Raw genomic sequence first — 72089 nt, forward strand, 5'->3', positions numbered from 1 at the left:
AAAAAGTAATGATTAAGAATAGGATTAAGGTTGCACTTTGATACGCTCGCTCTTGCTAAGATTCCTTACTCCGATGTCCAAAGGTTTGTTATTCCGAAAATGAAAAAAAAAATGCAGTAATTAAGGAGGTTTGTTATAAAAAAAATTTTCTTATTCCGAAAGTTTGTTAGTCCGAAAAATAAATATTAAGGATCATTATTTTTAGGTCCGTTCTTCTAAAAGTGGAAAGGGCCTGATATTCGTTTAGGTGAAAACGGTTATTATGAGGTTTTGAAAATTGGAGGATTTTAGTTGTTAACTGGTTTCTCCACATTTGGATAAGTGAACATGATTTTTCATGTTCCAATTAATAAACCTTTCGATTAACTTTCGGAGATTCCTATCATTTACCGAATAAAAAAGCTTCATAATTATACGAACTCTATCAATTTTCGTATTGACAAACTGTATGAATAACGAGCCTCCGAAATGATGCGCTACAAAATGTTTGTTATTACAACCCACATTGTATAATATCGAAGTCACAAACATCCATCCAAGTTATATGGACTTATTGTGTCTTGTTATGACGAAACAGTATCGAACCTATTATCATTTCTGACTAATACAATAATACAAATTCTCCTCGGTAACAGTGTGTAACTCAAGGAGCAAACATAGAGGGATTTCTTCCCAACGTATTCGTTTGCCCTCCCCAGCTAAACTTCGTATTTCTGTAACGGAGCACATTTCTGTTGTCTTTCTATGTTAATTCTTTGTCATAATTTCAGCTGTGACCATGTTCGTTATAAGCAAATTTTGCATTGTAGACTTTATATAACAAATTTAGGACCTGAATCTTTACTTCATGATAACGAAATGTTGATAAATATATTCGTTCTCAAGGATGGACTACGTCACTGAGATTTCACGTCGCTCATTTACGAGAGATGGACAAATTGTTTTCTTTGATTCCTCAGTATGAGAAGATAAACAAGCTTATATAATTGAGAATTGGTAATATATATTCAGGATTTTGCAGAGGAGTTTGTTCTCGACATGAAATTGCTGTTTGTCGTGAGCAGAACGCGTTTCCAACTCAAGAGAGCTTCATCTTGTTTGTTCCGAACGTCCGTGAGCTACATGCGAACCTCCGTGATGAAAACTATGCTATGTTTGTTGGGTTATAGAGACTGCCTAGATCAGACACATCTTAAAAAGGTATGTTATTATTTGGGAGTGAGGATTAAAGTATGGGATGGTGAAATAAGAGGTCAAAATATTGAGTTTCTGTAAAATGCGCGTAAAGTGGAGAAAGTGTTTAGCGGAAGAGCAATATTTCAACAGAAACGACGAATTTAGTTAAATCATCAGTTGTCTACCATTACGTACAGGTTAAGAGTAAAAGCTTAATATTCTGCAAGCACGTACACATGTCCCTTAAGATATTTCGTTAGGATTTTGAACTGAATCAGATCTTTGCAAACTATGTTAAATGGTATTCAAGTGTATGTGCTGTACTATTCCTCACGGACGTTCGCTGCCCTGGACATGGTAAACTTCAGCGGTGAATAAAAACTTGTTCCTCTGGGAAAATCCTAGTATAATTGGGTTCATATTAAAGCTTGAGTTATACTCTTTCAGGTAAGATGAATAATTTGGAGAATTTCCTACTTTTTAAAATTTGCCTTGTTTTGGCTCAATTGTACATCGTTCAAAATTCTGACCCATATACGTGATCACGTGACTATCTGCCTAAATTGAATGAACGAATGACGAAATGGTGCTTGTTTTACGAATTTGAATGGCAAAAAGTGTTAATTAGAATGAGATTAAAGGTTAATTTGAATGCTCAATCGCTGGTTTGAATGAAGAGATCATGAAGTTGAAATACCGAACATGTCATCTACGTTAAATTTGGCTAAATTAAACGCAGCAATAAGGAATTGGACTGACAAAAGTGCGAAAATGGCTGTGAAAACCTTTATTATACATTCCTACGACACGCCTTGTACGAAGTCTATATGTGAACATAATTACCAAATAACAATGTAAATGACAAGAAATATGAAATTGATAATCTCAAGAAATGCGACAGTTATATTCACAATGAGTATTGTGTGCCATCTTAGATAAAAAGAACACCTTGCGTAACTTAATTTACAGCATACAATGTATTCAGTTCATGATATTGGTTAGAGTTTTCAGGAGAAGTTCACATCCCATGCATACATCTCGGTAATATATACTCACTATTTACATTCTAGTATAGGTTTTCCCGGCCAATTTCGCACTTTTGTCAGTCCATTTGATAGAAGGTTCATTCAATTTAGCGAAAATCCTCGTCACTGCACATTCTGTCATTCAAAATTGCAAGTTGTTCGTTCAGTTTAGCATTTCGATCAATGAAATTTGCACATGTGCCTTTCGAATTCGTAAAACGGGCATTCAAATTGGCACGTGCTCTTCAGTCATTCAAATTCGCCAGCACTGGCCGAAACGGGTATTTCAGTCATTCAATTTCGCGTATGGGCAGTCAAATTCCAAACATGTTCATTCAAATTAACGTCATGTAATTTCTTTTGTGAAAAGGTGAGAACATTTAATCGCGTAATTCTATGTGACTTTTTGTTTCATCCATGCACTGTTAAGCAGTAATGTATCATTATTTTTGACCCTATATAACTCGAGTTTGTTGTTCTGTAATGCCCCTTTTCTTTCATACATGTCATTTTAGGCCTACATGTACCAATAGTACAGGTTAACTTCATCTTCTTACAGTCATGACAGCCCAAGCTAGACACAGAACTAGCCGACACACTCGGAATAAAGCGCTCAACGGCCAGATAAGTCAGATCTGGAAGACTAAATAAGCACATTGAAGAAAAAAAAACTGTTGCCAAAATCTCTAAAATGAAAACGAACGTATGAAATGTAATGACGCTTGCAAAACGATATGTGGAAAAAAAAAAGGAAAGAGCCAAAGCATACATGCGTGCTAAATTGACTGCAAAAGATGTTAAATTAGATGCCCCAAAATGAATTCGAATGAACGAGTGCAGCATGTCCGTGAACACGTGACTATATCATTCTAAATTGAATGAACGAATAACGAAATGGTGCTTGTTTTACGAATTTCAGTTGGGAAAAAAAAGTATTAGTTAGAATGATGCTAAAGGTAATTTGAATGCTCCAAAATGAATTTGAATGAAGAGATCATTAAATTGAAATACCGAACATATCATCTACGCTAAATTTTGCTAAATTGAATGCAGCAATTAGGAATTGGACTGACAAAAGTGCGAAATTGGCCGGGAAAACATATATTTAAAAAAAATAATAATGGATCACTACTTTAAATGCTTATTTGTTATGGTATTATGGAATTTTATCTGTGAGACATTTAAGTCATCACTTGATTAGACATAGAGCATTATTGATTTATTCAAAATAGATAATGTTTACACATTTTTATATAATAATGAATCAAGCCTCCAATGAGATCTCACTCATTTTCTAGAATCACCATCTGTCAGACTGGTTGGTGGACCCTCTCCTTTGGAAGGCTTCGTATTCCTAATTGAACCGGACAGCTATGTCTGCTATGATGGATTCAACGATAAAGCTGCCGAACTGATCTGCGGAGAACTTGGCTTCCCAGCGGCAGAAGAGTATTCATATCAGACTTTGCCCAGTACAGCAACAAGTAGCAAGGCTCAGAGGCTATTAAAATGCCCTCAGGGTAATTGTTGCATTGTGCACGTACTTTCTAGAACATGTGTTCTAGTTCACTTCTATGGCATAGTATCAAAATCCAAGAAATTACAAAAAAGAACATAGGAAGTCTTCGGTGGAAGCCTAGGAAATACGGTCTTGCCAATTTTGTGCAATCGAGCCATTTGCACTCTCAGAGGCAATATACAATGCATGAGATATCGCCACGATTCATTTTCAGCGAAATATAACCCTACTACACTTTACTTTTACAAAAGTACTCAAAACATGATGACGTGATTACAGTCATTGACAGAACTGAACGTCATCAGCCCTCGAAGACGATATCCTAAAAATATGTTGGATATCTCAATATGTTGGATATCTTATTGTTGTTTTTTTTTTTGTGTTAGGTTTTTTTCTTTAGATAAAGTATACACGGGACAGCACTCATAAATTATAAAAAGATCAGAATATGGTAAATTATATAATAGGCCTACATGACAATCAAAGGTGAATGTCATCCAATCTTATCAAGCCTCTGTGCGAACGGTCATGTTAGACATCTTATGTCATTAATGGAGTCCTACATCGGTTAGCTCTTTTGCCTGGGTGTCTTTGTATAGATTTATAAAAAAGTGTAAACCATCTTATCAAAATAATTATGTAAGGAACTGGCACGGACCAAAAGTGAAAGATTTAACTCAGCATACAGCAGTGTTAGGTTACATGACACATGGATCGAATTTCCCATAGGGTTTCAAATAATGTCAAAAACATTTGTTTGAGAGAAACAGAAGACGTTTGCTTAACTATTACATCAATATGCACTTGCATTTGTTATCAGACAGGAGATGATCGGACTTTTGAACAACTTGTAAATGATTTTCGTGATATCACTCCATAGATTCTCTGCGCGTAATGGATTGTTTACTGACTACCACTAGGTGTTCCTCGGATAGGATTGCCAGACTCAAGTGTCGAGGTGAGGTTGTGCCAATAAAGTGTAAAAGTGCCTGTCTGTCTCCTGTCCACTTGTTATAGTAACACTACGCAACAAATAGCAGGAGTGTTAGCACAGTATGCCAACCCTACATTTCGTGTGCAATGTATCTGCTTCATGCCGAATGCATTGAGCTTTATTTACACAGATTATCTTCATGCAAATATATGTCGTATGATTGTGCCTGTGGAATGCTTTAGCAGGTGTGCATATGATAAATTCACCGTAAACGAAATATTGCTGATAAGGAAATATACACGGCAGGCCGTAAGAGTTCCTTAAGTTCCTTGTGAAATTTGTAGGCTTTATTCTTATCGATCCATTATATAACAATATACAAGTATGAGAGCTTGTAATTGGGTCGGTCTCATACTGCTTCCAAAATGAACTGCATGAAGGATGGATAAGCGCGTTACCACCATGGTTTATTAGGGAGCTTTAGATTTTAGACGCGCGGACGTTCAGAGGGAAACAAACATGTTCTGAGCGTGCGCAGAAGCGTACGTCAACTTGACCCGCGCTTCTGCGCACGCTCAGAACATGTTTTTTTTCCCCTTTGAACGTCCGCGCGTCTAAAATCTAAAGCTCCCTATTCTATTTCTACGTAGAACCGGGATATCTCGGATGCTACTATGGTGACAGTGAAACATTTCAGGCTCTACCGAATCCAGAATTTGAAGTTCATTCCTACGAAGAGTGTACGTCTACCTGTAGAAGACGCTCAGTTCGCAATTCCATTGCTGTCACGCATGAGAGAAAATGTACATGTCTTGAACACACGGATTATTACAACTTCGTCTCTACCTGTTCAACCTGTTCTCATTATTGGGAGTGTCTAACCAAGAAAGAAAACTTCCACCATTTCTTTAACCGTAAGTAAAAGAACTAGTGATTCCTTTACAATGAGTGAAAAGTAATGATATTACTTCCATCAACTGTTTCAGACGATTGTTACTGATTGCATCACATTTTTGCACCGGTATATTTACGCATGTAATTCATATACTTATACCAGTATTATTAAAAAAAAAGTACATATACGCCCAAGAAAATGTGTTAGATAACGCTGTCATTAGATAATGACGAAAATGCGAAATATTAGCCAAAAAGCTTCGCCGGAAGTACTACAACTTCAGAGCTTGATACCCGATCGTGGTTACTACATTCGTTTACATCGATTAGGGCCTACAATACATCGGGCCTCAGCGGTATCTATCGAGCGCGAGTTTGCATGCGATAAAAGCCACTGCGTGGGAACGATTCGGTCATCGTATACTAGTACTAGCAGCGTACGTTCTGCATACCCACTAGTGAGCAGGGAGGGCGCTGCAGGAATAAAAGTCGATTTACCGACTTTTATTACTTTACCCTTTAGATGTCAAAATACTAGAAAAGATAACTCATTATCCCGGCCAATGGCGTCAGCCAGACACGTTTCTTGGTAGGGCTTTCCGATATACTGCAATCGAACTGGAATTGGTGAAAGATTAATTTTGAGCCCTTACAAGTACTATGTTTAAGTTTTAATGCTTTCTCCTGTTATAATTGTAAATTTCGATGTTGGTTACTAGGAATCATTGCTTATTTTCCTTGATTGATAGTTTCGGCTGCGGTATGTGGTTCTCCTGATCATGTATCTAATGGTAATTGGAACTCCAGCATCACAAGGTTCGGGTCCACGATAACTTTCACCTGCAGAGAAGGTTACATCATTAATGGCAGCGCTACAATTCAGTGTGTTGGAAGACCCGGATGGTCGACTTACTTCCCAGTTTGGAATGATTCAGTGCCGTCTTGTCAAGCAGTCGGAGACACAACTCTCGGTCTGTCAATCATACTCATGTAGTAGAGCACAGTTTGTGAAATATATCGTGACTTTTTAATGTGCAATACCTTATTGACATATTGCAAAGAATTAGTATTTCATTGTTTCCTTAAGGTCTGAAGGGAGAAGCGAGTCGCAAACTGGCTGACATGCGGGGTCTTTTTATTATTACTACTACATTTTACGCTTATGACTGACAGACGAGAAATCTCCCTGGTTACATCTAAAGCCACTGAGGTAAAACAGAACATGTCGAAGACCGATGAATCGTCTCAAGATATGGTATTCCTCTGGCAATAAATACGAGAAGGGATAATATAGATTCAGGACTTTAGTAAAATGTGGGGAAGAATATAGCCTTTAAACTCATCTCTAGCTGTTCTGAGGTTAATCCATCTTATTTTTGTTAATCAAAATTATCTAACCAAAATCTAATCAGAAATGACTAATAGCCTTTATATTTGTACTATAGTCTTTTATAGGTAGTCTTTTATAAAGTTCAAACAAACTTAAGAGTTTTGCAGATTCTTTTTCCAAAGTAAAAGTGTACAGGATATTATTTTCTTTCTTTGTGCTAATAGAATTAAATGATTTCCTTTATAGGCAGTGATTGGTAAGATGAACAAATCAGATCAGCATTCACACATTATAGAAGACACTTCTTCTTAAAGGGTATCTAAAACTGTGGTTATCTGTCACTGGTTCTTATACTAGGCCTATCGATTCCTTGTCTTTTCTTTGAAAACAGGTGACAAACAGACCACTCTAGCGTTGACGACATCAGCAAATTCAAGTGAGTAGTCCAATGCATTTCGTCGTATTCGTGGGTTATTTTAATCATGATCACCCCATCCTATAAGATTGTTATGTGTATAAACTATCCACAAAGGCCAAACCGACAAAGATGATCGTATGTCATAGTATATGTGAAAAAGAATAACTTTTCAAACTCATTTTCTTGGGTTATTCTTTATGTAAAGCTACCCATCTATTTATAACAACCATAGTAATTATTTCATATATGCTTTTATCAAAGCCAATGAATAATCAGTAATTAACAGATCAGTATTTTAATAAAGTTTAAGCAAGCTGGCAATACTAATGATTTCCTTGTCAAACCTGCAAATTTTAGAGGAAATTGTGTGTGCTTCTTACTCTTTCAAATTCTTGTACTGTGCACGTATGTAGGAATACTCCCTACAGACAATAAACGGCAAAATGAAAGTACAGGAACAGCATCTACGCAAATTGAAGACAATAGTAGTGAGTATGTCGTCATACAAGTGAGTGTGGGATCGTGTGTGCGCTTGCGTGATGTGCTTGCGTGTGGGTTTTGTGTGTGTGCGCGACCATCTTGCCAGGCAGTGGGAGAAACAACTTTCGGTCTGTCATTCATACTCATGTGGTAGGCTATATAGAGCACAGTTTGTGAAGTATATTGTAACTTAATAATATGCAAGACCTTCTCTAGTGATAGATTGCAAAGAATTAGTATCTCATTGTTTTCCTTAAAATCTGAAGAGTGAAGTGAGTCGCGAACTGGCTAACAGAGGGTTTTTGTTTTTGTTCTTTTTTTAATTACGACATTTTACGCTCATGACTATACGATAGACGAGAAATCTACTGGTTGCATCTGAAACCATTGAGGTAAAACAGAACATGTTGAAGACCAATGAATCGTCTCAGGATGTGATATTCCTCTGGCAATAAATACGCGAAGGGGTAATATAGATTTAGGACTGAGGTGAAATGTCAGGAAGAATATAGCCTTTAAAATCATCTCTAGCTGTACTGAGGTTAATCCATCTTAATCAAAATTATCTAATCAAAATCTAATCAGAAATGACGAATAGCCATTACTCTGGTCATAGGTAGTCTTTTATAAAGTTCAAACAAACTTTCAAGCTTTACAGATTCCTTTCCCAAACTAAAAATGTTCACAATTTATTCTTTATTTTCTGTGCTAATAAAATTAATTGATTTCCTTTATAGGCAGTGATTGGTAAGATGAACAAATCAGATCAGCGTTCACACATTATACAGAAGACACTTCTAGTGAGTATTGCAAAGTGCAAGCTGAGTGCCTCATAAAAGTATGCATATGTGTTTGTGTGTGTCTGTCCTGGAAATGCTAGAAAAGAGCACATTTAAATCGTACATATCGTTTGCTTCACCGTTGTTGAACTGACACACTGTCAAGAATCATTTCTTCCAATTAAACAGACATCACTTTTCCAAAAGGACGGCAGTCTCCTGTGGATCTGTATTTTCTAATGTCTGAACTGGTAAGAAGATGTTAGGAATAAAGGGTACAATGTATCTAAATCTGTAGTTATCTGTCACTGGTTCTTATACTAGGCCTATCGATTCCTTGTCTTCTCTTTGAAAACAGGTGACCAGCAGACTACTCTAGTATTGACGACAACAGCAAATCCAAGTGAGTAGTCCAGTGCATTTCGTCGTGTTCGTGGCCGGTTATCTAATCATGATTACCCCCTTCCTGTTGTCATGTGTACAATGCAATCCTCAAAGGTCAACCGACAAAGATGATCGTATGTCATAATATATGTGAAAAAGAATATCTTATCTTTTCAAGCTCACTTCTTTACTTATACTTTATGTAAGATTACCCATCTATTTATATCCACCATGATAATTTTACATAGACATTTACTTAAGCCAGTGAATAATTAGTAAGTACAGACCAGTCTGTTTATAAAGTTCAAACAAACTGGCAATACTAACACTTTCCTTGTCAAATCCACACACACAAAAAGAAAAATAGAGGCAAGTATGTTTACTTCTTCCTCCTTTGAATGCTTTTACTCTGCACGTATGCATACTCTCTAGGCGCTAAGCGGCAAAATGAAAGCACAAGAACAGCATCTGCCCAAATGGAAGACAGCAGCAGTGAGTAGTCAGTAGTGAGTAGTGAGTGCGAGCTGGTGCATCGTACGAGTGTGCGATTGTGTGTGTCTTTGCTTGGTTGTGTGTTTTGTGCGTGTGTTTTTTGAGGGGGGGGGAAGTGTGCATGCGTATGCGTGATTGAGTTTGTGCTGGAATATGCTGGATAAGAGCTTTTCTGAATCCGAGTTGTCGTTTGCCTAAGTTTTCTATTATGGAATGATCCTTCTTTACAGGATCACACTTTTCGAATGATGGTAATATTGGTGAATGTGTATGTTCTCATACCTGAATTGGTATGAAGATGCTGCGTGTACATATAGGGGGATCTAAACAGTATAATTCACTGTCACTAGCTACTATACAGCCAATGTCAGTCTTCTCTTCTTTTTGTTAACAAGTGACGAAGAGACCAGTCTAGTGGTGACGATTTCAGAAAATATATACTCTTCAAGAGAGTATTTCATTATGTTTAGTGGATTATTTCAATCATGATAACCCCTTCCTACTGACGTTTTGCAATACAATCTACGAAGATCAACTGGCAAAGATGATTGTATGTCAAATGTGCAGAAATGACATCCAAGCCCCTTTCTTTGCTCTATGACAAAGGATACGTATCCCATCAAAATCGCCATAACCAGAACTTTACGTGGTCTGTCAAAAAGGCTTTTGTCTGTTGTTAGAAGTATGCACGTATGTATGACTGTTTTTTACAGGCACAGAGAGGCAAAATGAAAACATTGAAAAAAATGAAAACATTGAAAAAAAAATCACGTAGTCATCTGTCACTGGTTTGTATACTATGCCAATGTCCTTGTATTCTTTTCCTAAACAGATGTCAAACAGACCGCTCTAGAATCGACAAGTTCAGCGAATTCAGGCTGTCCCAGTGAGTATAGTCGAATACGTTTAGTGCAGAAATTATTTTGACATCTTAACCTCCTTCCTATTGTCATGTTTACAGTTCCATCCACGAAGATCACCAAACAAAGATGATTACTTGTCAACTATGAAAAAAAAAATCAACGTTCAAGCTCTCCTCTTTGCTTTTATAGCAGTTCACCTGAGCAATAGCTCAAGTAAGCTATTTGGACCATTCATTTTCTGGCGTCGGTCGTGAGTCATGAGTCGTACGTAAGTTCTCGATCACCATAACTAGAATTTTACATGGTCTATCACACAGCCGATGAGTCATTTTACTTAGGAAAAATCAGTCTGTTGTGAAAAGCGTGCACGTAATGTATGATTGCTTTTTTCCAACAGGCACAGGGAGGCAAAATGAAAACATGGGAACAACAGCTACGCAAATTACAGACAAAACTTCTGGTGAGTACAAATGTATTACTAAAGTGCAAGTTGAGTGCATCGTACACGTGCGCGAGTGCTTTTATGTTGAGTGTGAGTGTGTGCTGAAAATGGTAGAAAAGAACACGTCTGATTCCAGCATCTTGTTTGCTTTCCCATTATAATTGTGGCATAAGTGTTATTATATCCCTCATGTAAAGCTTCTTGCCATAGGATTGTACAGAGCACGAACATGGTGTAGTTTTACTAGCTAGCTACGAGCAGCTGGATGCGGTGCAATTGGTTACTAGCCAGCGTGATATAGTACTTTTGGGAATCCACGATTTGCACCCATCGTGATCGTGTGATCGATATCTACATTTCTCACTTAAGAATGTACGCAGTGCGCGTAGTAGCGATACTTTTGAGCGACAGTCCTGTGGCTTGTAGCTAGCTAGCTAGCGCTAAGAGAGCGCGCGGTGTGATGTGCGACAGCATTACAGAAATCTGTGTGGTGCGATGGCGTGGCCGGTCGGTGTGTAACGTGTGGACGTGTGATACGTGATCAATGCATTCAGCTCAATTGACAAAGTGACTGCTTCCAGTAACGGAAGAATGATCGCAGGAGGACACCATATCAAGTACGAATTAGGAATAAACTAAAACCGATTTTGAAGATGATCTGGGTAACGAAGCCGCTTTAGGCCTACTTCTAACGTAGTCCTGGACCTCGATCTTTCGGAGTTTTGCACGCTGTAGTGTAGCTCGTGTGTAGGAATCAACAACAGCGCAGCGGTGTCGTTCGCTACGCGCTGCACGCACTGCTGCTGCACTGCTATGCCTAACGTTAGATTTATCGTTCACGAAACCTGCACACTTTTCCAAAAGGGAACCGTCATTACTCTAGTAAAATGCTCGAGAGGGATATAAAACAAATATCGACTGCTTTCTTTCGGGCCATGGTAAAACTATTTGACCTCGGTGATGTCTCAACAGTGCCATGTCCCTCGACTTCGTCTCGGGACATAGCACTGTTGAGACATCACCTCGATGCAAATAGTTTTACCATCTCCCTCTGCAGCAGTCGATATTTGTATACTATCATTTGCAAAGTCTTTTCCTGTTAAACGACAACACTTTTCGAAAAGATAACAGTATAGGTGCATTTGTATCTTTTGATGTCTGATTCGAAATGAACATGTTGGGTATGAAGATACAAAAAACAATCACGTAGTTATCTGTCACTGGTTTTACATGTATACTACCAAAGTCCTTGCCTTTTTTTCCTAAACAGACGACAAACAGACCGCTCTAGAATCGACAAGTTCAGCGAATTCAGGCTCTCCCAGTGAGTATAGTCGAATACTTTTAGTGCAGGAGTTATTTTAACATCATAACCCCCTTCCTATCGTCATGTGTACAGTCAAATCCACGAAGATCACCAAACAGAGATGATTATGATAATGTCAAATATGCAAAAAAAAAATGTTCAAGCTCTTCTTTTTGCTTTAATAGTAGTTCACCTGAGCAGAAGCTCAAGAGAGCTCTTGCGATCATTCGTATTTTGGCGTCGGTCTTGAGTCATGAGTCGTATTTCGGAACATTTTCATCTTCTTCTTGAAAATCCATGACCGATTTTCATCATAGGGGATTAGGATTCCACTTTGTTCAAATGGGTACCATCCCCACCTCACCCCCCGTGGGGGGGGGGGGGGGGGAGGGGGCAATAAGTTGATTGATGACAGTCGTTTTATTTTGTTCATTACAGATTCTTAGGGATGTGCTGGGAGGGAGTTAGAGTTGGTGCCCATTTTTCACATTTTCCTCTTCTTCTTGAAAGCGACTGTCAAGATTTTCACCAACTTGACAGGTGTTATCTCTCTCTCTATATATATATATACATATATATATATATATACATTTGTATATATATACATATATATATATATATATATACATTTGTATATATATATACATATATATATATATACATTTGTATATATATATATATATATGTATATATATATATATATATATACATATATATATATATATATATATACATTTGTATATATATATATATATATTAACAAATGAGCACAATTTCCCCACTTGGGAGGTCTCCAAGGGCACAACGCCCCGTTGAATAGCAGAAGACAAAGCCCCCAAAATAAGGAATCTCGGCATAAATGTTCTTGTCTGTAGAAGTGATATTACACGCTACGTTCGTGCTATGAGTGAGTTGGTGACCACAGTTAAAAAACCCCTCATTACAATTCAGGGGATGAGCATGAAGGGCCCTACTTAGCAGGTACTTTTGCCAGTGTAGACATGGACACCACGACCCATAGAGGCCCTCAAAGCTGTTCACACCTCTAATTTGATAATTGTCTCAGGAAATAGTATACAGTTCAGCGTGGAAGGTAAACTTGTGATACTCAGGTGAGCGCGAGACCCCCGGCTCTCTTGTATTGGGGTTACCCTTCAAAATCATCACAACTATAATTTGACGTAGCCTTTCGTAAAAGGCGATGGGTCATTGGTAAGGACAAATCAGGTTTGTTTGGGGGTTTATCGGGGGGGGGGGGGGGGCGGTAGTTCAAACATTCTTGCAAACTTAACAGTTTCCTTTCCAAACCTACAAAATGCAGAGAGATTGTATTTACTACTTCTTCTTCTTCAATACTGTGTACGTTTGTATGGGTGTATTTTTTTTTTGCAGGCAATGACCGGCAAGATGAAAACTTGAAAACAGCATCTACACAAATTACAGACAACACTTCTAGTGAGTACAGTTGTATTACAAAGTGCACGCTGAGTGCGTCGTAATAGACACGGGCAATTGCGTTCGTGTGTGCCTGTGTTTAATGTCATGAAAGTGTGGGTGTGTATTAACGAAAGTGTGTATGTATGTTGTGTGTGCGTCAGCCGGAAAAGCAGGAAAAGAGAACGACTTGTCGTTTGCTTAACTGTCATCAATCTGACTCGCTCCTTGGAATTAGCTTCTCGTATTGAAAAACACCTTTTAAGTTGGTTTCTTTTAAAGAGTTTTAAAAGACTTTTGAAAGACGGCAATACAGCATAGGTAAATCCATATTTTTCATGTCTGAATTTTTAGGAACATTTATAGGGCCCCCAAAAGCATTGTAGTTTTATAATATAACTGGACGTTTACTATCAATGCCGTACTCCTCTTCTTTTCGTAAACAGATGACATACAGACTATACAAATTCTAACATCGACAACATCAGCGATGTCAATCACTACGTCTCCTTCAAGTGAGTATAGTCCAATACATTTAGTGGCTTATTTTGATAATGATCGCTCCTTCTAATTGTCATGTAGACAATACAATCCACAAATATCAACAGGCAGAGAAGGATTATAGGCCCTATGCCAACTGCGTGAAAACAGACATGTAGTACTCTTCAGAATCCGTAAGATGCAAAAGATTTATATTGCACTGTAAAGAAGGCATGTACAATGGAACACATCATCAGCACTAAAAGAAATGAGTACAGTATTCTGGCCAATTTGAATCAATCCTTTCAGACGAAAATTGTGTAATGCTTTCATGGCAGTAGTTCACAGCACAGCAGAAATGAAAGATCATACCATGATATTAAAATCAGCCACCTTATCTGTTTGGTGGTCATAACAAATCATTACATGATGATGGTAGACTAAACGAAATTTGTTCAAATCTTGTCATATTTTGTGGTTGTAGTTGTTTGTGAATTCCTCCATTTATGTAGATGAAGTCGTACCTTTGCCAAACTTTTTTTTCTCATTTTTTATTTTTTATTTATTTCTTTATCTATCTGTCTATTTATTCATTTATCTGTTTATCTATCTATCTATCTGTTTATTTTAGTGCCTAACCTGTCACATGAGACGACAGTAATCATAATGTACAGCCTTGGGATTTCCTTTTGTGTCGCTCTCGTCCTGCTTGTACTGCTAGCCGTGATTCGGTGCAAGAATCATCAAAAGGCGTAAGTCTTCAAACCCACACACGTACTCACACACACACACACACATACATACATACACACACACACACACTCAAACAGGGCAATGGAAGGATTATAAGATTTCTTTGAACTGCGATTTTTTTTTCATATAAATAAGTGTGATTTGTGAGCATAATATTGGATGTTACTTGTGGTCGTGTGTGCATGTGCGTGTGTGTGTGTGTGTGTGTGTGTGCAAAAAAAAACTGTATACCGTGTCTTTAATGTGTGCAGAAAAAAAGGTTTTTAGCTCATCTCAAAATCCATATACATGTACACAAACGCAAAATGGCAAATTAAAAAAGAAAGAAATGCATACAGCTTGAATTTTTGTCTTGGATGATTGTTTTTTTGCTACTCATATGTAAATCTCGTTCAGTTCTTCTGTAGTTTTACATTTAGGTTTTACTACAATAATTTTGAAATGTATGTTTCACTGTCAAGATGCAATAATGCAGTGTTATATAATGTAATAGCAGCCGCTGATAGGAATGTCTTTCCTCTCCCTTTGAACAGGCGCAGGCAGTCAGAAACTTTGCACCAGGCGAACGATCGCTCTAATGACGAACAAATACACATGCATCATGTTGGAAATTCAAGCCAGAATCAGAGCGCGGCGGATAATGTTGATTCACTCAAAGCCATTAGTACTAAAGATGGTGGTGTAGGTCACTCTTTCCGTTACAATCAGGACAACAGATTCAGAGACGCCACATCTCATCAGGAAGACCCATATCACATCTATCAAGACGCAGCGGAGGTAGAGAAGGTGCGTTCTCAGACCGCAGAGGTGGAGCAAATCTCCTCTTGTTCGCTAGCCATATTGAGCAGCGTCAAGTCCCCTGTCAGCACTTCGTTAACTTCTATACCTAGTTGTTCTGACAACTATGGCCTGCAGGAAACATCACTGAATCAATCAATGGGTTGCTCTGAGGACGACGAATACCAAGATGTTGACATTTGGAGAAAAAATAGGATGACTAATGTTGCAGCATTATTAAGATCTCCTTCTGGAGCTCGCTTGTTTGATGACAGTTGTTACAATTCGCTGGACTTTGGCATCCGGTCTGAAGGTGTTTGCGCTCGAAGACTGAAAGCCAGGCCCTGCAACACGCACATTTGTGAAGCCGAAGTTGTCGATGAGTCCGAGTTCAACAGGACAATGGTAAATGAGTATGCAGAATTAAGCGACTCTAAAGAGCATGCTCAGATTATCCATGGCGACCAGGAGTACAATCACATCAATCAATATCAACCAGCCTCCGGTTCCACTACAAAGAGAAAAGTTTGCTCTGATAGAGAAAACACAACGTCCTGTGATACCAGCAAGGGTTTCTTACCAGCCGAACCTCCTGAAGACATTCTTTACAATCAACTAGAACCCGAAGAACGTTATAAAGTTGATACTAGCAATGAGCTGCAATACTCTGACGCGTTCGACTCAGAATACAATAAACTTAAACCTCAAAAGGATGCCAACGATATCTCCCTTCCAATAATGAGAGAAACCGACTTCAGTGCCCACCATGGAACTGATAACTCAGTTTGCTTTATCTCAAAACCCAAAACGTGTGAGGAATTATACGCAAAGGTGGACAAAACAGTGGGAGCGTCGTTCACTCCACCGGCACCACCTTGTGAGGAACTGTATGCAAAGGTGGACAAAAAAAGAGGAGTGCCATCCGCTGCTCCACCATCTTGTGAGGAATTGTATGCAAAGGTGGATAAAACAAAACGGCCAGTCAGTAATGACTCAAAACCAGCATGGCAAGAGGAACTGTACATGAATGTAAGGCTACGGTCACAGCCACCAAAATCAGCCTGCCTCGGCGACCGGCCGGCGAGTTTTTGGCCAATTTCGGCCGGACAACGACCGATAAGCGACCGGTGACCGACCAGGAATTACTGATTTTTAGGGTATCGATCGGTCACCGCTGAAGTTTTAACGCGGAGATAAAATTTCAGCGGCGACCGACCAGTTTTCACTCACTGCTCAAAATACGCTCGGTGTCCGAGCGACAACCTTCCAGGCACTGGCCTGTATGATCGAGCAGTTTATGGAACAAATATAATAGAGACAAAAATGACAAAAGGACAGAAGAAAACCAAGGCAATAGATCGACCGGTCGCCGTCGAGCGATTGTATGCAAAATACAAAATACATGTATACAAAATGCCAAAGACTACCATTTTTACACCATTTCTTACTCAAGATCGTGAGCCTCGATTGGAACAATATTGAAAGACTAAAAATTCTTCTGTGAAAACATATAGGAAAGCGAAACAGTTTTCCCGTATTGTGCATGCCAGATTTAACAAATGTTAATACTTATACATATAATGAATTAAGAATTGCATTATGATGGCACTCTAAAATCCATTCGCATAGTTTAGTATTGTCTCCACCATATCCAACAAACTGAGACCACAAGCGGAGTTCGTCAATTGAGCCAAAAATAAAACAAAGAGTAAAAAACAATTCCATCTTTTCATTTTGCAGTAAGATGGTCATTACCTCTTCCTATCGCTGTTTAGTCCTATACATTTATGTATGTATGTATGTAAATATGTTTATGTATGTACATGTATATATATGTGTGGGTATGTTACTTTGTGACAGCTAGAAATGTTTGTAATATTCTCCAAATATGCTTGTAATGATTATGTACTATACTATATTTCCCGTTGGCACCTCATGAATATAACTTTCCACCCATTCACGTTTATTGGAAAGTGCACTATGAAGTAGCTATTAAATTTGCCTTTTAAAGGTATGTGTCTTCTCTACTTGTATACGGTCACATTTCTCGAGTGGGAAAATGATATATGTTACTGATTACAGTAAATTTTAAGATATAGTTGAAGATTTATACAAAGCACACATCTAAACTTACTCGATTTACAGAAATGTGTTATCTGACGCCTGAGTATGCACACGGTTTCAAAGATTCAAATATTCAAATGTATTTTCACTTCCATCAAGTAAACAAAAAAAAAATTATATATAATGCATATGTACAGGATATTTGTAATAATTGCAGAATGTGAATAACGATTATGTGCATAACTATTATGTGCATAACGATTATGAAAATCAGTAGAAGATAAAAACAACGCAATTATATCTTTGTTAAAATATACATAAAGCGTATAATACAAGTTAACTAAGGATGGGGATGGAAATGGAGGGTCCCACTAAGAAGCAAAACTTGTACGATATGGGACCCTCAGAAAATACACAAGACAGCAATGCAAAACAAAATGTAACGAACCGATGTCAACTGACTTGAAATCAAAATAATTGGGAAGGGAAAAAAGGAAAAGAAATAAAAGAAAAAGGGAAAAAAGAACTACAGCACGTGCCATCGTGGACGCAAGCAAGCAAGCTGGATTCCATCAGCTGTCCATGGTGTACAATTAGTGATGAAATACGACCTGGATTGAATTTGATGCAACATTTTTTATAGGTAATTATACCGGCAAGAATGCAGGAGAAGAAGAGAATAGACACATCGGTATATACGGAACTATGTAATATTGTGGTATAATTTATGGACACACTTCCATACCTTATTGGTTTCTTTGATTGTATTTCCTAGTTTTGTTTGAGTATTAGTAATCATTTGTTGATAGGGGATAGGTGGTAAATATCATAGGTTACTCACGTTAATTCTGTTCAATTCAATCCTATTCAATTCAATTTATTCATCGTCATTTTAGGAGTACAATAAAAAGACACACATAATTACATAATTTTATATAAACTCATTACAACAAAAAAAGGAGTTTGATTTTATATCGGAAACCAAAGGAGAAGCAGTGCTTAAAGCAAGATTACATAAATTATGATTATAGATTATATTGATGTAATATGCACGTAAGAGAGAGAGAGAAAAAAAATCAAGACACGTGTAAATTTCAGTCTGCAAATAATTTGATGGAAAAACTATCATATACATAGACATTTTTACATACACCTGGGGAATCTCGGAGAGTAGAGAGAAGAGAAAATAGGTTGAGTAAGAAAAGGAGAAAATATTCTAGGAGTGTCTTAATCAAGAGCCCGAAATGTTGGACTCGAGTCTAGTCAGACTAGTGTAAAACAATAATGAAAAAAGAAAAAAAATTATTCACTTTATACATATAAGTACAGAGTGACAATGATGATAATTGTTACAACTTTCCCATGGGAGGAGCAGGTTAGAAGGCAATTCCTTGAATAGGGATATAGTGGAAAGATGTTTTATGTTCTTTGGAAGAATTAATGAGCTTTTTTAAATAGTGAAACATATATGACTGAATGCAATGTGCTTGCTAATTCACCATCATTTTGATTGTATTGTTTTGTTTAAATTGAATATATTGATTGATTTATACGAACAGACATAATAAAAGTTGAATAAAGCACGGTCAATTCAAGGTGTTATATAAAAGTTGGCTCAGATAATATTCAGTGAATTCAATAAACAATTGTTGCAATCAACCCTTCGTGTCAATGAGTCCTTTGAGATGCACAACAACGCAATGAAAACTTCGAGATAGCTGGTAGACGCACTCTAGTTAAGAGAGTGCTAGTAATGAACTTACCCCCCCCCCCCAAAAAAAAAAGGAGTGTGATAAAGAAAGGTGCATACTCGTGCGTGCGTGTGTGTGTGAGTGTGTGTGTTTCTGTTGACCGTCACAGATGCAACGAAATAGATGGATCATTTCATAATTCCCAAATCTGCTACTGTACCCTTACCCTAATACAAGTATACGTACTACTCTTTACTCTGCTAAAGACATGTGTGGCTTCTTTCTGATGTCTACAGTTTCATCTGCAATATCCGAGAATGCAATCATACAAATTAGAATCCTTTGTTTTATGACTGAATTTGAAAAGTTGTCTGAAAGGTTTGTATTCCTACAGATTTTCTTTTGATACTAGCAACTCCCGGTAGATAAAGAGTTAAAGACCATGAAGTAAATGGATGCCATGTTAGAAACTAAAAGTCTTTTCCTGCTGTTACCAGATTCTCACATGATGATCAAATAATAATATTGTCAAAGATCTATTGTTGATTCGTGACATGGGAGAAAGAAAGCTATTCGAAAGGGCTACGAGACTTGTTTTCGTTGGGGGGGGGGGCGCAAAGGCATAAAAAAGATACAGAATACATAAAATAGATCCAGAAAAGCATCAAAATAGATACAGTATTATTTATACCTTCCATTTTTACAATAATAATGTGTTAATGTATGCGTATTGGCGGTGGATCCCTAGTACAACTACATGTAGCATTACGATATATCAGGTATTCTTTTTATGACAAAGGAAAGTAGTATGGCTTCCATGTTCGAAACCGAGAACTTTTGGCGTAAATATTATTAACCTTTCCTAGTGATAATAATACGTTTGCAAGAATCTCCGATGACAACAGACATTGAAATTTATCTTTCACTTTAATATGACAAAGCGACTACTACGTTATTGATATCATCTAATTAACGATGGGATATGAAAGAAGACAGGAAACTATAAATCATATTAATTCAAATATAGTTTGAGAACTGAATAGTATCCTCAAGTGGTTTCTGATTTTCCCCATCTATTCTGTTCTTTGAAAGCCTGGGGAAATAATGAGAAGTGACGTTTAATATTTGACGCACGCGTGCACACGATGGGAGTGGTCAAGAAAATGCGCAGTCACGAGATTTTTCCTCCACACATTGAACGGTAGAATCATCAGGAGTGCTTTTCGAACATCATTTTAAACAGCGCATTAAGGAACTTTTACTGAATCTTTTGTCGCATGGTGATGCAGACTTAGCGTATGCGTCTTCATGGACTCGGACTAAGCACGCAGCACTGCAGCCTACATTGGAAATTGATTTGTACGTCTAATTTTGTGCAGACACATTTTGTAGTATAAAACATGAATCTATTTCTACAGCTTGTGACTGTTCGCTATTGATATTTTGATGGTGAGAAAAAGTTTGCCAGTCTTGGTTGTTTGTTGCATGGTTCCATCTTGTCTAAGTCGTTTGTCATTTCCTCAACGCTACAACAAGTGTCATACCTAGACTTGGTCACTGTTACTCTTCATCGAACAGGAAATGGGCTTTAATTTCTACAGTGATAACGACAATATTGATTTCTAGCCAGCATCGAAAAAAAAAATGGCTTCCTTTGTATGGTTGTTGGCTTGTATCATCTTTTACAGTCCGTTCCTCATTGTGTCGACGCAAGGAACAAAGACATGGGGTAGGTATTTTTCTTTTTGAATTCCATGAATTAAAAATGCATTTCCGATATATACTCATTCTTTTCCCGGAATGCTTACGTTAATCAGTTTGGTAACAATAGGCCGTAGCTGATATCTCAACACTCAGTCTTAATTTTTCCCCAAGCAATCAGGCCAGTGTATGAGTACTTGAAGTGCTAGTATAAAGGGCGAGAAACTGTCTGTTGGAAAGAGAAAACAAATCTATACTACATAAAAGAGAAGCAGACATTTAACTCTTTCAGTTGAAACAGAGCAGTATCATACCTGGCGTTATTAACATACCCTATTCACATAGATAATTCTTAATGATCATCTTCAGTTAACCTAGTGCTTATAGACATGTTATGCGTCCTGAGCAAAAATTATGGAGAAACTGGTATTTTGTAAGATCTAAAAAATTACCTTCTTGATCTCTCTGTCTCCTCCAGTTATCCATCTGAACTGCTCCGGGGACCCAATAGACGGGAACATATCGTGTGATGAAAACTGCGTCCAAAGCCGTCATAGTTGGCTTATACAGGCAACCTCTGGACGACGAGTGCTTTTAGAATTTGAGTCACTCAACAACCCAAGGATGGGATTTCATATCATCGACATTTTATCTGCTAAAACGTCTCGCAAGCTGATTAAGAATTATACGTTGTCGTCTCCAGTTTTATCACTTTCCCATCAAGTGAATCTACGGATATGGTATATATGTTTACCCAGTAATGTTCAAGTTGAAGGTGCAATGCTTCAGCGGTAAGTATACATGCTTCATCATAATTGTAAATTACCAAATTATAACAAATTGATATGTCTTTTGATTTTGTAACTTTCCCGAATTGGCAGAATATCAATGTATCTACACGTTGACACAGACACAGAAACACACACACACACACACACACACACACACACAAAATGTAGTGGTAAGGATTTCCATGACACAAACGGTAGCTACATCTTGTACATAGTAACGATAAATATTAGATTAGTGTAATATGTATGAGGACCCAGAAAATAGGGGAAAGTTGTCCAGTAGATGGTAATGCTGTCATATAACCCTCACCTGAGTAATGAATTATGAGTTATGTTTGCAATTATTCTAAATTCATAATGACTATTCATTACAACTACTGCAATTGCTTTTATACATCTTCAGTCACTGTACAAAACTTTTGAAACAGCAAGTTCTTTTAGTGTTGCAAGTGCTACCATTTCTTGTGGCTCTTTATTGTTTGACAGTCCTAGTCTTCTACTATAATTTTTGCCAATTATCTCCCTCTGTATAAATCAATTTGTAAGATCGCACCTGCTGATCTGCATTTTTAACAATCGGTATTACAAACTACTTCGTCTTTTAGATTATCTTGTACTTGTCCGCCATCGATACTGGAATCGTCTTTTGCATCTAGGTCACCAAGGAAAGTTAGTAAACATGGCAGTTATGCTTTCCGATGTTTACAAGTATTACCCGTGATGACAAAACCGTGATATGATATCAAAAAGGTTTAATGTAATGCACTACAGATTTTCTTGTATAATTACGCTATTTGACGTGAATAGCTACACACTTCGACATTAGGTAGGTAGATTTGGTTTACACATAACGATAAAACAGTAAGAAAAAAATAGAATAATCACAAGAGGAATGAATGTAATGACGTGAACAATGCAACAGTAACAGTAATGTTTACAACAATGATTATTGCAACAATCGCTAACGAGGTCTGCTGTGTCTGCTGAATTGTATTTAAAGAATTTATTATCTTTACCGGAAAAGGATACAAAGTCAATTGTGTAGAAGAGTAGGCGTATGTTTTTTTTTCATAATATAACAATTTCTATAATCAAAAGGACATCATTACTGCTATCTTCAGACATATCAAGAGCGCAGATTGCAATTTTTATTATTTTCCTGTCTAAAAATCGGGAACCCGTAAGAACTCACAAAATGCAACAATATACATTTCTGCTATAAAGGATTTTTTTAAATGTTTAGTTTTGGCTGAGTCAGCCAAGGTGCAAGTACGGTTCCAAGAGATTGATATCGTCTACATTTTCCGTTACATGGAGATCACAAGGTCAAAACCTTATCGGATACTGTTTACAGCATTATTGTTATATATTGTTTTGGATAATATTTCAAAAAAAATCAGGATTCAGATCAAATGCTCAATAATGCTCAATTCTTATTTCTTAAATCCCACTTTTGATGCCAAATAGTTCAGATATATCAGATAACAAAATAACGATATCAAAATATCAGATAACACAGGTATTGATATGAAAAATAGCTGAATGGTGTACAGGTTTGTTGGAGGTACAATTTTGTATTTAAAAATGAAAGCATGATTCAGTTTCATTAAATTGAAGATTTCTTTTTAAGATAATAGGGTTCAGCTTTTGCTCTATTTTCAACACTCGCATAGGGGTAAATTGGTGTGTATGGGAGTGTGTGGTTAACACCGAGACAATGGTTCTAAACAGTGGCCAGGGTTTGAATGCTTTTTTATATATATTCATGACAAATGTCATTATCACAGCTAGTCTTTATTCATCATTAAATGTGCATGTACAATCACATGAAAATATGTGCTTACTTTTTTCATGTGCATGAATTTTACCCTCTACCATGAATTAAGACTAGCACTGTCCAGTGGTATTCGTGGTATTCATGTCTATTGTTCAGGGTCATTGTAAGCACTCACTCGCATACACATCTCTGGTTCCTGTGTAAAGTTCAACGCACACAAAAAAAAAATGTACAGATGGTTCAAATTTGATCAAAATCTGGAACTTATCTTAAAAATCAATCATGGATCTAATGAAACTGATTCATACTTTCATATTCAAATCACCTCCAACTAAATATTGTACACTAGTCAGCTATTACTCATATGAATGACAGTGTAATCTGATATATAGTTTTCGAACTATTAAGGATCAAAAGTAGGAAATGTTTTTTACAACACCTAGTTCTTAGGATTGAATTGATTTATTAGTTCAAAAATGCGCTGTATATAGTATCAAGGAATTTTCTTTAAGACTGAAAAAGTTATAATCATTTTACTGTTAAGATTGTGATGTAGCATAAAACATGTTGATCACTCATTTCTGTCATCATCGATAAATTAAAGCCTGTAATTAGATCTTAATAATCATTTTAAGAAGAATTTTACTTTCAAGAACCCTCTGTCAGACTGGTTGGTGGACCCTCTCCCTTGGAAGGCTTGGTGGTCCTCGAACCAGACAGCTATGTCTGCTATGGTGAATTCAACGACAAAGCTGCCGAACTGATCTGCGGAGAGCTTGGCTTCCCAGCGGCAGAAGGATATTCATATCAGACTTTGCCAAGTACAGCAACACGTAACAAGACTCAGAGGTTGACATGTTCTCAGGGTAAGCAGTGGCGGATCCAGAGGGGAGCGTAACCGGCGCACGCCCCCCCCCCCTTCATTTATTTTTTTGTTAAAAGCAAAAGAAATGAAAGAAAAATACTAAAAGAGAGAAAAAATATTCGGTGAACAGCTATGAAAGGATACTGGCTGTATTCAGAAGATGATGATACAGTACTAGTGAAAATTGTTATGTTATATGATGGCACGTCTAAACAATTCAGTTGCAGCAGGGAGGTGGGAAGAGTCTCTTCCCACCTCCCTGGTTGCAGTAACAGGTAACCATGTACACTTCTTAGCTTTATCATCGTGGCGTATCTAGGGAAAACGGCGCCCGGGGCAAGCGCGAAAATTGCGCCCCTAATTTCTGAAAAAGTGTTCAAACCCAACCCCATCCCGGTAGGGACTTTAAACAAAGTCCACATGATATGCTTTTTCAAGCACTTTAAAGGGGTCCTTTTGAGGGTGATTTAAATGTAGTGAATTTTGATAAATTTTGGCGAGCGAGCGCAGCGAGCGAGCCGAAAATTTTGGTATTTCAGCTTACAACACATGGAATTCTTGTCATTTTTTGCTAATCAAATCTTACAATTGCAATCAAGATATAGTGACGGCTTTATAGATAACGATTTATACCAACAAACTGCATGAGGAATTTCAAAAGTACTCTAAATTAGTACGCGCGAGTTATCCGAAATTTGTATATTTCCACGTCATCATCACGTTTTGTTCTTATCTCTTTTTTCTTTTTTTTCTTTTTGGATATATATTTTGGCGAGCGAACGCAGCGAGCGAGCCGAAAATTTTGGTATTTCAGCTTACAAAACATGGAATTCTTGTCATTTTTGCTTATTAAATCTTACAATTCTAATCAAGATATAGTGACGACCTTATAGATAACGATTTATACCATCAAACTGAGGACTTATAACACTAGTACTCTAAATTAGTACGAGGCGAGTGAGCCGAAATTTGCATATTTCCGCGTCATCATTACGTTTTGTTCTTATCTTTTTTGATTTGTTTTTTTTTGCGTCCCCCCCCCATTTTGTTCGAAACTGTTGGCGTCCTCTCTTGATCCAATCGGCGATCGCTTCAGAACGAATGAAATTGCAGCCGCTGCTCCGTGTAATATTTTTCCTGCTTAATATAAGATGACATGTGTGAACACAATAGATATTGTCATTTTGTGCGCGTCATCGTCACATCTTCTTCTTTTCTTTTTTTTTTTTTTTTGGATAAATTTTGGCGAGCGAGCGCAGCGAGCGAGCCGAATTTTTTTTGTATTTCAGCTTACAAAACATGGAATTCTTGTCATTTTTTACTTACACTGTATTTAATCTTACAATCCTAATCAAGATAATAGTGACGGCCTTATAGATAACGATTTATACCAAGAAACTGTGGATTTGAAAAAAATACTCTAAATTGTACGAGCGAGTGAGCCGGAATTTGCATATTTCCTCGTCATCATTACGTTTTGTTCTTATCTTGCTTGATTTTTTTGCGCCCCCTCCCCCCCCCCCCCCCCCCATATGTGTGAAACCGTTGGCGCATTCTTTTGATCCAATTGGCGATCGCTTCAGAACGAAAGAAATTGCAGCCGCTGCTCCGTAAAACATTTTGCTTGCTAAATATAAAATGACATGTGTGAACACAATATACATTGTCATTTTGTCCGCGTCATCATCACGTTTTGTTCTAACCTTCTTTATTTATATAAATTTTGGCGAGCGAACGCAGCGAGCGAGCCGAAAATTTTTGTATTTCAGCTGACAGAACATGGAATTCTTGTGTGAACACAATAAACATTGTCATTTTGTCCGCGTCATCATCATGTTTTGTTTTTATCTTGTTTGATTTGGTTTTCTGCCCCCCCCCCTCCGGGCGAGTTTTTTTCTTCTTCTTTTTCTTCTTCTTCTTCTCTTCTTTTTTCTTTTTTCTTCTTCTTCGTTTTTTTCTTTTTCTTCTTCTTTTTTTTTCGTTTTTTTTTTCGTTTTTTGCGCCCCCAAGGAGTGGCGCCCGGGGCACGTGCCCCCCTTGCCCCCCCCTAGATACGCCACTGATCATCGTTTGTGTTGTGTCTTTTTTTTTATAAAGCGGGATGACTATTTGGAATTATTCAAGAACCGAAAAATCTTGGGATTTAGAAACAGGTCTGCCACAAGCAAAAGTTAATGTCCCGCGATTGTGCATGATTCTGTACCGGTGGATGGTGTGCTCACTTGTCTCCACGTAAAGGGTGTAAACCATCTTGTTCATGTATAAGCACCTGTTAGGAACTGGTGTTACTCAGAACCTCCAGATTAAAAGTCTTCTCCTGTACACAGCAGTGTTTGGTAAAGTGGTACATGCACCACGTGTGTCGTGTGGTTTTAGTATAGGTTTTCCTATTACGCACTTTTGTCAATGTTTGTCAGTCTTATTCCTTATATTGCCGCGTTAAATTTAGCAAAATTTAGCGAAGATGACATGTTCAGTATTTCAATTTTATGATCTCTTTATTCAAATTACCTTTAACCTCAATCTACTTGACACTTTTTCAATTGAAACTCGTAAAACAAGCTCCATTTCGTTATTCGTTCATTCAATTTAGAATGATATAGTCAAGTCATCACGTATATGCTGCGCTCGTTCATTCGAATTCATTTTGGGCATCCAATTTAACATCTTCTGCAGTCAATTTAGCACACATGTTTATGCTTTGGTTCTTTCTTTATTTGTTTTCAACATAGTTATTGTTTTGTAAGCGTCATTACAGTTCATATTTTCGTATTCATTTTAGATATTTTGGCAACAGTTTTTTTTTTCAATGTTTTTCAAAATTGAATCTCCCAGTCCGGAGTGCATGTGGCCACAACTTATCTGGCCGTTGAGCGCTTTATTCCGAGTGTGTCGGCCAGTTCTAGGAAGTCAAGGTTATGATTATCAAATGTTCCTATGATCAGTGATGATTCTTTCTCTGTCTTCTTGAGATATACGTCTGTATCTAACTTGTGCTGTCATGATTGTAAGAAGATGAAGTTAATCTGTACTATTTGTACTTGTAAGCCTATAATGACATATATGAAAGAAAAGGGGCGTTACAGAACAACAAACTCGAGTTATATAGGGTCAGCAATGATACTTTTACTACTTAACAGTGTGTGGATGAAATAAAAACGTCACATAGAAATACACGTTGAATGTTCTCACCTCTTCAAAAAAGAAATAACATGACGTTAATTTGAATGAAAATGTTTGGAATTTGACTGCCCATTCGCGAAATTGAATGACTCAAATTACCTTTTCGGCAAGTGATGGCGAATTTGAATGAAGGTAGAGTACCAGCCAATTTGAATGCCCTTTTTACGAATTAGAAAGCCACATGTGCAAATTTCATTAATCGAAATGACGATTTGAATGTACAAGTTGTAATTTTGTCAAAGACAGACTGTGCAATAATGAGGGGGTTTTGATAAATTGAATGAACCTTCTATCAAATGGACTGACAGAAGTGCAAAATTGGCCGGGGAAACCAATATAATGTAGGAATTAAAAATTTGAGAGAAATAGAGGATATTGTATGTTCGGACAGTAAATTACTATCATGAAATACATTTCAATCAAGAAAGACATAATCATCTCTTTATACATGTAAATATAACATGTAAATAATATTCACAATATCAATCTATAGATTCCAAACGTGTAATGGGTTGTTCACTGGCTACCACTGAGTGTCCATCGCATAAGCTTGCCAGACTCAAGTGCCAAGGTGAGGTTGTATGTACACATGCATGGTACGTAGGCATGTATTATGTGAGCGTGTGTATTAATACATACTGAAATGCATGAGTGTGTATATGTCTGTCTTACTGTCTGTCTGTAAAGCCATATAGGAACCATAGGTGCCTGGCCCTCTCGTGTCCCTATGCTAGTGAAATTAAGCAGCGAAGAGCAAGAATGTAATCACAGTAGGCCTATACAAACCAACCCTACATTTTGTATGTAGCAGCATAAATATCTGATTCATGACATATGCATTGAGCCTTGTTCACACATATCTTCATAAGAATACATGCTGCATGGGTATGCTTTACTATACTTCGGTTCATGTATAATGATCATCACTTTATTAAAGGGAAGCATTGTCCGTTTTATATTCTATTCATTTATCATATCAAAATTACCTATCAAGTGACACTGGGTCCGTCTGATAGCTGTTTTCAGAAGTAAATCTAATGTTGGATAACGATCATTCTGTTTCTACGTAGTGCCTGGATTTCTCGGATGCTATCAGGGTGACTATCAGGTATTTCAGGCTTATCCTGGATATGAAGTTCATTCTTACGAAGAATGTGCGTCTACCTGTGCAAGACGCCCAATTCACTATGACACTGCTGTCATGCATCGGAACATGTGTTCATGTTTTCAACAAATGGATTACAGCAGCTGTTCCTCAACCTGTTCTCACCGATGGGAGTGTCCAAATGAAGAAGAAAATTCCCACTACTTTTTTAACAGTAAGTAATAGTAATCAAATACTTTGTGACGGTATGTAATAGGTAATGATACGCACATGTGTATCACCTCTGTCTCCTTCATTCTGAACATCAGTATTACTGTCATTTTTATCACAATCAGCAGTGGACGATTATCTTTAATCATGTTTGTAACCATTATACATCCTCATTGTGACAGTAATCACTTACGAAATTAATATTTTCTATTGCTATTAAAACTATTTTTTCTTTGCTAAAATTATCGCAGTTTCTACAGTCCCAACTGCAATAATTGCAGCAGCTGTCATTTCAATCTTTTTGTGTTTCTCGGGGATTTGTATATAGACAAAATGATTTAAATAATTTCAAAGGATGTGATATATGTCACAAGCAAATAAAACGATTTACACACATTTCAACCAAATGAAACGTGGGCACAAATAAAGGTTTTATTGATGGAAAATCAATTTTGTTGAATATATATATATATATATATATATATGTGTGTGTGTGTGTGTGTGTGTGTGTGTGTGTGCAACTTCATTTCGAGACACTGTTGCTTTTCTGTGTCGTGTATAGTTTCGGTTGCGGTTTGTGATCATCCTGGCCATGTATCTAATGGTAATTGGAACTCCAACATCACGAGGTTTGGGTCCATTATAACTCTCACCTGTAGAGAAGGTTACATCATCGACGGAGGCGCGACACTTCAGTGTGTTGGAAGACCCGGATGGTCGACTTACCTCCCGGTTTGGAACGCTTCAGTGCCATCTTGTCAAGCAGTCGAGCAACAAACAGTCGGTTCGTCATATTCAGTGATATGTTTAGAGCACATGTGGAATATGTTATCATGAAGTAAGAGCACTGATAACGCAAGAGTTATTCTATGTTTTCCATTGGTTAGCTTGGAACATCAAGACAGGAGGGGTACCAAACTGTTTTTTTTTCTTTTTTTTTATATGTTGCATTTGTTGCTTAGATTTTAATTCTGAAATCATCGATGCCAAACAGACAAGACTAACGAAGCGCGCTGAATAGTCTGAAGATATGGTATTAAGATATGGCAACACGCCAGAATAACGAATTCAGGGATTATTAGACTGTATGGAGGAAATGCATCAAAGAATAGCCTTCACTCCCCCCCCCCCCGACATACACACTTTTGCTTTTATTGCTTTATTTTCACCTAAGTCACCTTTAACAGAAATTCACAAAGATAGTCATAAAAACGAATTGGTCAATAGTAAAGACAGATCAGTGTTCCGTTAATTTCAAGTAAGCTTAGTAAGCTTTAAAACTTATTGCATAGTTGTTGTTTCATTCTGAAACCTACAGAGTGTACAGGAAATTGTATTTACTTCTTCCATTTCTGTGCACATACGCACGTTGTTTCCAGGCAATGAATGGCAAGATGTAAACATCAGCACAGCATCTACAGACAATACATCTAGTGAGTATTACAAAATGCAAGTTCAGCGTGTTGTATGTGTGTGTGTGTGTGTGTGTGTGTGTGTGTTTGTGTGTGTTTGTGTGTTAGTGTGCTGGAAATGCTGGAAAAGAGCACATTTGAATCTGGCTTGCCATGTGCTTTATCGTCATCAAACGGACAGTACACGATTTCTAGAATTTATTGCATTTTCATACAGGGCAACACTTTTTAATTTTTTGAAAAGACGGCAGTTTAGGTTAATCTGATCTTTTATTTTAATCATAGTATGATTTTTCTGAAGATTTTGGTACAAATGGGTTTTACAATTGTACTTGTTTCGTTTTTTAGATTTTTTTTTTTGTGGCTGGTTCTTATAATATCAATATCCTTCTGGTCGTCTTTTCTTAAACAGATGCCGGACAGAATATTCTAGAATTGACGACATCAACGAGGTCAAGCCCTACGTCTCCTTCAGGTAAGTAGTCTGATGCATATAGTGGATTATTTTGATAATAATTGCCGGATCCTATTCTTATGCGTGCAATGGAATCCAGGTATAATAAAGAAAGATAATCAATATTGCGTGAAAACAGACTTATGGCATTTCTCATTATAAAGATACTAAAGATTATCATTTCTACTCCAAGAAGGTGCGTATACGCAGGAACATACCACTGAAAATATGAGTAAATAGTATAGTCTATATAGTCAGTTTGAATCGATCATTTCATTTTGAGCGATCATTGCAATCATTGTATTAAGGAAAATCTGGATTGATTTTTCCCCTTTGATTTTTTTATGTTAAAAAAAGAGGCGCTGAAATTTTAAAATGCACTCTTTGTACAGACATAGAAACAGGCGTGCATACTTTATGCTCGAATATCACACACACACACACACATTAACAAACTTTTTTTTCATATCCAGGCGTACACACACAAACACACATACACGCGGAAACGACCTTCCCATGAGATCCGTGAAGCTTTAGGACCTACCAGTTGTGCTTTCATGGCGGCATTTCACAACTTGACAGCAAAAAAAAATAAAAAAAAATCGTGCGGTAAAATTCAAAAGGCTGAGCTATCGTCTTGGTCGTGTTGGTTGTTATAAAAATGATAACATGAATATGATAGACGTGAAGAAATGTGTTCGAATCTGGTCATATTTTATGGCTGCACTCATTTTGTGAGCTCCTTCCTTACAGATGTTTTACCTTTACCCAATTTCTTTCAGTGACCGAGTTGCTACATCAGACGAAAATCATCATGTACAGCCTTGGGACCTCCTTGAGTGTCGTTCTTGCACTGCTTGCCATACTAGCCATAACGCGGTGCAAGAAGCAGCTAAAAGCGTGAGTTTTTTTTTTTAATACACAAAAACTATAGGGTCAGCTGAAAGGTTGTAAAATCCCTTTGAACTGCGAATCTCCTCATATATTATGCAAATAACTGTATATCATATGTATCACTATGGGTGTTGCTCGCAGTTGTGCAAGCGTGTGTTCAGAAAAGAGATGTTTGGCTTTATGGAAATACTCATACATGCTCCAAACGCACAGGGTGAATAAACACAAAAAAGAATATTCTGTATTCAACAGAAGTTTTTTTTTAGTAGATTGGAAAACTTTTATATTATACAATTGTTTAAACATAAATTGTTTTATGTTTCTCTGCAAAAAGTTTGAATCGCACATTGCTAAACAAACTATTAGTAATGGTCGGCATTAATCGTCGAATGTTGCCCCCTTCTCTTCATACAGACGCAGGTCGTCAGAAACTGTAAACTCCATGGATGATCGCTCTATTGGTGGACAAATACGCATGTACCCTGTTGGCACGTCAGGCCAGAACTCCAGCATGGCGGATAATGTTAATTCACTGAATGATAGCAGTACTGCAGCTGGTGCAGTAGGTCACTCTATCCCTTACATTCAGGACAACAGATTCGGAGACGCCACATTTCATGAGGAAGACCAGTATCGTATCTATCAAAACGCCGCGGAGATAGCCAAGGTGGGTTCTCAGACTGCAGACGAAAAGCAGTTCTCCTCTTGTACGCTTCCCATGCTGAGAAGTGTCCAATCCGCCGTTAGCACTTCACTGGCTTCTATACCTAGTTATTCTGAATACTATGGCCCACAGGAAACATCACTGGATCAATCAGCGGGCGGCTGTGAGGACGAGGATTACCAGGATGCAGACGTTCGGAGAAAGGACAGGGTGACAAATGGTGCAGTATCAAAATCTGGTGAAGCGCGCTTGTTTGATGAGCGGTGTTACAATTCACTGGACTTCGGTAAACGGTCTGACAAAGTATACCCTCGAAAATGTAATGCAAGCACCTGCAGCACGCATGTTCATGAAGACAGATTTGTCGACACTTCTGAGCTAGAGAGGGCAATGGTAAATGAGTATGCAGAATTAAGCGACCCTAACGAACATGCCCACAATATCTCTGGCTGCACAGAGTACAATCGCATCCATTATGCACCCCTCGACGACAAAGCGCAAAGTTACAACCATGCACTCCATGGTTCCGGTTCCAGTCCAAAGAGAATCGTTTACTCTGATAGAGGAAACACTAATACGTCCTCTACTAGTATGGGTTTCTTACCAGCCGAACCTTCTGGAGACACTTTCTACTATCAACTAGAACGCGAGGAACGGAGTAAAGTTGATACTAGCCACGAGCCGCAATTTCCTGAGGCTTTTGACTCCGAAGAATACAGTGTGCTGAATCCTCAAAATGATGCCAACGGTGTCCCCCTTTCCATAATGACAGAAAGCGACTTCCATGACCGCCATGACACCGCAAACTTGGAACCTCAAATTTGTGAGGGATTGTACGCAAAAGTGGACAAAGCGGTAGGAGCGTCGTCAACAGCACCTCCACTTTGTGAGGAGTTGTATGCTACGGTGAACAAAACAAGAGGGACCTGCAGCGGTGACTCAAAACCAGCATGGCAAGAGGAACTGTACATGAATTTTAGTGACACATGACTTGAAGAATGACATGCACATGTTGTGGTCGTATCTTGTATACGGATGGAATCCCAGAATTTGATTAATTTCATTTCATTTATGTTCATTCGCTTCACGATGCACATAAAACCAAATACAACTGAATTTTACTTGAGCATAAAATTACAACTGGAATGCATCATGCAGGAAAATAGAAATATGAGGCCAACATAAAAGCATGCTTGCTAGTCAACTAACATAAATGGCATTTAATGGTCACTTATTCCTGACATAAATTAAATGACTAAATACAAAAATAAAAGTTGAAGACTATGGATGACAAGTACAACAGCCACAGGTGAATGGTTCCAAAGATAAAGGAATTACATTCCCAGTATGCAGGTGTATAAGACTAAGAAGTACTGATGATATTATTGTGACATGACCATGTTTTTAATTCATCCAACTTTACATGCAAATACCGGTACATTTTATAGAGAGCACATCATGCATATCCTAAAACACAAATGCTTGAATGCATGACTACAGAATTCCAAGCCAAATAAAACCATGATAGAAGATTTTGCACGATTTCTTACTCAATATAATTCATTTCATTTGAAATGACGTTAAAGATATGGACATCTCTCCTATCGTAAATATCCAACAATATTCACTTATGAATATTCGCGAAGAGAGAGAAACATATTTCTGGTATCAGACATGCCAACTACCTACTTACTCAATTAAGAATTGCTGTATGAAAATACTCATATATCTATCCTAATAATTCGAATTGCATCTGCTACAAAGTGTTTGAAAATTAATCCCAAACAGGAAAGGCACAAGTTGGGTTCATCTTTGTGTTCAACACAAAACCAAACAAAATAATTTCGAAATGGCGTTGTCTTCATTTTGTAATACAATGTCCATCACCTCTTTCTATCTCTCTCATGTATTATGTATAATATACACACATAATTATATATATATATATATATATATATATATATATATATACATGTGTATGTAAGCAGTGAGTGTGTGCGTGTATATATATATATATATATATATATATACATATATATATATATATATATATATGTGTGTGTGTGTGTGTGTGTAAGCAGTGAGTGTGTGCGTGTGGCAGCAAGAAATTACAGTGTGTACACTTATGCTTTACATGCCACAGCAGTAACAAACTTTGCATTATTCTCTATGCCTGTACTATGCCCGTAAGTTCATCTATTTCCTAGCTGTTAGTGTGTTATGCTTTCTTGATACAACCTTACCCTTCTCTGTTCATTGAAAGGTATAGCAGGAAGTGTCTGTTCGTAAATTTGATAATGAAGTAGGAGACTGGCCTTGCCGTGGATAATCAGTATAGATGGTAACTTTACTCTACATATTATCAATGGAATTCTTCGTCGAATGTGCTGATCTATACCGACGCGTCGCCGTTTCCAGCATGTTTTCATTTAACGCTGAAAGTGAAACCATGCCTTTTCTTAGCGATGAAAAGATTTCTTAATGTAACATTGCTTTCGCTCTCCGTATGACTGAATGTCAATAATGTCCCAGGATACAGTTATGTGAATATCAGTTGTCTTGAGACTGTGTTGAGATTTTTTTTTATAGTCCACCCTTCCGTTATACGGCTGAATGCAGTATTTGCTTGCCAATTCATTGTCATCTTTCAACAAAGTTTTTCTCTCTGTTTCTTTTTTTTTTTGAGGGGGGGGGGGGGGGCACACCGTGTTGAATCGAATTTCCAGAAATGTGGTTACATTCAAATTACACTATAAAGGTGTAGTTAAACATACGACCTTTTTTTTAATAGCCAAAGTTAGCCTCAAATCACGTATATAGTAAACTGGTAAGCACGAGGGAAAATATGTGGAAACGGTAAGGCCTCACCATGCAAGTTACTCGTTAAAGACTGATTGATAACGGTAGAACTCGTGATTTATTTTGATTTATGAATGGGATTTCACACTTCGTATACCGGGTGTCCCAAAAAAAGCGGAACGGTGGGTTTTCTGTACTTTGCGTTCTAAAAGTGATATATTTTTTGACATCATTAGAAAGAGCATTTTCCGCAGAAAACAATGATACCAAAATCATTAAATTTGGTTCAGTACTTTTTATTCTACGCCAATTTCTGAAAATGCAGTCATTTTCAAATTTCGTCGGATTTGGGGGACTTACGAGATATTAATTTGAGTGCAACACGCGATCCATACGCTGAATATTGTGTAAGCTCGGTGATCCATGTCAACAAAAGATACAGCTCTCACATTGGGCACTGGCCAGGAAAAAGCAGTGTGTGTGTGTGTGTGTGTGTGTCTGTGTCTGTGTGTGCGCGCGCCCAATATGAAAGCGTTATCTTTTGTTGACATGGATCAACGAGCTTATACAATTCGCCGTACGGAACGCGTGTCGCATCCAAATTATTATCTCATAAGTCGCAAAAAATTGAAAATGACTGCATGTATAGAAATTGGCGTAGAATAAAAAGTACTGAACCAAATTTAATGATTTTGGTATCATGGTCTTCTGCGGAAGATGCTCTTTCTAATGATGTCAAAAAATATATCAATTTTAGAACGCAAGGTACTGAAAATCCACCGTTCCCCTTTTTTTGGGACACCCGGTATAGTGATCGTTGTCTAGTGAAAACAATAAATACTATTTTTAATCCAGTTTCAAAATAGTGACGTTGCATGGGATGTGATTTCACTTATCTAGTACGAACACTCTAATCGATACCTTTGTTGAACATGACCATGTCGTTGAAAATGATTCTATGTGTTTCGAATTTGTATAGCTATTAAAAATTGTTTATGATAAATCCTATAATAGTTGTCTGATAGTAGGTATACTAGTTTTAAGGAAAACTAAATGATGCAGTGTCAGTTGGTAAATCACACCGTTTAAGGATAACCTTGGTCATCCAGTAGTGTAATATGGACTGTGTATTCCATAGTTATAATCCATTTGAGTGTTGCCTATTCTATCCAGACATAATGTACATCACTGCGCACATGGCCTGATCAAACATCAGACAAATGTCCCGTTACGTGTAAGCCTATGTAATCAAGAATGTGCATCATTTGCTTGCTTTTTGTCTTCATTGCTTGTCAAGACAGAATTGGAGGTTATTAGCGTGTGTGGGGGATATAGTGTTACAGCTGTATGTCATGCTTTGGACAATGGCAGTCAAATTCACTGGTACTAAGTTACCTTTAGGAACACTTTTTGTTACACTTTTTTACCTTTCATTTCCCTGTGCCTAAAACACTCTTTTGTAGTAAGGTGTACCATCAGAGAAAAGGGTTGGGAGTGGAATTAAGGTACATTAAGCCATGACATAAAAATTATATATGGCCGGTTCAAGAGGATAATAATTTCGTACTTTAGATGATAGAATTAAAGATGGAACTGGGTGATGAAGATGAATAGACATTTGAAGATTTATAATAAAAATGGCTTGGCTTGGTTACAATTGTAGGGCTCAATCAGTCTTGCAGTTATTATCAATAGATTTCTGTGTTGAGATAGAGTGAGAGTATGAAATGATGTGACATAAGATCTGATTTCATACACAACGACGTTGCTGTCCTCTTGAGATTGTAATGAACCCACCGTAATGTGATCTTATTCTGAGCCATATTTGTCCTGTACTGTTTCGCTTTCATTATCTAACTTCCTTTATAGTGTCACGGAGAGCTGGTGGATTATAGCACCGGATGAACATAAAAGAAGTCTGTTTTGCTTCTTGCAGTCTGTCGTCTTGTGCTGAGAAACAGAAGAATACAATTCAATTCAAATTTCATTTCATTTTTCGACAAAAACATATACATTTTACTTTCTTTAATGACAGAGAATAGATTAAGATAAACAAGGCAACATGGAATGAACAGAGTATACAACATAATTATGTAAAATCCATAGTGTTTATAATATATATTGGACTGGATACTGAAGTGATCAGAATCCACAAAGAATTGGACAGTTTTATTCGAAGAAACACCCCTCAAAAGTGGGAAAATAAAGTGAAACTTTGAAAGTAAACCGTGTTTTCTACTGATAAATTAGAATTTTAAAATTCAAAATATCTACAGCGCAGTTCCATCACGAAGTCCACATATCTATCTCATCTACCCATTGGCAGTCACTGAAAGCATACCGCCTTAGCGTTTATCATTTTTTTCACGGCCATCTTGCCCTATAAAACAACTATGCTCATATCAAAATGTCCCTATCATGTTCCAATTCTCATCCTACTTCAAAAATGTATGCTTCCATCTTGAAATATCAATCATTGATAAAATGTAGAGCGTCCCCTCCCATATGAGTTTATTTTCACAACATACCATTTGCCTTAATCTGTGCAAAGGTTTATTCTGTATCTTTATAACTTAACCCCTGAAATTGCCGATTCGTGCTATCAGTTTTGAACAATTAAGGTTATTCAAATGTTATAGGGATGGTATAGTATTGGTGGAGATGATGATTGGGCTCTTAACTTTTTGCTAAATATCAAGAAATCACTCATGGAATAGTAAAAAGCATATCATTCCAAGAGGAATTCAAAGTATATGGGATGAAAATCGGTTTGGAATGGCTGAGACTCCCACAAACAAAACAAAACAAAGAGACCGTAATAATAGGTGGGTCCCATCTTTTATAAGGATCACTCTGTTTTGGATATAATGATAATAATAATAAGGTCTCATTTACCCAGGGTAGCCTCTTCAGTGTTGCCACTGCTCTACCAGAGGGCCCTGCTATCATTATTACCCTACCGTTGCCAGATACCCATTTATACACCTGGGTCGAGAGGGACACAGTGGGTAAAAACATCTTGTCCAAGGACGTAAGCACTGGGCGGGATTCGAACTCGGGTCCTCCGAGCGGGAGACGGGAGTCTTATCCACTATGCCACAGTGCCCCCATATCTCAGCCATTTCCAAACCAATTTTCATCAAATAAAATCAAATGGCGAATTCCTTTTGGAATCACATGCTCTTTCATATTTCATAAGAGGCTTTTCTTTATCTCACCAAAGAATGTTAGAAACCTGAAGTTAGGTCTCAACCAAAACTATACGATCACTTTAATTTCTATCAAGAACATTTCAGGCGGTTTTTGTTAATTCACACTTCCAAAAAGCCTAACCATGGATTGAGACACAGGAATTTTTGTTTTTGTTTTTGTTTTGTTTTGTTTTGTTTTGTGTTTTTTGTTTTTGTATTTTGGGGTTTTTGTTTTTTTGTTTTGTGTTTTTTTTTTTGTTTTTTTTTGTTTGTTTGTTTTTTTGTTGTTGTTGTTTTTTTTTTTTTTTTGGGGGGGGGTAATTATTGAACATGTGCATGTAAAGTCAGCTCTATTTAATTAGTTAAGGGTGAGTCGTACAGCAAACGACGATGAAGGTCTTCTCTATTATAAATAGACCCCGCAATGAATGCATGCATCATTTTAGGCTTTCTTGTAAAAACAAAAAACAAAAATACGTAAAATGTGTACGTTTCGGGTGTGGCGGTGCTGTTTGCTGTATGCTCGTGCGGATGTTCTTGGGTGTTTTCGTGATGACCGGCATGATCATCATCACTCTCACTTTTGTTCTTCAGTGCGGACACTTTGATACTGACTTGAAAGATCACAAGCCTTGGGATGGGTAGAGTGAAATAATAGCCTTCATCAGAGTTTGCTGTCATTGATCATTTCTTGCCAGTGCCATAGAAAGTTGCTAGATTATATTTTTTGGTGTGTATGTGTGTGTGCGTGTATGTGTGTAATTGGATGTGATAAGTAGTGCTCTCTTTAATAAACAAAATTAAATAATCTGTCGTGTTTACATGTTACACCTTTATCTAACAAAAGGAAAAACAATAAAGAAATCATCGGACTATCCTGAAACGTGGCATACGAATTCTGAATAATTATGATCATTAATCATGATTATCAATACCATCAAGTGACACAGCCTGATTAATAAGGGTCCTACAAAATAAAGCCTTACAAAAAGCGTTCGTCCGTTCCAAAGATGATTTTCTCAGATTCCATGCCCTTAAATCAAAAGCTTGGCCCTTAAGTATTTAAAGGAGTGTATATGTCTTTCATTATACATTGATGTTATAGTTATTGATATTTAATCACCCAGTTTCGAGCGCTCCGTATTTCTTATTGCCTCTCGTTTTCTCTCTGAAAGATAAGAAAGCTACGTTGTGTCGATCAAAATCAAGGGGATATTTTATCAGTCTTTCTACGATATTCAGATTTCTAGACTTTGAAAAGAAAAGAAAAAGCACCAAGAATCAGTTTCCTGTATGCAGTTGGTTAAAGGCTGTGAAGCACTATGAAATCACTGAAACTGAAAGGAGTTTGGCTATGATATCAGCCTACCTATTCAAAAATTGATGGTTTCAAGATTCTCTAATGACAACATTTATTCAAATCTACAATTTATCATTGATATACACGAAAGCTATTGCAAAGGTAACAATTTGTTTCTACCCCATTGACCATAGCAGATATGAAAGTAGTCAAAAAGAATGATAAATAGTGAACAATTTGTTACTTCGAGAAGAAGAATTGCATGGTTAAGTGGTTTTTTATGCTGTTGTACATTGTTTCCTCGAATGACTAGTAAATTCATCGAGACGTCAACTTTGAACTTTCATGACACAAGAACACTCATGCAGGTAGTGGTCGAATGGTTGCGCACTTTAAGGGCCCTCTTCTCCCCCAACATGCACTGAAGAAGATCATCAAAACAGTTCAGTACGATTATTTCTGGGCAGCGCATAGCATCTTTCATGAAGGAGAATATGTTGAATCAGTCGCGTATTCTGCAGTCATAGCCTATTTTCACATTGCTGTCTAGCCGTGTGTAGGAATATTCTTGATTAAACCTGAATTTGTCAGCGCACCTAATACATCTGCTTGCATTTGGCAAATTGTTTGGTTTAAATGCTTCACTAGCAGATTTTTTTCGTCTTTTATGATGCGTTCTTTGCTGCCTCCAGTTGATCTCCAGTTTAAACAGTAAAACAGCGGGTGATTGGCTGCACATTATTGGTTTTTAGCAATCAAAGATAGAATGGCTGCCATTGTACTGTTGATTGCTAGTCTCATATTCTACAGTCCGTTCCTTACTTCGTCAACGCCGGAAGAAACCCAAAAGTGTACGTATTTGTTATTGTTTTTTTTTTATATAAACACGTAGTTCACATAGTTGTCCTTCTTTCAGATTGTCTGCATTTTCATAAATAGGAAGCCTCGTACCAGTCAGTAAACACCATTGCGTCATTTTTTTTCAGACTCTGAGGGCACTGATTGATATTATATTCACTGTTGATATCCACTATGATAGCAGTATTGCAGTAAAACTGCTAGCATTACTTGATGATGAGACTGAAGTAATTATCCAGATTATCAGATTATCAGACAGAAACAGAACAATTACAGGGTACATAAAAACAAAACATAGAGTGGATTGAAATACTAGTATTGTATTCTCGTTTCCAAAATCATTCTGTCAAGTTGACCAGTGCAATAATGACTTGAGCAGTATAATCTTAAAGTTAGACTTTAATATACAGTAATAGGAAAGAGTCTTCATCTTGAAAGTCTTAGTTTCTTATCCAAGTGCTTTATGAAGCAGTAATCATTCTTGTACAAGATTCCAAATACTCCTTATTTCTGCAGATTTCCATCTGAACTGTTTCGGGAATCAACTAGACCTTGATCTGTCTTGTGATAAAGACTGTGTAAAAAACGGTCATCGTTGGTTTATACGGGCACCCCGTGGACGGCGCATCCTTTCAGAAATTGAGTCTACCAATAACCAAAGAATGGAAATTAATATTCTGGATGAAATATCTATGAAATCATCTTACATTCTGATTGAGAATTACACTCTGCCTCCTACCTTCCTATCACTGACACATGAGACGCAGTTATGGGTAGTAGGGGATTTTTATAGGTACCCAGTGATGTTCAGGTTGAAGTTGCAGTGTCTCAATGGTAAGTACTAGTGACTTTCTCTCGATTTTAAATACAAGTATGTCTTTTTTTATCTTGAAAAAAAAAGTAAGATACATGAGTAGATTTCCAGATTTTCAAGACTTTCATATTGAAATTTGATACCTAGGTAATATTACTATGGTTATACGCTTGCGTGTGCTTTCTCTCGGGGTTATTTTTCGGTATATGTTCCGTTGTTTGGTAGTATATCAGCAATGCAAAGTGTCCGGGGGAAAATGGAATTAAAACGCCTTAGTGCATGTATATCTTCAATTCACGAATTTGGTAAATCATCTCTGCGATGCTTTTTGTTTGTGAAGCATGAGCAGAAATGTTAATTCAGTGGGGGCGCTGTGGCATAGTCGATAAGACTCCCGACTCCCGATCGGAGGACCCGAGTTCGAATCCCGCCCAGTGCTTATGTCCTTGGACAAGATGTTTTACCCACTACGTCCCTCTCGACCCAGGTGTATAAATGGGTATCTGGCAACGCTAGGGTAATAATAATGGCAGGGCCCTCTGGTAGAGCAGTGGTAACACTGAAGAGGCTACCCTGGGTAAATAAGACCTTATTATTATTATTACTATAATAATTTTGTGTGTTAGCAGACTTTCAGCAATACAATGAGCGGGTTTATTGAAGAAACTCCGGATATTCATCAAGAATCCTTTATCCCTTTTATAAGAAAACCTACTCGAATTTCCGATGTCACTTCAACTCTCATCGATAATATTTTTGTTAATAATTTATCTCTTGACGTCACATCTGGTATCGTAGTTTCTGACATTTCTGATCACTTCTAGATTTATGCCCTTGTATCTCAGTTCACAACCAGAAAAACTCCAACATCTAACCATTGTACTCGTGACACGTCTGAACGCAATCTAGATAGGCTCAGGGAGGGATTTGGGTCCGTTGACTGGTCCCCTGTCTACAACGCAGGAAATGTAAACTCATCCTTTGAGGTTTTTATGAAAATTTTGATAGAAACTTGTGATAATTATATACCCTTGTGTAACCGATCTAAATTTAATTATAAAAAGATACCAAAACAGCCTTGGATCACGAAATCTCTTCCTAGGTCTATTAACAAGAAAAATATATTGTAGATACCGTAAATCCCCAAATTCTTCAACTAAATCTCGTTATGTTTGTTATCGAAATACGCTGACCTCTACGTTACGCTTAGCTAAGCAACAGTATTTTTGCCGACAGTTCGATAGATGCAAATCTGACATAAAGAGTACGTGGAAGGTGATCAACACAGCTTTAAAATCCAGCACTGAGGCGAATTCCCCAAATCGTATTCTAAACGAGGGTCGCGTGATAGACAATCCAGGGGAGATGGCAGATGTATTCAATGACTTCTTCGTTAACCTTGGGCCAGATCTTGCCAAGAAAATACCTCGCTCCGGGACACCTTTTCATTCGTTTCTAAGGGAAAGGAATGCACACACTTTGTTTTTTGTTCCTATTATCGAGGAAGAAATCAAAGAAATTGTTCGCAAACTAAATAACAAGAAAAGTACAGGTGATGACGGAATTTCAGTTTTTCTTTTAAAAAATATAATAACTGAAATAATTACTCCGATTACTTATATTTTCAATCAATCTTTGTTAACTGGAAAAGTTCCTGAAAAGATGAAAATTGCTAGAGTCGTTCCAATATTCAAAAAGGGTGCTAAAGAATCGGTTAGCAATTACCGTCCAATATCTCTTTTAACTTCAATTTCAAAGATTTTGGAGAAACTTGTTCACAAACGAACTCTTAGATTCCTTATCAATTGCAATATTCTTTCAAATTTTCAGTTTGGATTCAGAAAACAGCATAGCACAATCCACGCTTTGCTAGCTTTCATTGATAAAGTAGCCCATGCTTTAGATGAAGCTTCCCATACCATCGGTGTTTTTCTCGACTTCTCAAAAGCGTTCGATACTATAGACCATGATATTTTGCTTTATAAGTTAAGCCATTACGGCATTCGTGGGACAGCTCTAGATTGGTTCAAAGACTACCTTACTAATAGAAAGCAATATGTTTATCTAAACGGTCATGAGTCTCTCTTGAAAACAACTTCTTGTGGTGTCCCCCAGGGTTCCCTACTTGGCCCATTATTATTTATTTTGTACATAAACGACCTCCAAAATTCGTCTCAGATTCTTTCTTTCATATGCTTTGCTGATGACACAAATTTATTTCTTTCACATCGTAACTCTAACACGCTTATACATATGTTAAACAATGAACTGAAACTTGTTCAGTCCTGGATCCACGCAAATAAGTTATCACTAAATATTGATAAGACTCATTACATGCTGTTCAGCAATTCTCTGCAATCTGTTTCTGAGTATGTTAAGATCAATGGTATCAATTTAAACCAGGTAGATAGTATTAAGTTTCTAGGACTTTACGTTATAGTGATCTATCCTGGAAAACCCATATTAACTATTTAAGTAAAATTTTGTCCAGAAACATAGGAATTTTGAATAAGCTGAAATATTTTTTCCCCATACATATATTACAAATTATATACTCAACAATGATTTCCCCTTACCTCAACTATTTGGAATTCTTGCATGGGGTAATTCGTCCAGATTTTTGCTTGATTCGCTTTTCCTCCTCCAAAAACGCGCCATCAGAATTATCAATAACGCTGGATATCTATCTCATACAAATGAATTTTTTCACAAGAATAAAATTTTGAAATTGCCTGACTTGTTTGATTACAACCTAGGTATTTTCATGTATAAATACTCCACGAATGATCTTCCTGATGTTTTTCTTCACATGTTCAAAAGAAACTACTCAGTTCACAATTATCCCACCCGCCAACGGGACGCTTATCACCTTCCACGAACTCGAACAATTTTCGCGATGAAAACAATTATGTATGCGGGACCGAAATACTGGAACGATCTCCCCTCTGAACTCACAGGTTGTTTATCACTATCATCATTTAAATGCAAATTAAGACAGTATTTATTGAATAATTACATTAATTCAGCTCACTGAAATCTGTTTTGTGATGCACAGGACTATCCCGCTGTACCGTACTCCAGGGTTGTTGTTATGTTAAAACCAGCTATTTGTGCCCTCAAATTCTGTCACTGTGTCTATGACCTATTGCATTTTCTTCCTTCTCTAAGACATTTGGGGCGAGGTAACAGCTGGTATTTTAATTCCTTCTGCACTGTAACTGGTTGTTGAATGTCTTCTTTTTTTTCTGGGGGGGGGGATTTGCAGGTGCATGTGTTCCCTCCTTAATACACGCAATGTATAAATCTTTAATATTTTTTAACCGTATTATTGTTATCATATATTGAGTCATATTGTTATTATCGCCAGAACGACAATGGCTCATCCGCCTACAGCATGTGGCTTATCCGACCCCAAATCTGTATTAGAGAAGAATTTGCTAAATAACTGTATAAATGTACTTTTTTTCTCTATGTTTTGGTCAATGTTGTACCCGTGCTCCCCATCTTAATCTTTAACTCGATTTTAACTGGGACCTACGCTCAACAAGCTCGCTTTTAAGTAGGTTCCTTCATATTTTTTTAGCATCCATTCACAGATTCAAAACGTCATAGATCGACCACTATATGTTTTATATATTTGCAATATTTTATGTATGTCTCCAGCTTGATATCATGTACTTCATTTGATTTTGTTATATTTGATGTATTTTTTCATCGAGAAATATGAAAATAAATCGAAATCGAAATCGAAATCGAAGAAAGACCAAAAATAGATGTAATGTTATAATATATCAATGGTGGAATTTCTCTTTTTCATGAAGACTTGAAGACTACTCTCTGGCCAGTTTCACCCTGGTGCTTCCTTTCGCTTTGTTCGTAAATGATGAACGAAATTAGGATAGGAATAGGCATTTGATCCGCCAGCAATTAGGCAACATCCCATTCCCGTTAATAGATTTTGACTGTCAGCTGTCCATGACAAAATTATCTTCTAACTGACGTTGAAAAGGTTTCATGAAAAAAAAAGAAATAATTGCGGATATTACTGCGGGTAATCCATTATGATAACGATAATGATCATACAAAAAGGCAGTAGGAATATCAATACACTGAGCTGCACTCTTGGTATCAAGAGTGTTCTCTTGATATCAATGATTTCCAGGTTTTTGTTTTGTTGTTGTTGTTGTTGTTTACTACAGTGTATAGGGCTCACAACCATTACCCCGGCATTGAAATATTGAAACCCAGATACCTTGTGTTTATTTCAAATAAACAATGGTGAATTCATGAATACTGTCAATAAGTAAAAAAAAAAAGGGGGGGGGACAGAAGAAAAAGAAATGAAAGAATAGATACGTGATGTGCATATCATTTTAACTTTTAAAAAATTCTTCTCTCAAACTGCAAATCCAAGTGTTCATAGACTCACCTCATAGTGCTGATAGAGATAGACAGATACGTAAATATATAATTTAGATAGGGACGAATGAAAGAGGTACAAAGAAAATAAGTACTAATGTACTTCTTAACATATTTATCAACATTTTATGAGTGACTGATCATAAAAGAATTTTTGTAATATTTATTTCTTTATTTCTCAACGAGAATTAATGATTATTGAAACACTCTTGGTATTTTCCAAAACTTCGCTGTGTCCTTTGACGCTCATCACGATATTCTACTTCACATGTCACATGTAATTTGTTGCTGTGTGAGATGTCTAAGGACCTGGAAGTGCCTCGAGATTTATATGTCTAATACGAACAAATGTGTACACATAAATTGTGAAATAGCTACCCGAACGCGTAGACAATGGAACCCCAAATAGGTCTTAATTTTTTAACTTCCTGGAAATATTACGTGTCTATTTACAATTTGCCTTAACAACCCTTGTGACATTACCTCTTATTTCATGTTTGGTAATCAAACCGATGTATCATTATGGAGACTCATCTACTCACATTGAGCTGTTGCAATGATACCGTCAGATGCCAATGGGACGGTAGGCATCAATTTACAAGCGTGTTTTAACGTTTACAGTTTCTTATTGCATTGCTCAATGAGATTCATTTTCCACACTTTCTTTTCTATGGGGGAGGGGGGAGTAAATTCAGAAAGCATGCTGGATCTGATAAGGTAATTGTCTATACCACTGACAAGACTTACATCTTCCAAGTGTACATTGCTAATCTTGATTATCCCATGAAATTGTTCGTATAGTCTATTATACTTTTTTCATACGTTGACTATGCATTTTCTGGAAAATGATAAAATCTTAATGGTATAATGTATACTTCGTATTTTGTCATGGTTTGTGAGTGAATGGAAATAAATCTCAACTGAACGAAACTGAACTGAACTGAACTGAACTGAACTGAACCCCAAATACTTAATATGGGACATTATCGATTTTCAAGGCTCATCTGTCAAGCTGGTTGATGGACTCTCTCCCACCGAAGGTTTAGTAGTCTTCAAATCAGACAAATATGTCTGCTTTGATGGATTCACCGCCAAAACTGCTGAATTGATCTGCGAAGAGCTCGGTTTCCCAGCGGCAGAAGGGTATTTAAATGAGTCTAGGAGAAAAACGGCGTTAAAGAACAGTACTCGGCTCTCATGCTCTGACGGTAATTGTTGTATTGTTCATAATATGTTCATGCCGGTTTAGGTATTATCTGTAAAGCGGGGTTCCCACTATCACTATCGGCCACGATTGAAATCGTGGTCCTAATCGTGATGCAGTCGTGATGATGTTATCAGATCGTATCAGATTGTGTCAGATCTTTAGGTCAATCATAGCAATCGCGTTAATCGTAGAAAAATTTTGGACAGTTCAAAAATTTTCTACGATTAACACGATTAATTTTCGATCGTGATCATCGCATCAGATCGTCTGAAATCGTATCAAAATGCAGCAAATCTCAACTAATCGTGCGTCTTAATCGCGTTCATCGGGATCGACTCTTTCAATTCCCTTCCGCTAAATTTTGTATATTTGCCCTTATTTTACTCGCAGATTATTTTTGTATTGCGCGAGGTGGTTTCCTGCATCTGTAGATCACTATTTTCAGACGGTAAATTGCATGACTGTGAGCTACGTATATAATTAATTTGCATGAAATGAAAGTTGTATCATACATTATGTTGATCATGTTATCATTGATATCTTGTATTGATCATGTTATCATTGATATCTTATAATTACCATTATACAGACATACAAAATAGTGATTCCCCGTAATCAAAATGGGAATTTTTTTTAACGAAAACAAAAAATGAGCAAAAATAAGATGCCAATTGTATGTCTGCAGGTATTGACTAGCATCAGTATGAAAATGTGAATGGTTTCCTGAACCGTGCATGAGTGAGCACACATCAAAGGAAAAATGGTCACTGTTTAATTTTATATTGGAGTATTTTTTTTTGGGGGGGGGGAGGTGTGAAGTATTCTGTTTCTTGTGTGTTGTACACAATGATAAAGAGCTGTTGTTGTTTCATCATTCATCGTTTGACCCATTCACATCTAATGTGACACCTTTCATGTTATATATTGTGAATGGTTGAGCACAATTTTAGAGCAAAAAGGCTATGGTCAACTTTCATTAACTGCAAAATTCATGTATGATTGTTATCGGATAATGCAACCAACTAAAAGCTCATGTCGAGTGGGCATAAGGAGAAGTAGCTGTGTCTTCATTGAGTAAGCATGCACAATTTAAAGATGGAGCAAGAAATGCAAAAGTCTCTAACTGTACTCTAGATATTGAATGGGGGCGGGGTGCCACAGTGGGTGATAGAATAACAAATCACTAAAACATTCACCAGAAGCAGAATTTTTCACATGTCACACAAAAGTAACTTTTGGTTAAAAGTGATCACTATCGCGGATGCAAGATTACCCGTACCTGACTATCACTTTATTATTTTTCAGTTTTGAAGTCAATAAGTGTAGCAATATAACCCTGCATAATAAATTTACTTTGTGGAAAGTAGGCCTAATCACTCTGCAGAATTTGAGGAAACAATGGAATCCATTGTCAGCAGGATTATAATATTCCCATTCGGGTCCAATCGCACCTTAAATGGGGTCGCTTTTGATCCCGATCGTGAAAGATATCGTATCTTATCTCAACAGCCCGCATTGGTTCGCTGTATTCGTATTGGAACGTATCAGAACGTAGTTGCACGTACCAGATCGGGGGTCCCGATCGTAAGGATCATGTTAGATCGGTACCACTCGTGGACTCAATCGGGACAATCCTATCGGATCGTATTTAAACGGGAGACCAGATCGTGACAGATCGAGTTGCTTGAAATAGACCAATCGTGACCCTATCGCGTCGAAGCGTACCAAAATGTGTCGACGACTCGCTTCACCTCGTACCCAAACGTGAAATTTCAGACGAGTTCAACAAAACTTCCACGATCAGTTACGAATGTCCAATCGTCGCGTTCGTAACGGATCGTAAGATAGTGGGAACCCCACTTTATGCATGATTCGCAAACTGTGCTTAAACGGTTAGGCGTCATTGAGTAGAACAAAATAATATAGAAGTCCCTGAGTCGATGCCTAACATAACTATCGAAACTTATAAATGGTGCAGTCGTGTGATATCATGTCATTTCCTCTATCAACTTATCATTAAGAAGAGGCAAAAACACTGAAAACATAGGTACAGTGTGCTCGACGCACACATCTTCATTCACATCAAGTGGGCCGTGTATTGCATTATTCATTACTGTACCTAGTAAAATATACACGTGTTGCTGAATATGAGAAGTAGCGTCATGCGTATGCACTGTTAGATTTCTTTAAGATGCAGACAGAATATTCCGCGACATTGAATTTGAAATTGAAATGGCGAGTTTGACCCATTTACTCATGTATGAAAAGCTTAGCAGCCCGAGTAAAATACTTGTTTTTCCCCAAGCATAGCTGGTATGAATCGAAAGCAAAAGCTCTTATTTCAATATTGAAATCATTCTTCCGTATATTTACATGTTCCATGAGAGTTTCAGGCAGGTTTAGATCTCATTATACTTTTGGGAAACATTAAGTATTTGGTAAATCTATGCTAAAGCAGTATCATTATGAAAACGAATTTTTATTAGCGGAGATATGATAAATCTTTTGAAAAAAACAGGACAATATGATGTATGCAACGTTCATATAAAATTCTAGGTTCTTTCCGTTTAATGGACTGTGCACTGGAAACCACTGAATGTCCGTCGAATACCCATGTCAGAATCAAATGCCGAGGTAAGGCTTATTTAAATATCCATGCAAACATACGGATATTTGTTTTATCACCTGATCAGCCATGATAAGTGCCTGAGGTTTTTTTTTTTTTAATAGTTGTGGTAGCAATACCTTGCAATCATTAAAAAATAAAAGATAACAACCAATAAGTGCAAGTGGAAACATTTTTCACTATTGCCATTTAAGAATCATTGCATTGGCTTGTACTTCAAATACTGTCAATTTATGCCAATTACGCATTTCTATTGTATCCCCTATACGGGAGAAACTAATCGATATCTATAATTTAATCATAACATGATACATGTGATATTGCATGTATACGACTTATGTAATAAGTACTGACGTGATACATTGTGATATTGCATGTATACGACTTATGTAATAAGTGCTGACAATGTTCAAAGGCTCTTTTAATCTTTATTTTCAGCATAATTCTTATTGTTGAAATTGTTACTTTTTTTACAATTGGTGTGATAAGAGCTTACATAAATAAAACCCGTGACGAATGATGAGTATACCATATTGATATACCCTTGCTACGTAGACCCAGGATTTCTTGGATGCTACCACGGCGACGATACTGTGTTTAAGGCTTTCTCTCACCTTGGCTTCGCTACTCCCTCCTCTAGAAAATGTGCGTCAAACTGTTCGAGAAAGCGTACGCACAATGGCATTGCTGTAATGTATCAAGGAAAGTGTTCATGTTTTCAACCAGAAGATTACAACACCTTCTGCAGTTCTTCAGTCTGCACTCACAACTGGAAATGTCCTAACGAGACACGTCTCTCAAAGCTAAAGAATTTCCATTATTCTTTTTCCCGTAAGTAGTACAAGCAGAAATTCGGTAATAGTCAGTTAAAGCTCCCTCTCATTTTGACTATCCTCACTATCAATCTACAATGGGTGCACGTCACTAGACCGACACCCACGAGTCATACAGCCCACAAGTTATACAGCTCACAAATCATACAGCCCAAGAGTCATACAGCTCACAAGTCATACAGCCGACCAGTTATACAGCCCACGAGTTCGACACAGAATAAATAAAGCCCATGAGTTCGACATCAAGCAAAATAAGCCCAGGAGTTATACGGCTCACGAGACCGACACTACGCACATAAGGCTCATGAGACCGACACTAAAGCAAACAAAGCCTACGAGACCGACACTACACTTAAAACGCCCACGAGACCAACGATACGCATACAAGGCTCACGAGACCGACATTACGCAAAAGAGGTTCACGAGACCGAAGGCCCACGAGACCGAAAGGATAAACAGGGCCACCTATAGACCAATAAATTGTATAGGGTGTCCTGATAATGGCATATGAAGATATGAGAGATGGAAAAGAAGAGTTGCCAGGGTGTAACCCCATCAGTTGCCCCCACCCCCTGAAATGATCAGGATCTTTAATTGTGTTTCCGTGGGTGTGTGTTTGTGAAAAAATGAACAAAATTAAGGAAAAGTGCGCAACAGATCATTTCACAATAAACCTGCGAGGGTGTTGATTTAGTATTGATTAAAGAAAATAAAGTCATCGTCCATTATTAAAGGTAGCGTTAGGGATTCGGAAAAAAACAAGATGCATCCATGAAAATAGCTATTGCATTTCACGAAAAATGTACTGTTTGGAGGAGAATATCACAAGCCACAAATCGACTTGAATCCCTGTGATATAAAACGTAATCAGTTGAATTACATTACAGTTAATTACAAAGAAAATTACAAATAGATCTTACTCCAACACGTCTAAGCAGGAGTGTAGGATATCTAATATAGCCTAAGTAACTAGTGAATCGAGAAAGAGAAGAGGTGAAAAGTACATCCTTTACATCTACTAGCTAAAAACTGGGAAAGCATACTAAAAATAGCACGATGGCATTATTAAAGCTCTGAAATTAATCCATACATCGTTCTTGTCCTCTTTTATTAATTCATTTGTGTTTTTTGTCTTCTTTTTTTTAGGGGGGGATGAAGAATACAATTTTATTTGTGTAATTGATAGCAATGTCGCACCCTGACACACCTATATTCTTCTTTAATATCTCCACACTTTAATTATGGAATTTTGGCGTGGGGAAACGCAATCAATTTACTATTAGATTCCCTTCTTCGCATTCAAAAGCGAGCAATAAGAATTATAAACCACGCCGGATATTTTGCTCATACCAACTGTTTTTTTCATCAAAACAGAATTCTGAAAATTCCAGACCTATTTTATTATAATCTTGGAATTTTCATGTATAAACTAACAACTAATGAATTACCGTCCGTTTTCATTCACATGTTCAAAAGAAATCGCTCTATTCATTGCTACCCCACTCGTCAGAGTGACGCCTATCACCTTCCCCGTACTCGCACTATTTTTGCAAAGAAAACAATTATGTTTACTGGACCCAGATACTGGAATGACCTCCCTCAAGATATTACTTCTTCCTTATCCTTATTCACCTTCAAACGCAAACTAAAACGGCTATTACTTAGTGGATACACACTACCCGGCTCTTAGCAACATTCTTTTTTTTAATACCCCCAGTCTTTTGTCTTTGTCTGCAGCTCCAAGTTACTTGACGATACCGTTATAGCACTTTGTGTGTGTGTGTAAACACGGCGAAATATGTACAGTCTCGTTTAAGCGATACTAAAGTATTCATGTGGTTCGATAGTTCGTTTTTAATACTGATTTTGCACTGGTACAATTTAAGTTGGTCGAGATAAACATGTCCGTACTCCGTATAATTTCACGCCTATAAATTCGGGAACCTACAGTTTTTACAAGCGTCATTGCTTTTATGTAGGCCCCATCATATTTCTGACATTTATTTGTGATATCCTCAGATGAAAATGACCATTTATATTTGTGTGTAATGTTAGTTTGTCTTCTTTTCTTCAAACATAAGATATGGTTGTATATGTTTTGTACTTTTGTTTTATTGTCAATCATTTTGTGATCCCATCACTGAGAAATGGAAATATGAAATAAACTTGAAAACTTGAAACTTGAAACCTGCCCCTAGAAGTATGTAGAAGTACATATTTTTATGTCGTTCATATGTAGATGGTTACCATCTTTCACTTGATATCGTGACGAAATTGCACACGCCAGTATGTTATTTTTCCGTTCATGGAACACCCTGTACAGATAATTGACATGCAGATGGCGCTGATTATCCCGTCGGTCTCGTGGGCCTTCTTTGCTTACTGTCGGTCTCGTGGGCCTTCTTTGCTTAGTGTCGGTATCGTGGGCCTTCTTTGCCTATTGTCGGTCTCGTGGGCTTTCTTTGCTTAGTGTCGGTCTCGTGAGCCTTTATTGCTTAGTATCGGTCTCGTGGGCTGTGTTTGCTTAGTGTCGGTCTCGTGGGATGACCCCTCTACAATAGCCTATTTTAAATTTGTGGATAATCACTCCAACAAAAGTTCTCATGAACAGATGTCAGTGACACCGTCGATAGTGTGTAATGATTTAATTACTACTTCTTCTTTTTAAATTAAAACTGCTACAACTTCTAATTAGTATTGCATTGTCATGTTCACAAACTTCAGCAATTTCAGTACGGCTTAGAAAGACAAACACGAGATATGAATAAAGATATAATATCCTTTCTTAGAGTATGATTATCTGTTCATGATCTTACGTTGTTTTGTAGTATGCAGAAAAGGTTCTTCCTCCCTACATAATGCTTCGAACGTACTAGTTCGATCAGCATATCCTAGGTTACTTGTGGTAACAGCGCAATGTAAATTGCCTCTACTTTGTATTATCATTATCATTTCACAGCCTTTTCGTGATCCCTGGTTTTTTTCCAAATCCCTGCCCTTCTCTTTCATTGATAGTTTCAGTCGGAGTTTGTGATCATCCCAGCCATGTATCTAATGGTGACTGGAACTCCAGTATCACGAAGTTCGGGTCCATGATAACTCTCACCTGTAGAGAAGGTTACGTCATCAATGGGAGCGCGACACTTCAGTGTGTTGGAAGACCCGGATGGTCGACTTACTTCCCTGTCTGGAATGATTCAGTGCCATCTTGTCAAGTGTTCGAACAAACAACAGTTGGTGCGTCGAAGTCGTTCATATCATATACATGTAGTCTTATTCCTTGGACAACGAACCTACGTCATCAGTCTTATTTAATACACCCATACACCTATGGTCACACTTTAGAACAACAAATTCAGTGTTTATAAGAACTCATACAACTTTAATACTTCAATGCCCATTAATGTGCTTGCACATCATTCGTTTTTATGTATTTACAAACCCTTTTCCCCAAATTACACCTGCACGTTCAGATTAGATGATTATACTATTAAATTACGGCGACTAAATTGTAATTGCCTGAGGCTTCCCAGGTGGCAAACGAGCGTCATCTATACCTCAATACCCATCTCATCTTAGTCCACAACAACAGCTAATCGAACTACATTTTTTTTTTTTTGGGGGGGGGGGGGGTTGTATGCATGGTTTATGGTACTCTCTACTTCACTATTGTTTAGATATATGCAAATGAATTGAAAATGATCATAATTATTCTTATTATCATATTCCTAAGTTTTAATCATCACACTTACATCATTTGAAAATACAAACTGATATTGTATTCCTCGTCATAGAAATCCTTGAAAAGTCATTTCATCCGTGTACTCAAGGCTCCCTGAGCTAAGATTAAAAAACATGCATATCATTATATTGTCCATATAAGCTGAATATGCTAGTTAGGCTAACCAAAGTCAATTGCTCAAGGCTGATAAGGTGGTAACCAAGCTTAGATTACTACAACGCTAGTATCTATCTAAAACAAGAATCTACAAACAAACAAAAAATCCTCATACATACCCAACTTCCATGTCATGTACATGGTAAATGGTATGAGATATACTGGACTATTGTACACTGTACATACATGATATTCTAATTGGCTCATTGTATTAGTTATAATATATAAAACATTTCCATCACTTGAAAGCACAAGCTGGTGCCGTAAATCGGCTATTGGTCATTAAAACCCTTGAAAATTGTATCATCTCTGTTTTCAGGCTTCATGCGATGAAATTAAAATCATTTCATATATTGGGCTAAATAGCTGAATATGGCAATGAGACCTGTAGAAATTGTTAAAGTACATTTTCTTCAATACCCTTCTAGCCCACAAATCATCAAGACCAACAAGCCTATACTTAACAACTCCTCCGGTGCCCCGTTTTCTTATGATTTATGACTTATGATAGAAATCAACTACATTTAACTCTTTATAAAACAGGGCCCAGGTCTGAAAAATATCTGCTTGACTAGTATGGAAATGTTGTACATGGCCAACACTAAGTTTGGTTGTCAGCAGGTTTATAGGGTCTCATTCATTCAAATGCATCTCTGAAAGGTGTTCTTGTTGTCTTCTTTTTCTATTTACAGGCGATAGGAAAAACATTTTATTGACGACATCAGCGATGTCAAGCATGTCAAGCCCTTCCTTTTCTTCACGTGAGTTGCGACCTAAAGTAGTCAAAATCTTCGATCCTATTTTTATCTTACCTCACCCTGCGCCCTTCTTCTTGCACAAAAGTGTTATAGAACAAGAAATATAAACTAGTAATTACCCAAAATTGAGACAAAGACCTAATTCAAGGCAATGTAATCAAGCAGTTGTGTCCAACTTGACTTTTGACAGGCAAAACCATAGAGCGAATGGTATGTAGTGATCATCCTTGTGAGTAATATTTCCCAAACTAAACAACATTTGTTCCAGCTCACTTGAGCCTTGGCTATTGCGATCACTCTTCGGCTGCATACGTTGTGCGTCGTGCTGAAACATTTTACATTTTCATCTTCTTCAAAACAACCATGGCTGATTTTTACCAAACTTGGGTGATAGAATCTTAGTTTGTTTAAATAGGCACCTTACACCACCTGGGGGCTCCCAGGGGGTCCAACCCTCCCCCCCCCCCCCCGAAAAAAGGAATCTTGGAAATTACAAACCTTCTTCTCTAGAACCAGAATTTATTGAGCACAGTTAATACGATGATAGTACACTGATGATTGTTACATAGTTTCAAACTTGTTTATGGTTGAGTTAAGGGTGTTAACCCCCCTTGTACCTAAGGTAGGTGGTACGAGGGGTCCAAATGTTGGAGCCTAAATTGTACGTTTTTATCTTCTTCTTGAAAACAACATGATGGATATTCACCCAACTTACAGGTGCATGGACCCCTAGGGGATAGGATCTCAATTAGTTCAACTAGGTATCATTCTGTCCTTTGGCGGCCCAGGGGTCTTAAGTCTAAACCCTCAAATTTAGATTTAAAAAAAATCTTTTTCTCTTTAACCAAAAGTGAAAGAGCTATGAGTAATCACTAGGCTGAGGATTTTAGTTTCAAGTTTGTTCATGACGGATCCAAATACATTTCCTTGTTGAAAACTCGTCATCAGATTTTTTACCAAATTAAGCAGAGGTTATCGTCAGGGTTCCATCTGTGCAAATTGATACAATTTCTCACCTGGGGACACAATGCCGGAGGAAGGGGGGGGGGGGGGGGGCAAAGCCCCCATATTTATGAAATCTATATGAATCTTCTATCTAGAACCAGGATAGATATGCTAATTTAGCGCTATGAGTAATTAGATTGGTGACTGTAATTTCTACTTTCTTTATGGCAGATCCAGGGGTATGTGGGTGGGCGGTGGGGGTGGGGGAGGGTCGGGGGAACTTACGCATTTTCTTCTTCTTCTTGAAAACACATGGTCAAATTTGTCACCAATAACATTGCGTTGTCACAATGGTGACAATTTAATTACTTATACAAGGACCCAAAAACCTCTTATTAAAAGGGAAAAAAGTTGTTTAAAACCAGAAATATTCGGAGTAAATACATTACTGACTACACTTTCAATATTAAATTGTATTTATTTTTCACATAAAAGTAAACATGAAAGATAAGTAGTAATAGTAATCAGACATGTTAACTGGGATACGGCTGGATTGTCCTGCTCAGCTGTGCCTACCAGACACTGCTGTGTTACCGAGGGTCCATAAATATAGATAGTAATATTACACATAAAAAATGAATTTCTGAAAACAATTTACAACTATACTCATATAAACCAACCAACATATACAAGAACCAAAAGTTCATGCAATTAAAATGAAATGAAAAGATTATTCACTGTAGGTCCATTGGTTGCGCAGTGGTGTTTGTTTGTCTGTTTGTTTGTTTGCTTGCTTGTTTGTTTGTTTGTTTGTTTGTTTGTTTGTTTTTTTTTTTGGGGGGGGGGGGGGCAGTTTCTACATTTAAACCTTTTTTAACAAGCATAGTCAAACTTTCTAGGTTCAGTGTACTAGGCGGGTATTTTCACCAGTGTGATGGGACACCAGAGGGCATTTCATGAAGCGTTTTGGTGGGATATTTCTCTGACAGACTGTTACAAGCTACTGAAATCCTTGCATCTGATTAGATGACAGCAAATTTGTCCAACAATTTTGTCGGACAAAATACTTCATAAAATGCCCCCCAGGTCGCAGTAAAAGCTCTCATAGCTGCCGTCGCCCTCCCCTCCCCCCCCCTTCCCGAAGTTTGCAATGTTCTATATGTAAGAGCATGCAAGAATACGTGGAAGCTGAACTTGCGATATAATACTCTGGTAAGCATGAAACACACCCCCCCCCCCCCCCATGTCTCTTATTTTGTTACATTATGTTCATGGTCGATTGGTATTCACTACCAATTTTGTGGGATAAACAAATTCAATGTTGCTTCCACTTTTATCTTAAATGGTCATTTTCGTGGCGGAATACTTTGTAATTTCTCATATGGATGTAGATTTGGATTCATTCAGATAGTATGATAAAAGCGTAAGTTAAATCTGTTCGACTGGACTTAACTTTTGAAAGTCACTGAGACAGCGTCTCGACTCGTCCGAGTCACATCTTCAGTGTTCTGCAATGTTCGAATTTTCCAAATCACCGACTTGTCACAGCTTCTCCACAAACGTCTCTTCGGAAAAGAGTCTGCTGAGTTCGCCCACCTGAAGAACACGGGGCACCACTTTAAGGACAAAGGAGTCGACATCATTGACAAGGAAACCAGATGGTTTGAAAGAGAATTCCGTAAAGCTGTGTATGTGAATGCGGAAAATCTTTCACTGAACAGAAGAGGGGGACTCCGATACAACCTTTCACCAATATACAATTTGGTAATACGGAAAAGTCCTCGAAGTACCAATTATAAAGCAGTAACATCGCCCATTCATCCATCTGGCCAGTCAGATGGAGGTGACGAAGTGACTCGGACAAGTCACGGTGTCACGACACTGTCTCAGTGACTGGACAAGTAAGTCCAGTCGAACATAACTAATTTACAAGCAGTTGCAATTTCTTCTTTAGATGATTATGTCCTAATTCTATTAAATATCTTTCAGTGTTTGACGGGACATCAGAGACCAAAGTTATGATATACATCATTACTGGGACCTTCCTGTGTGTCGCTCTCGCATTGCTTGCTATAGTAGCAATGACTCGGCGCAAGAAAAGGCAAAAATCGTGAGTTTTTAGGAATATTTATAAATAACAACTAAACACAAATAAATACAACGCTAAGGACAATTGAAAATAAAGTATTAACTCTGCATTGCCGGTAAACAAATAAGTGCATGTTGTGTCCATGATAATCATGTTATGTTGCTCGAAATGTATTAATGATTGGCCCGTGTGCGCACAGATAAAAAATTTACGGCTCATACCAAACTCTTGTATAAACATAAAGCCACAAGGTTAACAAACATACAACAGAATACTACATACTATATTTTCATACTACATTTTTTTTTGGTATCACGGAATTTTTTCTTACAAAGATGATAAAGTTAACCTTGCCTTCACAAAAACACAGAATGGTAATCATTGACCAACATAAGGGGGCCTGATTTTCCTCATGATGTGCACTTATGGTTAAAATCCTTTTTCCCTCCGTTCATACAGACGCAGTCCTGAGACTTTGAACCAGACGAATGATCGCTTTAATGACGGACGAATAAACATGCATCCTATTGGAAATTCAAGTCATAGCCATAGCATGCCCAATAATGTTGATTCACTAAATGCCGTCAGTTCTGAAGCTGGAGCTGTAGGTAACAATCCAGACAACATAATCGGACACGCCACAATTCATCAAGAAGACCCGCATCACATCTACCAAGACGCAGCGGAGGTAGAGAAGGTGCGTTCTCAGATCGCGGAGGTGGAGCAAATCTCCTCTTGTACACTACCATTCCTGAGCCGCATCAAGTCTCCTGTCAGCGCTTCGTTAACTTCTATACCTTGTTGTTCTGAATGCTGTGGTCTACAGGAAATATCACTGGATCAATCAGGGGGTGGCTTCGGCAATGACGATGTTTGCACTCGAAGACAGAATGAAGGCCCTAGTAACACTCACGTTCATGAAGCCAGAGTTGTCGACGCGTCTGAGATCGACAGGACAATGGCCGGACGTACCGTAACTCCTCACGACTACAGAGCACAAAGTTACAACCATGGCCTCTCAGCTTCTAGTTCCAATTCAAAGAGAAATGTTTACTCCAATAAAGGAAACACTATTACGTCCAGTACAAGTATGAGTTTCTTACCAGCCGAATCTTCTGGAGAAGTTTTCTACTATCAACTAGAACGCGAGGAACGAAATAAAGCAGATACTAGCAACGAGTCGCAATTTCCCGAGGCTTTTGACTCAGAAGAATACAGTGTGCTGAATCCTCAAAATACTACCAACGATGTCTCCATTTCCACAATGAGAGAGAGCGACTTCCATGACCGCCATGACACTGCAAACTCGGAAAATCAAACTTGTGAGGGATTGTACGCAAAAGTGGGCGAAACAGTGGGATCGTCGTCAACGCCACCACCACTTTGTGAGGAATTGTATGCTACGGTGAACAAAACAAGAGGGGCCTGCAGGGGTGACTCAAAACCAACATGGCAAGAGGAACTTTACATGAATGTTAATGACACATGAGTGCTTACTTAAACAATGTGATGCAAATGCTATGCTCGTATCTTGTATCCTGATGGAATCCCAGAATTTGTTTCATTTCATTTGATATATTTTCATTCACTCCTTTATATTTCTTTTAAGATGATGCACAGAAAACCAAATACAACTGAATACTTGGGCATTAAATTACAAATGGACAAAATGATCAAGTTGGATACGTCACGCTGCAAAAGGGAAATATGAGGCCACCATAAAAGCATGCTTGCGAGTCAAATAACAATATGGCGTTTAATGATCACTAATTTCTGACATAAAGGAAATGACCAAGTAGGAAAGATAAACCCTTGAGACTACGGTTGATGAGTACGACAACCAGAGGTGTATATATGCTATTGCAAAGAACAAGGAATTACATTTCCAGTATGTGGGTGTATAAGAGTAATAGTACTGATAATAGGAATACTGTGATATGATCATGTTTTAAATTCATCCAACTTTGAATGCAGTTATACTTCAAGAGTGCATCATGCCTATCCTGGAATATAAATCCTTGCATGCACGACTACAAAATACCAAGGCACAAAAAAAAATCTAAAAGATTTTTAAAAAATCACAAAAATCTAATAAAAACTGGTTGCTAATGGTAGGACTACCGTTGCATTTTGATTTATGAACGAGTTTTCACACTTTATATGAAGTGATGTTTATCTAGTGAAAAAATACTATATGTTTTCCCGGGCAATTTCGCACTTTTGTCAGTCCATTTGATAGAAGGTTCATTCAATTTAGCAAAAGCCCTCGTTATCGCACAGTCTGTCTTTCAAAATTGCAACTTGTTCATTCAATTTAGCATTTTGATTAATGGAATTTTCACATGTGGCTTTCGGATTCGTAAAAAGGGCATTCAGATTGGCTGGTACTCCACGTTCATTCAAATTCGCCACCACTCGCCAAAAAGGGTATCATTCATTCATTCATTTTCGCGAATGGGCAGTCAAATTCCAAACATTTTCATTCAAATTAGTGTCATGCTAATTCTGTTTTGAAAAGGTGAGAGCATTTAAACGTGTGTATTTCTATGTGAGTTTTTGTTTCATCCACACACTGTTAAGCAGTTAAAGTATTATATTTTTTTTTACCCGACATAACTCGAGCTTGTTCTGTGACATCCCTTTTCTTTCATACATATAGGCCTACATGTACCAATTACTATACAGATTAACTTCATCTTCTTACAGTAATGACAGCACAATTTAGATACAGACGTATAATTATCTCAAAAAGACAGAAAAAATTATAGGAATATTTGATGATCATAACCCTGACTTCCTAGAACTGGCCGACACACTCGGAATAAAGCACTCAACGGCCAGATAAGTTGCACTATCTTCGGACTGGGAGACTCAATAAGCACATTGAAAAAAAAAATATTGCCAAAATCTCTACAATGATTTCGAAAATATGAAGTGTAATGATGCTTACAAAACAATAACTATGTTAAAAAGAAAGAAAGAAAGAACCATAGCATAAACATGTGTGCTAAATTGACTGCAAAAGATGTTAAATTGGATGCCCAAAAATGAATTCGAATGAACGAGTGTAGCATATACGTGATCACGTGACCATATGATTCTAAATTGAAAGAACAATAACGAAATGGTGATTGTTTTACGAATTTCAATTGAAAAAGTGTTAATTAGAATTAATAATTTGAATGCTCCAAAATGAATTTGAATGAAGAGATCATCATATTGAAATACCGAACGCGTCATCTACATTAAATTTTGCTAAATTGAATGCAGCAATAGGGAATTGGACTGACAAAAGTGCGAAATTGGTCATGAAAACCTATATTTTAATCCAATTTCCAAGCCACGCAGTGATAATCTTTGCTTGTCAAGACACAATTGGAGGTTAGCGCGTGGGGATAGTGTTGATGTCATGCTTTGGACAGTGGCAGTCAAATTTACACGTACATTGTACTGAGTTACCTTTGGAAGCCCTTCTCGTTACACTTTTTTTTTCTTATTTCCTGATGCCAAAAACAATCTGTGGTAGTTATGGTGTACAATCAGAGATAAAGGTTGAGAGAGGAATTAAGGTAGATTAATCTACATAAAAATGATATATGGCGGCATCAAGAGGGGAATGATTTCATACTTTTGATGATAGAAATTTAGGATGGAACCGGGTGATGAAGATATTGATAGTCACTTTAGGATTTATAGTAATAATGGCATGGCTTGGTTACAAAGTATTGCAGGGCTCAATCAGCCTTGCAGATATTTATCTATAGATTTCTGTGTTGAGTTATAGTGAGCGTATGAAATGATGTGGCATAAAATCTGATTTCATACACAACGACGTTGCTCTCCTTTTGAGATTGTAATAAACCCATCGTAATGTGATATTATTCTGAGCCATATTTCTCCTGTGCTGTTTCGCTTTCATTATCTACATGATCTACCTCCTTTAATAATGTCACGAAGAGCTTGTGAACTGTAGCACCGGATGAACATAAAAGAAGTCCATTTTGCCTCTAGAAGACTGCCTTGTGCTGATGAACAAAAGAATACAGTTCAATTCAATATCAAATCTACTTTCTTTTTTTAGATAAAAACATACATTTCATTTTTTTAGTAACAGAATAATGCTAACAAGGCAATGTGGAATGAATAGAGTATACAACTGTAGCAAAACCTACAGTGATTATATATTTGAATTAGTACTGAAGTGATCAAAAACCTCAGAGCAGCAGTTGTTAAATCTCACTTTGATGGAGAATTGGACAATTTTATCCTTAGGAATCATCTCTCAAAAGTGTGAAAATAATGTTTAATACCGAAAGTAAACCATATCGTATACTAATGAATTAAAGACAATAACAAATTAAGATATCTACAGCGTAGTTGATGACGTATCTATCTCGTCTTCCCAGTCACTAAAAATGTAATAATCACCGTAGCGTTTCTAATCTTTGCCCGGCCATCTTGCCCTCAACAACTATGCTCATATCAAAATGTCCCTATCATGTTCCCGGTTATCCTACTTCTAATATTTGTGCCTTCATATTGAAAATACCAATTCTTGATATGAAGTAGAGCATCCCCTCCAATATGAGTTTATTTTCACAACATACCATTTGCCTTAATCTGAGCAAAGGTTTATTCTGTATCTTAATTTCATCCCTGAAATTGCCCTTTTGAAAATACCCAACCATAGTTAACAAATCAAAATTGTTGTTTTTTTATTCCGTTCAGTTCAACATTATGAAATAATATTTACTATAGTTAAGGGTGAATGGTACAACAAATCATGACAAAATATTTTGTACTATGGTTATTAGAAAAAATAATGACTTCGCAATGAATACCAGCTGCTTCATTCTGTTAGATTTTCTTGTAAAAATTTACGTAAAACGTGTCACATTAACGCTTAATAATCCCAAAGTAAAACGATATCGATTACATTGTGTTGGCAGACAAATGTGGTGATCAAAATAGACTCCAGGAAATAAACTCACAAAGAAATAGGATGTGATAAGAACAGAGCATTTCTGAATGTACTTGTGTGGATGCACGTGGGTGTAGGCCTATGTGTGAGGACCAGTATGATCATTATTACTTTCTCTCTTGGTCTTTTGTACCGTCATTTTACTGGCTGAAACTGAAACTTCATAAACTTTGAAAGGACGGGCATCTTGAAATACAATAGTCTGCAATACAGTGTGCCTCCATTGGTCATTGTGCCTGTGTTATGTGAAGCTGATTGATTACATTTCCTAGTGTAAATAGATGTGATACGGAATTCTCTCATCATATCGAGAAACTGTCAGCTATACTATCTTTAAAGACCTAATAGAATGCTTGCAAAATGTTTTGATATGCAAAAGAAATGTAAAATATATGTCATGATTATCAATGTGAATATGTTGTCAGTGTCGTTCCGGTTTTTATTACTTCTAGAAACTCCCCCAAATATCACATTTTTGGAGGACCTCGTTGCAGCTTTTGCGAAAAAGATAGTCACGTGACGAACACCCCTCAACTGATTGATGACGTATAAGCACGGAGTTGTGCTCAGTTAGCAGACGCCGCTCAGCACAAGCACTTAGATTACTAGTACTAGCTTGGTACACGCGCGTACACGTTAGCTAGCCCGGCCGCCAGGCCCGGGCCCCGCGGGATGTGCGCTCCCGGTCGCGATTTTTTTTTCCGTAACCCTAACGCGTCGAAATTGCCCATTGTGTCACTTGAGCAAAGACTATCAGTGTACCAGTTGGTTTTGTACGCATGTGCGCGGACTTCATAGTTAGGCGTTGAGTTCGTACTGTTACACAGTATACAGAGTACCATTGGCATGGTCGTCTGCTAACCACAGAATCAGATTACAATGTAAGAATGGGACGCCGTCCTTCAAGCAGGAACATAACAACGGGTTTGTGTGTGGGTATGTGTATGCGCGTGTGGGAGTGTTTGTGTGTGTGTGTGTGTGTGTGTGTGTGTGTGTGTGTGTGTGTGTGTGTGTGTTTCCACTTCACTGTCATCGCCATCGCGTTCGGCTTTGCCTTAGGTGGTATTTCTGTAGTTTTGTCAGCCATCTGCTGACACTTTTCCTGTGTCTCGCGAGACTTGCGTTACTATAGGATCCATGCAAACTCGACGTCGTCATCAATATCTTGCAAAAAGTAAATTGGAAATCTAATTGAAGCTTGGAATAAATCATAATCAAAGTATTATATATACGTAGCGACACGTAGCGGTATATAGGTTAGTGAAGCAACATTCTTTGTCAAATTTGTAATCTGCTATTTACATGTAGATTAACGTCTGTATATCTGTTCATTTTACTCATGTTTGTATTCCCACATACACTATAATCTTGTATATCTTTTGTGTCATGTGTAATCTTTGAGTATTGTATTCACTGGTTTGTTATATTGTTATTTATACTCTTTGTTTGCTATATACTCTCATACCCCGAGAGGAGGTCGAAAGAGTCAATATAATTCACAAAATTCACAAATATTTAGGTCTGCAGCGATTGCTATTGTTAACATTGATCATGTTTATTAAGCCCCACAAAATCAGATTCGAAGAGGGCATTTGGTCTTGGGTAACATGGATGAACTCCTAGGTTAATTTGGGTTTATCCTCCAACTTTACAATGATTCAGAAACGCGTAGTATAGGCTCCTTTTTAGTTCAGGTTCATATATATCAACGTATATGATTACATTCTCATGCAATAACATCCATGATGAAGATGGGGGAGGGAAGAGAAACTGCGGGAGGGGGGGGGGAGCTGGTAATCATCGATTTGGATCGATGAAATCTCTCTATAAATATTCTAATTTAATCAGCTTTAAAAAGACATTTTGGATCGGCATTTAAAAATCAAAAGATGTGCTATTTCCACCAAAATCAATTCATTTTCCCAGTCCATACAAAGAACATGTGCAAAATTGCTCTAGTATCACGGTTTGAATGGCTCTATCCGTAATTTTTTGATGTTCACTTTATCATTGTCAACCCTATAGTCCTTCTCATCACTTAATTACCATCGTCACCTCTACCATCACGACCATCATTGAAGGAAACCAAAACCCAAAAAGAAATGTGGATTGAGTGAAAGCAGCAACATTAGTAGAACACATCAGTGAAAGTTTGAGGAAAATCGGGCAATCGATGCAAAAGTTATGAATTTTTTAAGTTTGGATGTTGGAACCACTGGATGCATGACATCATGTGTGGGCAACAACATAAAGAAAATATAAAGAAAACAAACATGTTTTCACTTTTCTTAAGTAAAGAGCATTTGAAAACCACTTTCAGAAAGTAGGGGGAATGATACCCTTAACATAAGTCAGTATCAATTAAGTTGATAGAATGTATAATTTTATTGATTTTTTTTTGTGGAATTCTCTTCATATTTTCTTTACATTGTCGCCCATCATGGTCTCTAGTAGTCTCTTTATTCAGTGATTACAACACAAAAAATAAAAAAACGAAAAACTTTGCATCGATTGTCCGATTTTTCCTCAAACTTTCACTGATGTATAATGCTAATGTTGCTGCGTTCACTCAATCCATATTGGTCTTTGTGTTTTGGTTTCCTTTAATATCAACCAATCATCACTACCATCATTGCTTTTATTAGATTACCATGCACGACCATAAACATCATTACTATCATGTCACAACTGGATATCATCTTATCATCATCACCACGATAATCACTCGTATTACCATCGTATACATATCACCACAAGCAATATCTTCCACCACTATCAATACTTTTTTCCATGTCATCAATCCATCAACAACAACATCACGAAATCTCTTTCAAAGTTTTCAGCATCATCATCATTTTCATAAGTCTAAATAAGCATAAGTCTAAATAAGCATAAGCATACTCGATCCCTCCCTCCATTGCCAACATGGCCTAGCACCCGTAATTGAAATGATGAAGAGAAACGATTGAATATTAAAACACTGATTTGTTGGTTGGTTTGTTTGTTTGTTTGTTTGTAAGAGCACTAGCTGCATTCACACGTACAAAATAGCTGGTTACCGAGCGCGCTCCAAAACTCGAGAGTTCTTGTTATACTCGCAACTTTTTATAAACTTCATGATCGATATATTATAGAAACAAACACCAGGCTTTAACTGGTATCAGACAGTGGCGTATCTAGGGAAAATGGCGCCCGGGGCAAGCGCGAAAATTGCGCTCCTAATTTCTGAAAAAGACTAGTGTTCAACCCCAACCCGATCCCGGTATAAGGGACTTTTAAGCAAAGTCCACATGATGCTTTTCAAGCCCTTAAAAGGGGTCTTTTGAGGTTGATTTAAATGTAATGAATTTTGATAAATTTTGGCGAGCGAGCGCAGCGAGCGAGCCGAAAATATTTGTATTTCATCTGACAAAACATGGAATTCTTATCAAATCTTACAAATTCTAATCAAGATAGTGACGGCCTTATAGATACGATTTATCTATACCAAGAAACTGAGTACTTTAAAAAATGTTCTAAATCAGGGGGGCATTTCATGAAGCATTTGAAGAGTTTGTTCGCAAAAACTGATAAGTCCATATTTGCCAAATGGAGATATTTGCGATTAAAGGTCAAGAAAAACAAAGAGAATGATAAGAAAATTTGTGCTTCTTTTGGCCATAACTTCAAAAATGTACCTTTATATGTAGTGACCAATATATCACTTAAAAGGTATTATTTTGTACCTTATGACAGAGACCGTACTTCAAAATCTTCAAAAATGGACTTATCGGTTTTTGCAAACAAACTCTTCATTTTGTCCGACAACTTGTCGGACAAAATTTGCTCTCAGCCAATCAGAAGCAAGGATTTTAGTAGCTTTTAACAGCTTGTCAGACGAGATATCTGACAAATTGCTTCATGAAATGCCCCCCATGTACGCGCGAGTGAGCCGAAATTTGTATATTTCCGCGTCATCATCACGTTTTGTTCTTATATCTCCTATTTGTTTTGATAAATTTTGGCGAGCGAGCGCAGCGAGCGAGCCGAAAATTTTTGTATTTCAGCTTACAAAACATGGAACTCTTGTCATTCTTTGCTTATCAAATCTTACAATTCTAATCAAGATATAGTGACAGCCTTATAGAGAACGATTTTTACCAAGAAACTGAAGACTTGAAAAAATACTCTAAATTAGCACGAGCGAGTGAGCCGAAATTTGTTTATTTCCGCGTCATCATCACGTTTTGTTCTTATCTCCTTTTTGTTTTGATAAATTTTGGCGAGCGAGCGCAGCGAGCGAGCCGAAAATTTTTGTATTTCAGCTTACAAAACATGGAACTCTTGTCATTTTTTGCTTATCAAATCTTACAATTCTAATCAAGATATAGTGACGGCCTTATAGATAACGATTTTTACCAACAAACCGAGGGCTTGAAGAAATACTCTAAATTAGTACTAGCGATTGAGCCGAAATTTGTATATTTCCACGTCATCATTACGTTTTGTTCTTATCTTGTTTGATTTTTTTTGACGCCCCCCCCCCGTATTTTCGAAACCGTTGGCGCCTTCTTTTGATCCAATTGGCGATTGCTTCAGAACGAAAGAAATTGCAGCCGCTGCTCCCTGAAACATTTTGCCTGCTAAACATAAAATGACATGTGTGAACACAATAGACATTGTCATTTTGTCCGCGCCATCATCACATTTTGTTCTCACTTTCTTCTTCTATATAAAATTTAGAGAGCGAGCGCAGCGAGCGAGCCGAAAATTGTTGTATTTCAGCTTACATAACATGGAATTCTTGTGTGAACACAATAAACATTGTCATTTTGTCCGAGTCATTATGTTTTGTTTTTATCTTTTTTTGATTTGGTTTTCTGCCCCCCCCCCCCCCCACCATTCTTCCTCCCCCCCCCCCCCTTTCCGGTGAGTTGTTTCTTCTTCTTCTTCTTCTTCTTTCTTTTTTTCTTCCTTTTTTCTTCCTTTTTTCTTTTTTTTTGCGCCCCCAAGGAGTGGCGCCCGGGGCACGTGCCCCCCTTGCCCCCCCCCCCCCCCCTAGATACGCCACTGGTATCAGATTCCCAGGTGGGTTCATGACTTTAAATGTGTATAAACCATTTGTTGTCGACTGACACCCAAAAAGGGAAGCCATGCGTGATTTGTTGTCTCGATGTCGTGCAGTATCGTACACATAGAGCTGTGATAGAAGTTTACCAGTATATGAAGTTTATCAATATCAGCATAGCCATATGTTTACTATGTGTGAGAGAGAGAGAAAAAAAAAATCAAACCCACAACTCCGATTCTCAAGTAAAACACATTTGTAGAAGAGATTTGAAACGATCGTTTTATAATGTGTTATTTGGCACAAAATAATTTCACGTATTTTTAATAATATTGATCGATAGCCAAATGAAAATCAATTTGCCCGATATTAGCCAAATTTAAGATCTTTTCATTAAGTTGGAGCAACGAGCATTAGTTCAGAGTCACAGAGGCTACTTTCGAGTTTTTATGAAATACATTCATAGGAAACTGATAACTATAAGTTTGAACGATGATAGCACCGAAAATACCATGGTTACAGTTCGTTATTGAGAAGGTTCCGGCGTTATTCAGAAGGTTCTTTATTCCGAAGGTTCGTTATTCCAAAGATTCGTTATTCCGAAGGTTCTTTATTCCGAAGGTTCGTTATTCCGAAGTTTCGTTTTCCGAAGGTTCGTTAATCCGAAACTGAAACAAAGCTCGTTATTTCGACGGTTCGTAATGGACCCTATTTCATTGTCGGATCAATGAACCTTCGGAATAACGAACACTATTTCATTTTCGAATAAACGAGCCTTCAGAAAGCGAACCCTATTTTTTCGGAAAAACGAACCTTCGGAATAACTAACCTGCGGATATCGCCACAAATGTTCGGAATAACATACCCTTTTTGATTTTCGGAGTAACGAACCTTCGGAATAACGAATATCCGAAACACACAAATTCCCTATATACTTAGAGGTTCGTTAATCCGAACATCTGTGACGTTATTCCGAAGGTTCGTTAGTCCGAAAATAAAATAGGGTTCGCTATTCCAAAAGGTCGTTTATTCGAAAATGAAATAGGGTTCGTTATTCCGAGATTCGTTAATCCCCAAATCAAACAAGGTTCTGGAACGGGTCATAAGAATTTTTTTGAACGTTCTTAAAACGTTTTTAAACGTTCTAGAGGGTTTTCAAAAGTTATCTGGATGTCTATTACGTCCAAACGTTTTTCTGTTGGTCCTTAAAACTTTAGAAAGTTTTTTTAGTGTTATCTTACCGTTTAAAACAACGTTTTTATAACGTCCAATTGAAACGTGTAAATACGTCGAAAACCTTCCACAAGAAGACGTTCTGAAAAAGTTTTGACAAAACGTTCAAATAACGAACTTGGAATGTTTCAAGAACGTTTAGAAAACGTCTTTGTGTTAGCTCGGTAAAGACGTAAAATTCAAGTCAGTTTTGAGACGCATTATTCACTTCATATTTACGACGTATTAGTGAAATAAAATTTACTTTGCTTTGCAACCTACTTACCACGTCATATTAATGACGTGACGTTAAATTTTACGTCGGTTTTGCGACGTCTTGGTGACTTCATATGATAAGGCCTAGGAATTATAATTTTATAGAGTTATATCAGTTTGCGACATATATACTGTCGTCAGAGCGACAATTTCACGTCAGTCAACTGTCAAAAATAAGATTTTTTTCTTTTTTTTTTGTTCAAATGGAAGACATAGAGAGACGTCATTATCTAGACTTTAGAAAGGCGTAATAACTGTCGTTTGTTTGCGGTAAATGAGCAAAGAAAACAGACGCTATTAAGACGTCTCAAACTGACGCCAATAAGTTGTATTGTTGTTTGAACCCATATCTAAAAGACGTCTTATTTGTGACGTCTTTCTAACGCCTGGTTGGTTATACGAAGACGTGGTAAAGACGTGTAGATTACTAATTTAAAGTCTTATAGACGAAAATAAACACAGATACTTGACATCATATAAACGTTTCAAACTGACGTGAATATGTCGTATTTTTCAAACTGACGTCAATATATGTCGTATTTTTGCTCAAATGAAAGTTGTCCCAAAGATGTCATTGGTGGTCATTAGATTCGTCTAAATGACGTGTAAATCACAATTCTAAAGACAAGATTTACGTCAGAATAACGTCACGAGCACGTCATCTACACGTTAATTCATGCCTTTTTGATGTATATTGGAAAAGAAAAAAAAGGAAGACGTCTGAAAGACGCCTTTTTCACGAAAACTAAAACAAGGAAAATGGACGTGATTTTGACGTCATTTTTAGATCGTGGGCGATTAAGGTCTAATAAAGCGCATGTGAGTACCTCAAAGTACAACCATGATACAAATCTGGGTCCTAGCTGACATTTGGACGTTTCTAAACGTTCTTGAAACGTTCCAAGTTCGTTATTTGGACGTTTTGTCAAAACGTTTTCAGAACATCATTTTTCTGGAAGATTTTCGACGTATTCAAAACGTTTCAATTGACGTTATAAAAACGTTTTTTAAACGTTAGAATAACAAGAAGCCTTTCTAACTCTTTAAGGACCGACAGAAAAACGTTTGTACGTTATAGACATCCAGATATCTTTTGAACAAAAAAATCTTATGACCCATTCCAGAACCCTGTTTGACTTTTGGATTAACGAACCTTCGGAATAACGAACCCTATTTCATTTTCGAATAAACGAGCCTTTGGAATAGAATCCCTATTTTATTTTCGGACTAACGAACCTTCGGAATAACGTCACATAATGTTCGGATTAACGAACCTTTCTTGAATTTAGGGTTAACAAATCTCTAAGTATAGGGAATTTGTGTGTTTCGGATATTCGTTATTCCGAAGGTTCGTTAATCCGAAAATCAAAAAGGGTATGTTAATCCGAACATTTGTGGCGTTATTCCGCAGGTTAGTTATTCCGAAGGTTCGTTTATCCGAAAAAATAGGGTTCGCTTTCTGAAGGCTCGTTTATTCGAAAATGAAATAGGGTTCGTTATTCCGAAGGTTCGCCAATCCGAAAATAAAATAGGGTTCGTTATTCCGAAGGTTCATTGATCCGACAATGAAATAGGGTCCATAACGAAGCTTCGGAATAACGAACCTTTGGAAAACGAAAATTCGGAATAACGAACCTTCGGAATAAAGAACTTCGGAATAACGAATCTTTGGAATAACGAACCTTCGGAATAAAGAACCTTCTCAATAACGAACTGTAACCATGATATTTTGGGTGCTATCATCGTTCAAACTTATAGCTATCATTTCATAAAAACTCGAAAGTAGCCTCTGTGACTCTGAACTAATGCTCGTTGCTCCAACTTAATGAAAAGATCTTAAATTTGGCTGAATATCGGGCAAATTGATTTTAATTTGGTTATCGATCAATATTATTAAAAATAAGTGAAATTATTTTGTGCCAAATAACACATTATAAAACGATCGTTTCAAATCTCTTCTACAAATGTGTTTTACTTGAGAATCGGAGTTGTGGGTTTTTTTTTTTCTCTCTCTCACATAGTAAACATATGGCTATGCTGATATTGATAAACTCCATACTGGTAAACTTCTATCACAGCTCTATGTATACGATACTGCACGACTTCGAGACAACAAATCACGCATGGCTTCCCTTTTTGGGTGTCAGTCGACAACAAATGGTTTATACACATTTAAAGTCATGAACCCACCTGGGAATCTGATACCAGTTAAAGCCTGGTGTTTGTTTCTATAATATATCGCTCATGAAGTTTATAAAAAGTTGCGAGTGTAACAAGATCTCTCGAGTTTTGGAGCGCGCTCGGTAACCAGCTATTTTGTACGTGTGAATGCGGCTAGTGTTCTTACAAACAAACAAATAAACAATCCAACAAATCAGTGTTTTAATATTCAATCGTTTCTCTTCATCATTTCAATTACGGGTGCTAGGCCATGTGCGCATTGAAGGGAGGGATCGAGTATGAATATATTGCCAGTCGCAATGCTTATTTAGACTGATGATAATGATGATGATACTGAAAACTTTGAAAGAGATTTCGT

The 72089-nt window shown here is 37.4% G+C and overlaps 1 protein-coding gene and 2 long non-coding RNA genes across 3 annotated transcripts; all 3 read left to right on the forward strand.

Annotated features, from left to right (window-relative positions):
- The first annotated feature begins 8533 nt into the window (after positions 1 to 8533).
- LOC139730019 (uncharacterized) lies at positions 8534 to 10169 on the forward strand. Its single transcript, XR_011710903.1, has 3 exons — positions 8534 to 8958; positions 9372 to 9431; positions 10145 to 10169. It is a non-coding gene; the product is annotated as an uncharacterized lncRNA (long non-coding RNA).
- Positions 10170 to 13945: 3776 nt separating this feature from the next.
- On the forward strand, positions 13946 to 17283 carry LOC139730027 (uncharacterized). Its single transcript, XM_071640947.1, has 3 exons — positions 13946 to 13991; positions 14588 to 14708; positions 15243 to 17283. Exons 1-3 carry the CDS (start codon positions 13967 to 13969, stop codon positions 16615 to 16617), a joined length of 1521 nt encoding a protein of 506 aa, XP_071497048.1. The 5' UTR covers positions 13946 to 13966; the 3' UTR covers positions 16618 to 17283.
- Positions 17284 to 28332: 11049 nt separating this feature from the next.
- On the forward strand, positions 28333 to 30760 carry LOC139730037 (uncharacterized). The gene is made up of 4 exons (XR_011710905.1): positions 28333 to 28877; positions 29436 to 29657; positions 30253 to 30306; positions 30698 to 30760. It is a non-coding gene; the product is annotated as an uncharacterized lncRNA (long non-coding RNA).
- The last annotated feature ends 41329 nt before the right edge of the window (positions 30761 to 72089 follow it).

This window comes from Diadema antillarum, unplaced genomic scaffold (assembly GCF_040938485.1).
Source record: "Diadema antillarum isolate AM-2024a unplaced genomic scaffold, OU_Dant_1.0 scf00000021, whole genome shotgun sequence".
Taxonomy (NCBI): Eukaryota; Metazoa; Echinodermata; class Echinoidea; order Diadematoida; family Diadematidae; genus Diadema; species Diadema antillarum.

Coding starts and splice junctions, on each gene's coding strand:
- LOC139730027 (XM_071640947.1), top strand. CDS start 13,967: ATGTCAATCACTACGTCTCCTTCAA. Junction 13,992..14,587: donor AATCACTACGTCTCCTTCAA/GTGAGTATAGTC, acceptor TGTTTATTTTAG/TGCCTAACCTGTCACATGAG. Junction 14,709..15,242: donor TGCAAGAATCATCAAAAGGC/GTAAGTCTTCAA, acceptor CCCTTTGAACAG/GCGCAGGCAGTCAGAAACTT.